General features: G+C 43.8%; 1 long non-coding RNA gene across 1 annotated transcript; it reads left to right on the top strand.

Annotated features, from left to right (window-relative positions):
- The first annotated feature begins 39,236 nt into the window (after positions 1 to 39,236).
- On the top strand, positions 39,237 to 45,816 carry LOC117532285. The gene is made up of 3 exons (XR_004566832.1): positions 39,237 to 39,250; positions 40,356 to 40,362; positions 45,505 to 45,816. It is a non-coding gene; the product is annotated as an uncharacterized LOC117532285 (long non-coding RNA).
- Positions 45,817 to 72,089: the final 26,273 nt, after the last annotated feature.

Genomic DNA, 72,089 nt, shown 5'->3' with positions numbered 1-72,089 from the left:
AAGTCCATTAAAAAAATAAAATTAAATTATGTGTAATTCCTCCCTCTTCTGCAGGATGAATACATAATGGACATAGTTATTCTGAGTTATTCAGTGTTATATGTAATATTGTCAAACATCTTCTGCAATATATCTTCCATTCATTTTGTATATTTTTTGTACTTATTGTAAAGAAAAAATGATTGATTTCTATTTAATACTAACACTTTCTGTAATTGTGTATTTAATAACCAGTTTACTGTTTCTGTACTCTTGCAAAATAATTTCTTTCGGGATAAACAATGTTCATCTTTATCTTTATATTTATGCTTGTTCACATCTACATTCATGCCTTTTGTCTCAGTTAGGGTTAAGTAATGTCTGTAGTTCCAGTTAAAAACACAAATGCTTTGTGTGTCTTTGTCTCTGGTGTGAACAAATACGTGTGTGTTTTGTAATGTGCGTGAACTCCCGCCCACCTCTGCCTCTGATTGGCTTACCATGAAATTTTACTCTTCGTTACACCCCCATCACACTTAGCACCAATGAGGCCGAATCCCGGCCAAATGACAATGTGAACCACACTCGGCAAGTGTCTAGGTGCATTCGTAAATGTTGGACAGCATTGGCAGAGCAGTTGAACAGGTGGACACAGTCTTGCGGCCGCCCCAAAATGTCAAATCCCCATCACACTAGAGGCCGAATGAGCCCAAATCTCGACCAAATGAAAATTTGACTGCCATTCGGCCATCTGAGTTCAACCCACAGAGTCGGGTACATTCGTACACCCATGCTGAATGTAGAGCACATGCAGCCAAAGTGTGGAGGTGCGTTTCACATGGAAAAAGCTTGAATGGCGGTTGAAGTCCAGTCTGACTGCAGTCTCAGCATTTGAAACACCTGAATGGGGTTGGCTGACATACCACAATGGCTAGCCAAAACATAACCCAGCCGAAAGCCCTGGATTTTTTCAATTTATTTTAATTTATATAGTGCCAAATCACAACAGAGTTGCCTCAAAGCGCTTCACACAGGTAAGGTCTAACCTTACCAACCCCCAGAGCAACAGTGGTAAGGAAAAACTCCTTCTGAGGTAGAAACCTCAAGCAGACCAGACTCAAAGGGGTGACCCTCTGCTTGGGCCATGCTACAACATAAATTACAGAACAATTCACAGAACATTTCACGGACGAACACGCAAGAAATGCTATTGGCGCACAGGACAGGAGGATCGCCAACACAAATACAACTCCCATCTCTGGATGGAGCTGCACCTTAAACAGAGAAAAAACAGAATCAGGCATCAGAAAGACAAAAACTACTGTAGAATTTGCCAGCATTAAACAACAAGAAAAAAAGAGAAATACTAAGGTGATCGCCGGACACTAGCCCTAAACCTCACTAAAAGACCCAGAATTTAGGTAAAGTTGAGGCCGCAGCACGCTCCAATTACTAATAAATGAATTAAAAGAGTAAAAAGCATAAAACAAAACTGTACCAGTATGCTCGCCATATGAAAGGGAAAATAAGTGCGTCTTAAGTCTGGACTTGAAAGTCTCCACAGAATCTGACTGTTTTATTGATGCAGGGAGATCATTCCAAAGAACAGGGGCATGATAAGAGAAAGCTCTGTGACCCGCAGACTTCGTATTCACCTTAGGGACACAAAGTAGTCCTGCACCCTGGGAACGTAAAGCCCGGGCCGGTACGTAAGGTTTAATTAGGTCAGCTAGGTAGGGAGGTGCCACTCCATGAATAATTTTATAGGTTAGTAGCAGAACCTTAAAATCTGATCTCACTGGGACAGGAAGCCAGTGAAGGTATGCCAAAATGGGTGTAATGTGGTGATACTTTCTGCTTCGTGTCAAAAGTCTGGCTGCAGCATTTTGAACCAATTGGAGACCCCTAATGCTAGATTGTGGTAAACCAGAAAATAGAACATTGCAGTAGTCCAATCTAGAAGAGATAAATGCATGGATCAGGGTCTCAGCATCAGCCATACACAGGATGGGACGAATCTTCGCTATATTTCGCAGGTGGAAGAAAGCAGTCCTAGTAATATTTCTAATGTGGAGGCTAAAGAACAACGAAGGATCAAAAATTACCCCAAAGTTCCTCACTTTGTCAGTGTGATGTATGACACACGAGCCGAGGCTGAGCGTTAACTGGTCAAATTGATGCCGATGTCTCACTGGACCAAGAACCATCATTTCAGTCTTATCAGAGTTTAAAAGTAGGAAGTTTCTAGACATCTCACGCCGCAATATGTGCCCAACAGGGGCTATATAAAGGGAGAAAAGCAGCTGGCCTAAGACAGACCTCTCTGGAACCCCAAATTTCATGTCACTAAGGTTAGAGGCAGTGTTACTGTAAAAAACACAGTGAGAACGACTGCTCAAGTATGACGTCAGCCATGCAAGGGCACTCCCAGTAATCCCAAAATGATTTTCCAGCCTATCAAGTAGAATATGATGATCCACTGTATCAAATGCAGCACTGAGATCTAACAGCAACAGAACCATAGTGGTGTACGAATCCATTGTAAGCAGAAGATCATTCACCACTTTAGTGAGAGCCGTCTCTGTGGAATGATATTTTCTAAAAGCAGACTGCAGTGGCTCAAATAGATTATTCTCAGTAAGATAGTCTACGAGCTGCTGTGACACCACTTTTTCCAGAATTTTAGAGAAAAATGATAGATTTGATATCGGCCGACAGTTTTTCAATACACTAGGGTCAAGATTAGGTTTCAATGCAGATTTGAAACATTTAGGAACAGATCCAGAAGTTCAAGAAAGATTAATCATTTCCAGCACAGTCAGCCCAAGAGTGGTCCACAGGTCCTAAAACAGTTTTGTTGGTATAGGATAAATAAACAGGTTGTGCTTTTTGTTGACATTACAAGTTTTGTCAGCATGCCTAATGAGATATTATCAAATTCTGTAAATCTAGGTAATACTCAGTAGTGGCGCCCACCTCAACAGCAGGGTGTAGTGGCTGGGTTAAGGCATGCCGGGATATGTTTAACCTGATGTCTTCTATTTCCTTCCCAAAGTAATCCAGGAAATCTTGTGCTGTAAAAGGAGAACGAACTACAGGTGGTTGTCCATGCATAAGTGTTGCCACCGTGTCGAACAAGAACTTTGAGTTATGCTTGTTTTTTTTTATCAAATCAGAGTAGTAGGTCCACTTTGTAGCCAATAATGCATGCTTATAGTCTAAGATAGCATCACGCCAAGCAAGGTGAACTACTTCTAATTTTTAACAACGCCATTTCCGTTCTAGACCTCTTGCTTTATGCTTGAGGTCACGCAGATAATCACTGAACCAAGGTGACTGTGATTTGGGGGAGTGCAGTTTTAACACAGGTGGTGCAATCATGTTGAATGTAGCTTTGAGCACTGAGTTTAAACTATCCACAAGTCTGTCTACTGACTGGGTATTTGTCAAATGTGAAGCTAAGACATCAGGCAGTCTAGCTTCGAGTTCAGTCTTAGTTGAGGAGTTGATGCATCGCCGTAATGATATATAAGGTTGTTGTTCCACTAAACACGGCAGCGAAACTGTAAACTTAATAAGTGAGTGATCAGACACCACTGATGTAAGAGGCATGATGTCAATATTCGTGACAGCAATACCATGTGCGAGAACCAGATCCAGGGTATTTCCACTAATGTGCGTCGAATCCCGAATGCATTGCCGAAATCCTAATGCATCCACAATTTCCATAAATGATTTGCAGAGGGGATCAGAAGGCTTATTTATATGAATGCTAAGTCACCAATAATCAGAATGTTATCTACACGAGTTGACAAGTTAGAGATGAACGCACCAAATTCATCTAAAAATTCAGAATATGGGCCAGGAGGCCTATATACAGTGACAAAGTAATACGACTGACTTTTATTCTTCTGAACTTGGCAATGTGTAATATTCTGAGCAGAGTGGAGAATCAGATGCTCAAATGAGTTATATATTTGTAACCCCCAACAGCTAATAAGCTAAACTTAGATTTATAAATAAGAGCAGCACCCCCGCCTTGCGTTGCATTACGAGGGACGTGACTAAATGTATATGCTGGTGGGCAGGCCTCATTTAAAGGGAGGACATCTGTAGGTTTAAGCCAGGTTTCACATAGTCCAATCATATCTAAGTGATGATCAATAATTAGATAATTGATCAACAATGATTTTGAGGACAGTGATCTTATGTTAATGAGACCCAGTTGAAGGACCTCAGTGGGGTTGACAGTTGAACTGTTTGGGTTTAGGGGTGGTTCCAGAGTAGCATATATAAGATGCCCAGAAGTAGGTTTAGGTTTGAGACATTCCACGCGCGTTGTAGGTAGCAGACACGAAATCTTTGCTATTGCTGGAACAACCACTGGGCCATCCACAATTTCAACATCATCCAATATAGTAATGGGTATTAAGTTTGGAAAGCATATCCCTCTGTGATTTTTGTGGACACGACTACGGAAGCAGGCCACAGTCTCAACTTGTTTAAATTTCCTCCCTGGCAAATAAACTGCACTATCACCATAGTGGATTTTCTGCACTAAATTCCCTGCTAAGCTAATGGATTCCACACCCACATTTGTCATAAGCCTTGCAGGGTCTCTAATCACCTGCTCCGTGGCCTGCTGTAGATTCCTAATGTTACCCTGCCTGTAGAGCTCTATCTATGTTCGCAGACAAGATGGCGGCGCCTTCCCCTGTAGGGTGGAGGCCGTCCGGCATCAGCAAGCCACGGCGGCCCCAGAACGAAGGCCAGTTATCAGTAAAACTAAAGCCTTGAGGTCTACAAAACTGCGCCAGCCACTTATTTAACAATGTCAGCCTGCTAAACACCTCATCAGTACCCAGGGAGGGGAGGGGACCAGAGACTATTAATCGATGCCGACACATCTTTCTGGCAGGGTCACAAGTCCTGTCTATGTCCATTTTTGTGACCTCTGAGTGCGTCATCCTGATATCATTGGTGCCAATGTGAATAACTATGTGACTATGTCTCATGTCATGTTCCATCATCTGTCTTCCCTTCTGCAGCATCAGTACCCTAAGATGAGATGCAATGTCGGGAGCTCTGGCCCCAGGAAAACATTTAACGTCAGCTGGCGTCTGTAACCTGACTTTGCGGGTGATAGAATCCCCTATCACTAAAGTCCGGTGTTTCGGCCTGGAGACAGTTGTTGGGTATTTTCTCCTCCAAACATTCTTAAAACCTTGATAAGACAAACAGAGTCAAGAAACAACAGTGAGACAGAAAGTCAAATTTATCACGCGCGGAGTGCAGTCAGGCTGTACACCAAGGCTACACTAAAGTCTGGCCTGCTCTCCCGCTCTTTTTATTAGAGAGGCCCTCATCACATAAAAAAACTTGTCCTAAGGGTGGGGGAAGGATGACGCAAGACAAGTTTCTTCCCGTAACCTAAACACATACGTCAATAAGTGCAGCTGTAAGGAAAAACAGTTTCTTTCTTTTACTCTTATCGTCGAAGGTCAGCACATCTCGTTCATCTGTTGCAGTTATCAGTTGTTCTGCATCTGCCTGGAACACTAAGCATCACATCACAACAGTCAAAACAACCTTCAGTTCTTTTACTCCCAGTTCAGCCTGACCCCGTCATGCTTCACTCCCAGTCGTTAGCGGCTACAAAAACAAGTTGTATAATAATAATAAGTACATCCAGCTCTTCATTCCCAGTTCAGATTGACCCCAGCATGCTAAAACAAGGTTGAATAACACGTACATTCTCAGGGTTAGGTGCAAAACAGCACAACACCGTTCTCATGAGAAAGAAGACAAAGGTACAAATGTTTAACAGTGATAACATATATACAAAATCTTTAACATTCCCCTCCTGTTTATCGCCTGTTAAACATATAGTAGTAGTTATCACCTAGCTTAGCACTTCTTTCTTGAGATTTTCACTAAGAGGTTCATCATGGTACGTAAAGCATCTATTTCAGTGTTTTGAGCTGCTACTATTTTTTCAGTTACATTCATGAACAGACCCAATCGATAATTCAGTGTTTCAATCATTAATGAATTTTTTTTTTTTTTCCCACTCCTATCCAGGGGAACAATGAATGTGCTATTTTATCTCCTACAGACCACAATTTTTGGTCCTTTGGTACATCCGAGCCCCACATGTGATCATGTGGTAACACATCTGGGTATATCAATCTCCTCCGTCTGGTGCTGCCATTCTTCTCTGTGGAGGTCCTTGGCACTACCACATATGTATGGTCAGTCACCTGGGTAGGTGCACACACACCACCCCAATTTGGTGGGAGACTCATGTACAGTCTGGAACCACAAAGCCAATAGATGTCATCATACACCGGAGTACCATTTACAGGTGGTAGCAAAAACTTACTAACATAAGCACATGATTCATCCGTTCCCCATGGACAGGAGCCTGTATAATTACATCCCCGTCCAATGTGATGAAGATAAGTACCATCCACATATTATGTTTTGGTTAGGCTTAAATTATTTGATAAAACATACGTTTGGGTACACAGACGTTTCTTAATTTTACCTACAGTTTTATTCCCTGTCCCGTAAAAGCAAATTGGGAATGGCCGTTGTGATGACAATTTAACGTGATAATATTTTTGCATTTCCCTTCAGTCTAGTCAATGGAGCAGCACTTGGGCACGCTTGTACGTCCTCTGTTGAAATCCCTATCATATAAGTGGTTGCACTGAGGCAAGTGGTGTTAGAACTGCCCCCGAAATACAGTTTGATTATGCATCCGTATGATAAGACATTCTGTCACCCTAGCAGGGTACGGTTTAGCCGTCAGAGCTGGGTGTGTTGAGGATATAGGTATTTGCGAACAAACATAACAATTAGTAACGTAATTCCATAGCCAATAAATGAACATCTCTGTACCACAAATTAGTATGGTATATATGAGGGTGTCCATCTGTCTCATTCACATTATGAATAAACCTCTTCTGACGTTGCTTGCGTTGTTCTCTGGCTCGGTCCACAGTGAGCTGCAATTCTTGGGTCAACCACCAGGCCAGGAATCCGAGGAGCACGAAACACACTAAGATCACAACGCAACCGGCTGCCCTACCAACAGTCCGGCAGCGGCGGCGCTGAGCACGCCGCTCCGGGGTCTGCTGTAGTTCAGTCATGATTGCTAGGATACAGTGTTGTTAACCACCTCACCTAATAGTGCAAGGATCTCCCTGCTTCACTGGCATTGAGACAATCTATTGCTAATTAAATAGACTCCCTTTGTAGCCAGACTTCCCCTTACACTGTGGAGGCAGCCAACACACGCTGTATCTTACAGTGATGTATCCACGTTGATCTCTCCGCTATCTTTACTGCAGTTGGTGTTGTTAACAGCACTTGGTATAGACCTTCCCAACGAGGACTGGACCAGTTCTTCCTCTTAATCACTCTGATGAACACCCAGTCTCCTGGCTAGACTACTGGAAGGCCGTCCTGTGGAAGATCAAAATTATTCGGCAGTAAATGTGTTTAAGTTATCTCTTTCTGTGTTAATGTCTTTTTCATAAAATTTGCTAATGTTTGTTCCTCATCTGCTGTTTAGTATCCATGTCAAAATTGGTAGACGATATGGTCGTCCATAAAGTATCTCAAATGGTGTTAACCCTGATGGTGTTGGTGTTATTCTCATATACAATTTTACTAGGTCCAAACATTCAATCCAGGTTCGTTTTGTCTCTTCTATACATTTCCTTAATCTTATTTTTATTGTGCCCTTTGTCCTTTCCACTAATCCTGCACTGTGTGGATGATAAGCACAATGATTTTTGAGATTAATCTGTAGCGCTTCTCCTACGTATTGCACTATTGTATTAACAAAATGCGCTCCATTATCTGAATAGACTGTTTCTGGTATTCCAAATCGTGGAATGATGTCTTTGCACAATGCTTTAGCCACTGTAAGTGCATCTGCATGTTTTGTAGGGAACAATTCTACCCATTTTGAGAAGGCATCAATTATGACTAAAAAAAATTCCTTCCCTTCATGTTTACTCAGCTGTATATAATCCATATGAATCACTTGAAAGGGATATTGTGGTGTTGGAAATTTGCCTCTTTGGGGTCTCAAATTGCCTTGTGAGTTGTGTTTTGCACATGTCATGCATGCTCTACAATGCTGTTTTGCATATGCATCGAACCCATAAAGACAAAAAATAGATTGCAATTGCGATATCATACCCCCTGATGAGACATGCATCACGCCATGGCTCATAATAGCTGCCCATTTAAACATATTTTTTGGCAATATGGGTTTCTTTTGTGGTCACACGTACAAATCATTTGCATATGTAGCTCCTTTATTTATCCACATTTGTTTTTCTCTTGCAGTTGCCTGCTGTTGCATGTCAGCAAGCAGTGTATGACCTAAATGCAAATCCTGAGGGGTGTCACGTAGGAGAAAAATAGAAAGAGCTGCTGCTGCCTTTGCGGTTTTGTCAGCAAAGTCATTTCCTTGTGAAACACTGTCAGAGCCTTTGGTGTGAGCCGCACATTTGCATATAGCAATTCGTTTGGGCAATTTCACAGCCTTCAGTAGTGCAGTTAGGAGAGTGGCATGAGTCACTGGCTTTCCAGATGATGTCACCATTCCACGCTCTTCCCACAGTTTTGCAAACACATGCACTGTGCTGAAAGCGTACTGGTTGTCTGTATAAATTGTTACAGCCGTACCTTTAAACAGATAGCAAGCTGCAGTTAAAGCAACTAATTCAGCTGCTTGTGCTGAAAATGACGATGGCAATGAAGCAGAATCCAATACTTCTGAATTTGTGACAACAGCATATCCAGATTGTGTTTGTCCATAAGCATTTTTGGTGGAAGAACCATCCACATACACAATTGTACTGTTTGGGATGGGTGTGTCCTGGAGGTCCGGGCGTGCTTTCGTACAGACTGTAGCTACATCAAGACAATTGTGCGGCTCACCATCCTCAGGTAAAGGTATCAATGTGGAGGGATTCAATGTTGTACAGCGCTCTACCGTAAGGTGTGGTTGTGAACAGAGGTGCAGAAACTGCATGTGGAACTTTCAATGTCAGCTGATGGAATAGAACAACATTACTGCTACTTTGAACAGCCATAGAGGCTGCAATAACAGCTTGTACGCATGGTGGTAGAGCACTTGCCACTGCATCCAATTTAGATGAGTAGTAGGCAACTGGCCTTAATTTTGAGCCATACACTTGTACCAAAACACTAGTCATGAACTTATTCTTACAATCAACTGTTTGAATGAATGGTTTACTATAATCTGGTAGTGCCAAAACTGTGGATGACACTAATGTTTGTTTTACTTTTACAAAAGCTTCCTCAGCATCTTTGTTCCATTCCAACACGGTTGACATTGAAATATCATCCTTGTACATCAAATCAGAAAGTGGACTAGTCAATTCTGCATAGCAGGGAATCCATGCCCTGCAGTAATTAGTCAGTCCAAGAAATGACATCATCTGCTTTTTTAGTTTGTGGTTTCGGAGCATATAAAATCGCTTCCTTCCTGTCAGACAGGATAGTACGCCCTGTGGCTGATAATTCATGTCCTAAATATTTTACTTTATCCCTACACAACTGAACTTTGTTTTTACTCACTTAGCTTTCACTCGTGTTTGCAAGACTGGATCATCATGTGGCAACGGTACGCCATCCTGGTCTGCAGGATTCCAGTCTCCGCGTATCTGACTCCATTTAGGGCCACATGCTTTCATCCACACCTGTTGGACTTCAGGTCCATTAAGGTGGTAAGAATTTCTAATGTTTTCTATATCCTGCATAAATCCCTCAATATCGACATGTGGCGATGGTATCATGTTGACTGCTGCTTTGATATCATCAGCATTCCATGTTCGATATATGAGCATGGTTGATCGATGTCCTGCTGTTCCTGCACGAGGATTTGGTACTTCTATCATAGGATAGGCACCTCCCTGGTCACTGTGTTCCACCATGGGAGGGGCTGTAGGCACTCTCGCTTGACTGCGTGTTTGTGGTTTTTCTGGTTTTTCTGGTTACCTTAGGTAAACCTTACCTAAACCTTAGGTTTTACTGCCAAATCATACTGTGGTGGCGGTACATCGTCATCCTCTGGTAGAGGAGATGAAGGTGTTGTTGTCACCGACGATCCAGCCGGCGGTGGTTGTTGAGGCTGTTCTGGTTCTCTGTGCTGAATTATCACATCTTCTTCTGCCTTACCTACAGCTTTCTTTTTCCTTGCTTTCTCTAATCGTCGCTTCTCTGCTCCCTTCCGTCTGTTCTCTGCTTCCTCCTCCCAAAATGCCACTAAATCTGCCCCTACTTTCTGCATCTTTTTCTCATCACCTTTATGTTCCTGTTCTAACTCCTTCTTTAGCTTCTGTATGCTGATCAGTCGTCCGTCAAAGTCATGTTTATTTATCCAGGTCTCCAATTTCTTTGTTGCTTTTGGATTTTTTGCTTCCATAAATTTCCAGTCGTCAGTTGATAAATTTTCCTTATTTTTAGACGTCTTACCCCCCATTTTTATTATCCCTTGTTATAATTTGGACTTCAGACGGGGGCACACCTAGGGTGTTCTAAATCTGAAGTTTTCACACTTTCTTTGGACGTGACAATTAATTTGCCGTCGTGTGGTTGATTCCTTTCACCTCCACGTAGGAAGCGGAATCACTTGCCTCCGCATCCACACACGGTTGTCACTAACGTTGTCCAAAGTATTACACTTCCACACAGTTATTCTATTTACACTTACACAAAACACTATTTACACATAGAAACACTTTTAATAACCGTACGCGTACTCTTAGGCCAGGGGAGCTCGCCCTCCCGTGAAATTTAACTAATGTCCTGCATTAGGGGACTCCGCCGTCCCTGCTAGATTTAACTGCCTTTTTACAGTGCACGTATTTCTACCTGGGATTTCCTTTACGTATTAAAACAGAGGAGTCCGTACCCTCCTTCCGGAATTTAACTACGTGCGCTCCTCGCAACCGTAGAGGAGTCCGCCCTCCTCGCGGATTTTAACTGCTTTACATTAACAGACGATTCCACGCCATCGCTTACGGAGTTTAACTGTTTTATGTGATCTGATCACCACTCACTCAGTACTGTTACAAAGAAATTCTACTCACTGACTCGACCTCCTGTCTGTCTTCTTCGGGAAAATCTCGTCAACCAGACGATGCCAACGGTGGTCGACAATTGCAGACACGATCAATCGATCGGACCTTGGCCAAGGATTTACGTCTGGACTTGGCGACCCCCGCCGGACACCTCCGGTATTGTTGAGCTCCCGGACTGAGCCCCCAGTCAATGTTGGGTATTTTCTCCTCCAAACATTCTTAAAACCTTGATAAGACAAACAGAGTCAAGAAACACCAGTGAGACAGAAAGTCAAATTTATCACGCGCGGAGTGCAGTCAGGCTGTACACCAAGGCTACACTAAAGTCTGGCCTGCTCTCCCGCTCTTTTTATTAGAGAGGCCCTCATCACATAAAAAAACTTGTCCTAAGGGTGGGGGAAGGATGACGCAAGACAAGTTTCTTCCCGTAACCTAAACACATACGTCAATAAGTGCAGCTGTAAGGAAAAACAGTTTCTTTCTTTTACTCTTATCGTCGAAGGTCAGCACATCTCGTTCGTCTGTTGCAGTTATCAGCTGTTCTGCATCTGCCTGGAACACTAAGCATCACATCACAACAGTCAAAACAACCTTCAGTTCTTTTACTCCCAGTTCAGCCTGACCCCGTCATGCTTCACTCCCAGTCGTTAGCGGCTACAAAAACAAGTTGTATAATAATAATAAGTACATCCAGCTCTTCATTCCCAGTTCAGATTGACCCCAGCATGCTAAAACAAGGTTGAATAACACGTACATTCTCAGGGTTAGGTGCAAAACAGCACAACACCGTTCTCATGAGAAAGAAGACAAAGGTACAAATGTTTAACAGTGATAACATATATACAAAATCTTTAACAACAGTCAATCAATCAATCAATCAATTTTTTTATATAGCACCAAATCACAACAAACAGTTGCCCCAAGGCGCTTTATATTGTAAGGCAAGGCCATACAACAATTATGTAAAACCCCAACGGTCAAAACGACCCCCTGGGTCCTCCTGAGACAGGAGTGGAAGTCACTTGTGGGCTCAGAGAATTCACATCAGGCAAATCCAAGGGGGAGAACTGATTCACAGTTCGCACTGGCGAGTGTGATCGGGGTGCCCACAACCGAGCACCAAGCCCTATGGGGCTTCCTCCGCCTACCCACAGTCCGAAAGCCGTCCTCCACAGCTGGCGTTTCTAAGCTGATGCTAATGGGCTCGCTAGCCAGCCCAACACTAACCTCATCTGGAGTGCCCGTAACATCTAACTCCACTGAGCTAAGAAGCTGCTCTAACTTACGGACACGGCTCTCTAAGAGAGCCACCCTATCTTCCAACATCAGGATTTATGGAGGGTGTAAAGTAGGATTTGTAGTGTACTTTGTGCACTAAAAAATTCAAGAATGTAGCCAAGCAAACATGAGCTAACCAATAATGGATAAGCTAACCACTCCTAACGCTCACACAGACGCAAAGAAATGAATTAAAATTCACAGCAGTTACACTGAAAAACTAACATAAGTAATAAACAGGTTAATTAACTAACAGAAGTATAAAAAATGAAATGAAAAAATGATGATGGGGGGGGTCCAAAATAGCTAACGCAAGCTAACCACTAGCAAAAATGCTAGCCGCTCCTAAGATTTTACACAGGATTTTACTTAAAATTCACAGCAGTTCGACTGAAAAATGAACAGAAGTATTAAACGGGTAAAAAAGAACAGCTATAAAAAAGCAATGACGGTGGGAGGGGAGGAGTCGACCTAGCTAGCGTTCAGAGTAGATACAATTAATAACCAGAAGAGTGCTAAACAGAAATAAAAGAAGCGTATACAACCGTGTGATGTTCAGAGTAGCGTCACAGCAACAACCAATCCATCTGGATGTAGCTCGGATGAGCCGAGCTACATGCAATGCACCTGTGTGACCCCACAATGTCCCAAGTGGGGGCCAAATGCAACACTGATGCTAGTTGACTTGCCCAAGTGGCACCTCAGTGCAACACGACTGCGAGCCAAATGTCCGCTTCTGACTTTTTGGGTTTTAAGCAGGTGTCAGAAAAGTTACCACAGGGGTAACTGGCTTGTGGCGGTCAAGCATTCATAGCGATGTCGCTTGATGATCCTTCGATGTTGGCTCTTCCTATTTCACCCCAATGCAACACAACTTTGAGCCAAATGTCCTGAGTGGCTCCCCCAATGCAATATTAATGAGGCAGGAACCACCCTCCTAAGCGTAGACTGTGGTCGGACCACACTGACTGCAACAGTGGATAGTATTGAAAGGTGGGACGTTGGCGTGCCATCCAGTGTCTGATGGATCAACCGTCACGCACGAGAGAGCTGCTGCACTCTGAATGTGCGAGAATCAGTTGAGGCGGCTTCGGCCCATGTTGTGGGTATTCGCACACCATTCGTAATTGGCTGGCCGAATATTTGTACCTCCCGATTGCATCTCAAATTTTGTCATTTTTGCCGATTCGGCTTCATTCATGCTTATTTGTGCTAAGTGTGACAGGGTCTTTAGCCAATCACTATCACTTTTCTCAGACATCTGCCATACGTGTCACATATACTGGATTTTTAAGTCATGCCAGAGTATATGTTGCTTCTCCTCAAAAAAAGCCTCTTAAAGGGGAAAAATACATAAGCTGTGTCAGACCACACATAAGCCACATTTATTTTTGAAACAAATTTCACAAGCATTAAAAAAAACAATTTTGCAACAATCTGGAAAGAATATTCACTCACACACTTGCCTAAAGAACTTAGATTAAATCTGTTTTGACAACAGGCCACACTGAAAAGTTCTGAGTCTCACTCCTCTTCATGGAATTCATGAATTCCTCATCCTTTGTGACTTGTAATAATTCCACCAACTCCTGGAGAACATAAGGCATTATGTCCTCTCCTTGGCTGTTGTCAGACTCACCAGCAGCATCCATTCCAATTAGTCCAGCCTTTTGAATCCAAACAGGATGGTATTGCTTGTTAATGAAATCCATGCTTTGTCAATCCATCCCACGACATCCTGGAAAGTTGCATGGCGCGTCTTCCCAGTTGCCGTGATGCTGTGGTCTCCATCACCCATCCATTTATCCCACAGGTGCCTTAAAACCAAGCCTTAAAACCCCTGTTCACTGCAATGCCAAATGGCTGGAGTATTTTTGTTAAACCTCCAGGGATAATGACAGGTATGCGGTTGCCAGTTCTGATGTTGTCTTTGATTTGCTTTTTTTTTTTTTTTTGCCTCCTTGCTCTCAGCCGAGATGGTCGCATTTTTCTTTTCTCCCTCCCTCCTTATCTTTCCTGCTTCTGTGGCTTGTTGTCTGTGAGGCTGCCAGCTTTGCTGTTCTGGAAACAGCAAAATGGATCTGTTAAAGTTGTCTCTGAACACAATTGACACTATTTTTTCTACAAGACACTCGGGAGCGGAGGACCCGACCTGTCCTGCCGGGACACATGTGATGGGTTACGTGATGGACAGTTGGAGGAAATGGCAGGTCATGTGCCTTTACACGAAGATGTGTATATATTTGGCACGGTGGTCACCGGGTTCCTGCTGTGTGGAGTGGGCATAGCGCTGGTTTACCGGAAAATTAAGAAAGTGGAAGCGGCAATAATTGGCCCGTCCAGGCTGCCCCACATGATTGATTTGATTGGAAGGGCGGTGTCAGCTCAGTCGGCGGGTGTTAACCGCGCATTGGATACCATCTCGGGAAGAATGTCTGCACTGGAAAACCGCATTGATCATCGGTAATGACCACATCTCCTCTCCTAATTCAGATGTATTGAAAGCCACTCTGTCTCAGACTGTGGAATCTTTCAGACGTCTGCTAATCTGGATTTTCATTCGGCTTCCCAAAACACAGCTGCACTTCAAGGCCGCTGTGATAAAAACCTCCTGGAAGAAGAACAACGCTCATGCCTCACTCCCTCGTCTCCCCCCGCCCTCAGCTTCTCCAGCTCTGACGTTGACTGTGCACAGTGGACTGTTCAGGGCTAGGCCCCTCCTCCCTCCAGAATGGACGAACAAGGCCGTTGATGGCGCCTAAAGACGGCCTCCGGAGTGTTCTGTCTGATAACTGGACTCTTACAAATCTCGGTCGTCGTCTCTCGTCCTGTTGTTGTGTGTGATCATTGTTCATTGTGCTGATGGGTTTTTTTCCTGCATTGCTGCTGCATGATTCAATGCAGCAGCAATGAAGGTTTTTCTTTCCCAAGTTTTACCTTGTGTGTGCTTTTTATATGTGTTCATGTACCGGGCCGGCTTATGTGTGTTGTGTGTTATGTGTGTGTCGTCTGTCGTCATGAGGCCGGTCATGGTTTGCTCAGTCCTGCTGTTGACCTAAGGCAGGATGTACATCTGGAGCTGGTCCCCGGGCGCCTAAAGGCGACTTCTGCTCCTAACTGGCAATTAGGATGGGTTAAATGCAGTAAACACATTTCATTGTGCAGGGAACATGTTCCTTTGTGCATATGACAATAAAATTCTTTTGAATCCTTTGAATCCTTGAATTTGAAATGTGCTCACACTGTCCATCACAACTATGGCATTGCATATTTTAAGGAAGCCATCACAATGTTTAGAGTAGCACTTCATGAGCCACAGGTTCGTCATTCTTTCATCCATCCAGCCATTCTCATTTATCATCACAGCATTACTGAAAGGGAATTCAGCTTTCGGCCTGTACTTCCTTTTGAAAATGACCAACAGTGGCCATTTCAGCCCATCTCCACAGCATGTCAGCACCACAGTGAAGTGTAACTTCTCATGACCAGTTGTCACAATGTTCACACTTTTTGCCCTTCCTCTGCAACACTCATGGGGATGTAAAATGTCAAGGGGACCTCATTCATGTTAATTACATGACCTGGTAACACAATGTGTGCAGTAATGTCCTTTTCAGTGAAAGCATGGAAATTGTCATCCTTGGCTTGGAAGTCTGGTGGCAGCTCTGGTGGTGTACTAACTGTCAGACGGTTAATTTGCATGAAACAGCAACATGAAGAAGGCCTGCCAGCAAAGTTATTTATATTCATTTCCTTGGCAATTACCTGGGCATGGAGACGTAATTGGATATTTGATACGACTGCCAGCAACTTGCTGTTCAAGAACCCATCTGTGGACTTGTTCCTCCAGCGCTGGCCTTGTGCTCTCAGCCCAGGAATAGCCATTTTTGTCTTTTTTATTGCAGTAAGAATTGTTTCTGTGTTTTTTTAGTTCCTGCCAAGTTTCTCATTCACATCAAACTGTCTTTCTGCTGCTACCTTCTTACAATCTTAAGTTTAAATTCCGCTGTGTAACGTTTCCTTTTGTGTGACATTTTGTTCTCCATCAATATGTAACTATACTCTGTTCTGAATGCATGCTGAACGTCATTGAGCTGCATTACAAAGTTCCCCTGATGTCTCTTTTAATTAAAACACACAAAAAAAATCAGTTAGGGGCCCTTCACACATAACACAATTGAAGCCGACTGGTGCACGGAGGACTTGCATGTCATTCATGAAAAATCGGAGCACCCACAAATGCCTCATACACCTGCCGCCACAACATTTCCGCGCACAAGCGGTGGAAAGACAGCGAATACCCTCCACGTGCTGATTCGATCCCCCTTTCAGCAGGTGTCGGCCAAATTCCAGGTATCAAAAACGAACATCTAACGCCACTCGCTGCACACTTAGAAAAGGTGGGGCTATTTGTAGAGAGTAGGCTTTCACTTTCGACCTGTGTGTGAAAAGTGTCTAAGTGACCGTCGTATCGGTGCACCGCAAAGCTGCTGAATATCGTGCCATGCAGGAAATCACCACACAGTAATCTCGCAAGAGGGACGTGTCATTGTGAGATTTCCACATATCACATTTGCAGTGGATCACTGCTGATGTGTTCAAGATGCGAGAGCCTGGTTCTTCATGACATGGGAGCCAGCCGGCTCCAGCGCATTAGGTAATTAATGTAAAACATGCAAGAGAGAACAGTACAGTACACATCATTTCATTACTTCCTGGTGGACATCTAGGCGGAGGCTAAATCTGCTCTTCATAACAGGAATTAAGTATTATAAATTAATGACATGTGGACAAGTTTGCATACAACTGAAGACCAAAAGCACAATGACAACTTCTGGTTATGTCACTTTGATGAATATCAAGTTGTTATATTCAAGACAACCCAAAAAAATATCAACTTGTCATTACAAAAACCGAATGACATTTAATGTCAGCAGTCATAAACATTTATGACAATGACATAATGTTTACGACACGTTCATGACTCTGTCATGTAACAGTTATGACAGTGTTATGTCACTATTATGACAGTACCTTCAAGTAAAGTGTTACCGATGTTTTCTTCTGGCTGGCCTTCAGTGTTCAGCTCATCACTGGAGGTTTTTGAAGTGCATCCGAATTTAGGTTGCCTGCACAGCAAACGTTCCTGATTGTAGGACAAATAAAATATTTTTTAAAATACAACCCCAATTACAATTAAGTTGGGCATGGTGTGAAATGTAAATAAAAACAGAATTCAATGATTTGCAAAACCTCTTCAACCTATATTCAATTGACTACACCACAAACACATGATAGTTAATGTTCAAACTGACAAATGTTATTGTTTTTGTGCAAATATTTGCTCATTTTGAAATGGATGCCTGCAACACATTTCAAAAAAGCTGGGACAGTGGTATGTTTACCACTGTGTTACATCACCTTTTCTTCTAACAACACTCAATAAGTGTTTGGGAACTGAGGACACTCGTTGAACCTTTATAGGTGAAATTCTTTCCCATTCTTGCTTGATGTACGACTTCAGTTGTTCAACAGTCCGGGGTCTCCGTTGTTGTATTTTGCGCTTCATAATGCGCCACACATTTTCAATGGGCGACAGCTCTGGACTGCAGGCAGGCCAGTCTAGTACCCGCACTCTCTTACTATGAAGCCATGCTGTTGTAACACGTGCAGAATGTGGCTTGGCATTGTTTTGCTGAAATAAGCAGGGACATTCCTGAAAAAGACGCTTATTGAGTGTTGTTAGAAGGAAAGGTGTTTTTAAATTACATTTTACACAACATCCCAACTTCACTAGAATTGGGGTTGTATAAAGAAAAAAATAAACAGTTAAAAAAGAAAAAAACAAAAATGGGGGAAAAACCCCCAGACAAAAATGCCCCAAAAAAATCTAAGTTATTTAAAGTTTAGCTTTATGTGGTTTCAGAAGTAACAAAAAAAAGAAAGTTGTAGCTTTATTTGGTAAAAATAAAAATAGACTGAACCATTTACTAATTAAAGCCTGTACTCAGTTCAACTGTGCTAAAAGGCTAAGCTAACGTTAGCCGAGCATTTAAACTTCAGCAGTACAGTAAATGCCACATTTTATTTTTAAAGTATTCTCACCTCGATTAAGCTGCATACCTAAGCTCCGATGGTCAAACTGGGTGTTTGAAAATATCCAAAAGTGAGGAATTTCATATTGTATCGGTCTGCTCCATCATCTAGGCTGTCTGTGTTGCTCTGCTCTGGAATGAGGCCTGAACTCTGGCTGCTTCGTGTGGCTCTGCACGCTGTCTCAGTTTGATCGATCCCACAAAGTCATCGGTCCTCCCTCGGCTCAGCGTCACTCCGAAAAGTAGCTGAAAAAAGCTTCTCTCAGCAGGATGATGGGAGACTCGTTCTAATGCTGCTTTTTAAAGCTTTGTTTGTGATTCTACAGATGCAAATCCAAGATGGCAATCGCTCAGCTTTCCTGGGCTTTGAAAAAAGTGTGACGTAGAAATACCCTCCCCGCTACTTCCGACATGACTGACATCACTAACGTGTGTTGTCTGCCTGCTGCAATTTGCAAAGCCCTTTCGGCTTCTCCCTTGTTTCATTCGGGGTCACCACAGCAGATCTGTATGGTGATTTGGCTCACGTTTACTGCCAGATGCTCCAGGTTATGCCAGGGTTTAACTCCTCATTACATGGGGTGGTTTTGAAATGGGAACCTTTTACACTGGAGTCAAGCACAGTTCACCATTTGGCCACTACCCCTGCTCAATGGAGTTAAGGGTGAATGGCTAAATTTCACATTTTTCTCCATAATTTGGATCTAATGTGACACATACATGGGGGTCATTTCTGGAATTGCCCAGCACATTTGCATATCTGCAAAAGCTCATTCACTAACATCAAGGTCATATCTTTCTGTTAGCATAATACTCCCTTTTTGTTGATTTCTACTGAGCTTGGGTAGTCAATGACTGTTGATTGCAAAATTACAGAATCTATTTTGGCACAGGTCAAGGTCATGGAATTTGATTTTCAATATGATTTGGACCAGATGTCCTAAAATATCACCACATCCTCATGAATGCCACATGCTTACCCTGTATCTGCAAAAGCCTTTCACATCTTCATGTCCACAGGTACTGGTGGTTGGCTCTCACTGCGGTGTTTTGCTGTATCTGTTAGCTGTTTAATCTGCGCAGTTAGATTGATCTAGTTACCTAGATAACGATTTGTTTCACAGTGTAATCTTCACATGCCTTAACTAAAGCACTCCCTCTGCTGAATCACCTCTAAATTATTTACACATTATTCACTTTGTGTGTTTTTAGGAATCCGCTAGCTTAGCGCAGCTACTAGCTCTTAGCCGGTTTAGCATGGCGGCTTCTCCTGCACTTTTCTGCTATGGGTGTGAAATCTTTAGTTATTCCTCGGCCTCCTTTAGCAGTAATGGTACTTGTAATAAGTGTAGCTTATTCGTAGCTTTGGAGGCCAGGCTGGGCGAATTGGAGACTCGGCTCCACACCGTGGAAAATTCTACAGCTAGCCAGGCCCCTGTAGTCGGTGCGGACCAAGGTAGCTTAGCCGCCGTTAGTTTCCCTCTGGCAGATCCCGAGCAGCCGGGAAAGCAGGTTGACTGGGTGACTGTGAGGAGGAAGCGTAGCCCTAAACAGAAGCCCCGTGTACACCGCAAACCCTCTCACATCTCTAACCGTTTTTCCCCACTCGGCGACACACCCGCCGAGGATCAAACTCTGGTTATTGGCGACTCTGTTTTGAGAAATGTGAAGTTAGCGACACCAGCAACCATAGTCAATTGTCTTCCGGGGGCCAGAGCAGGCGACATTGAAGGAAATTTGAAACTGCTGGCTAAGGCTAAGCATAAATTTGGTAAGATTGTAATTCACGTCGGCAGTAATGACACCCGGTTACGCCAATCGGCGGTCACTAAAATTAACATTGAATCGGTGTGTAACTTTGCAAAATCAATGTCGAACTCTGTAGTTTTCTCTGGGCCCCTCCCCAATCGGACCGGGAGTGACATGTTTAGCCGCATGTTCTCCTTGAATTGCTGGCTGTCTGAGTGGTGTCCAAAAAATGAGGTGGGCTTCACAGATAATTGGCAAAGCTTCTGGGGAAAACCTGGTCTTGTTAGGAGAGACGGCATCCATCCCACTTTGGATGGAGCAGGTCTCATTTCTAGAAATCTGGCCAATTTTCTTAAATCCTCCAAACTGTGACTATCCAGGGTTGGGACCAGGAAGCAGCGTTGTAGTCTTACACACCTCTCTGCAGCTTCTCTCCCCCTGCCATCCCCTCATTACCCCATCCCCGTAGAGACGGTGCCTGCTCCCAGACCACCAATAACCAGCAAAAATCTATTTAAGCATAAAAATTCAAAAAGAAAAATAATATAGCACCTTCAACTGCACCACAGACTAAAACAGTTAAATGTGGTCTATTAAACATTAGGTCTCTCTCTTCTAAGTCCCTGTTAGTAAATGATATAATAATTGATCAACATATTGATTTATTTTGCCTTACAGAAACCTTATACAGCAGGATGAATATGTTAGTTTAAATGAGTCAACACCCCTGAGTCACACTAACTGCCAGAATGCTCGTAGCACGGGCCGAGGCTGAGGATTAGCAGCAATCTTCCATTCCAGCTTATTAATTAATCAAAAACCCAGACATAGCTTTAATTCATTTGAAAGCTTGACTCTTAGTCTAGTCCATCCAAATTGGAAGTCCGAAAAACCAGTTTTATTTATTATTATCTATCGTCCACCTGGTTGTTACTGTGAGTTTCTCTGTGAATTTTCAGACCTTTTGTCTGACTTAATGCTTAGGTCAGATAAGATAATTATAGTGGGCGATTTTAACATCCACACAGATGCTGAGAATGACAGCCTCAACACTGCATTTAATCTATTATTAGACTCAATTGGCTTTGCTCAAAATGTTAATGAGTCCACCCACCACTTTAATCATATCTTAGATCTTGTTCTGACATATGGTATGGAAATTGAAGACTTAACAGTATTCCCTGAAAACTCCCTTCTGTCTGATCATTTCTTAATAACATTTACATTTACTCTGATGGTCTACCCAGCAGTGGGGAATAAGTTTCATTACACTAGAAGTCTTTCAGAAAGCACTGTAACTAGGTTTAAGGATATGATTCCTTCTTTATGTTCTCTAATGCCATATACCAACACAGTGCAGAGTAGCTACCTAAACTCTGTAAGTGAGATAGAGTATCTCGTCAATAGTTTTACATCCTCATTGAAGACAACTTTGGATGCTGTAGCTCCTCTGAAAAAGAGAGCTTTAAATCAGAAGTGCCTGACTTTTTTCTTTTTCCTGGTTCTCTCCCTCAGCCCCAACCAGTCCCAGCAGAAGACTGCCCCTCCCTGAGCCTGGTTCTGCTGGAGGTTTCTTCCTGTTAAAAGAGAGTTTTTCCTTCCCACTGTCGCCAAGTGCTTGCTCAAAGGGGGTCGTTTTGACCGTTGGGGTTTTTATGTAATTATTGTATGGCCTTGCCTTACAATATAAAGCGCCTTGGGGCAACTGTTTGTTGTGATTTGGCGCTATATAAATAAAAGTGATTGATTGATTGATTGAGGTACTATAACTTAGTTCTATAAATGAGCATATAGAAATTCTCCTGCTCTAAACAAAGTGTTGGCCAAAAAATGGCTTGTTTTTTCGTGTCTTTCTTTCAGCTGCCTCGGGTACTCAGGGTCACCACAGAAGATCTGCATTGTGATTTGGTTTTACGCTGGATGCCCTTGCCTTGTGTGCAACTCTGGACATTCCTAGGCACTCTCTCAGCCAAGTACTCTGACTAGATCAGGTGTGCACAGTGTGACATGTCTCGTGAAACCTACAAATCCAATTCCAGTGAAGTTGGGGCATTGTGCAAAATGTAAATAAAAACAGAATACAATGATTTGCAAATCCTCTTCAACCTATATTCAATTGAATACACCACAAAGACAATATATTTAATGTTCAAAGTGATAGACTTTTTTGTTTTTGTGCAAATATTTGCTCATTTTGAAATGGATGCCTGCAACACATTTCAAAAAAGTTAGGACGGTGCAACAAAAGACTGTGAAAGTTGATGAATGCTCAAAGAACAGCTGTTTGGAAGAGGTGAACAGGTTCATTGGAAACAGGTGAGTGTCATGATTGGGTATAAAACGCTCAGCCGCTCACAAGCAAAGATGGGGTGAGGATCACCACTTTATGAACAACTGCGTGAAAAAATACTCCAACACTTTAAGAACAATGCTTTTCAACATTCAATCACAAGGGATTTAGGGATTCCATCATCTACAGTCCCACATTCACTTCATTATGAATTAAGAGCACCCACAATATTGTTTTAAACACACCCAGTGTTCACCTGCTAAATTTTCAACAAAAAAATGGAAAACAAATGAAGGATAATGAAAACTCAGGCGGTGTGCGGATGAATTTGTAATTAAAATTGGCTTGCAGAACAATATACAAAACAAAAATAGTCTGCTACTTGTTCAGTAAACATAAAATTATCTTACTTTAGTCTTTCACATAGCATTCGCACCATGTTTAACATATCAGTCCACTTATTGAACTTTCAAAATAAGAACAAAAGCATAATGAAAACCATTAAGTAAATCCTGTCAGTAAGGAGGCGTGGTCGACATTTTAATTCCAGGCAAGTTAGTGATTTGCATGCATAGAAGTTCAAGAAACAGGTGGAATATGCCGGAAAGCTGCACATTTTGACAAAGCCACAAACGGAGGAACAAGGGAGACAATATTTCGTTCCATAAGTAAGTGGTTTTGGTTCTTCTTGTCACTTTGTCCATGATATTTGGATGATAAACAGCTGTATGTTTCCTGCCGTGTCACCCGATGACACGGATCATTAACTCTTCACTTATGTCTAATTGATATTTTCCACTGCTAGACCAATGTCTAGTTAAAATACTTGTTATTGATTAAAATTGTTCGACAAGACTGGGATTTTTTTTTTAATTAACCTTAAAATAATTAGATTATACGTAATGACCCACGCTGTGCCGCTCACAGTCACACTCACACATAGAGATGTGTAACCACACCACTGACTTCATGAATGAAACTCAGTCAATAAAGGATAATTGTGTAAAAATATAATATAAATACACGTGTGATTAGAGGTGGAGGTGGAATTACCACCATCCTTGTTACTGGGTGTACACACACCCACACTTGACTGTTTTTGCTCTTCGCCAGCAGTACCAGATCCGACACGCGGAGACGGTGGCCACCTGGGGAACTCGGGACCTGGCGGCTCCAGTATCCTTCTGGTTCGGTGGCGGCGGAAATCTTGTGGTTCCGGTTCTTCTCTAGACGGACGTCTCCTATCGTCGAGCCTGCCCACACGACACCTTTATCCATTGACTTTGTACTTATTCTATAATCTGCTGGGTGTGGTTGTGGCATTCACAACAGTAAAGTGTTCAAATTTAACTTCTTCTATTGTCCGTTCATTTGCGCCCCCTGTTGTGGGTCCGTGTCACTACACTTTCACAACAGGATATCTCGGCCAGCGTCATGGACTCCGAGGGGCGTCACCCAGCAGTTGAACGGCCAATGGGAGAGCAGAGTGCACAGGCATCTGCAGGAGGCGTGATTGGTGAGTTGCAGCATCTCCTCACCGTCTTTACTGCTCGGTTGGATCAGATGACCGAGCAAACCATCCTCCTGAACCGCAGGGTGGAGGCTCTCTCCGCACAGGTGGCAGCGAGCGCTCAGGGCGCTGCTGCAGCTCCTCCTCCTGCCGACCCTGTGCAGGATATAAACGTTCCACTGGTCGTTCAACGACCCCTCCCACCATCCCCTGAAGCATACATAAGCCCCCCAGAGCCGTACGGAGGTTGTGTGGAGACGTGCGCGGACTTTCTTATGCAGTGTTCGCTCGTCTTTGCACAACATCCCGTCATGTACGCGTCTGATGCTAGTAAAGTAGCTTGTGTGATTAATCTGCTTCGAGGAGAGGCACGCGCTTGGGCTACGGCGCTTTGGGAGCAAAATTCACGGCTCCTTCATACGTACACTGGGTTTGTGAGGGAGTTCAAAATCGTGTTTGATCACCCTAACAGGGGAGAGACCGCTTCAACTGTGCTGCTGTCAATGAGACAGGGACGCCGGAGCGCAGCCGCTTATGCAGTCGACTTCTGCATTGCGGCTTCGAGGTCCGGCTGGAATGACGCTGCGCTCCGCGCCGCCTTTGTAAACGGACTGTCGTCGGTCCTGAAGGAGCACCTGGTGGCTAAGGACGAACCGCGGGAATTAGATGGGCTTATTGACCTCGTTATACGGTTAGACAACCGGTTGGAGGAACGCCGTCGGGAGCGAGACGAAGGACGTGGCCGGGTACGCGCCGTCCCTCTCCCTTCCGGGTTCGAAAAGGTTCCGCCCTCCCCACGCTCCACAGCCGCAGCGCTCCGTGGGGCAACAGCTCCCCCTGCTGACGTTGCTAGGGAAACGTCACAGGGCCAAAATGAGAACAGATGACAGAATGAGGAGGCTGGTCCGCGGGGAGTGTTTTATCTGCAGCTCAAAAGAGCACATACAGAAAAACTGCCCCAAACGGCCACAACGACAACACCCGCCCTTAGAGACTGGGCTAAGGGGGGGTCATAACATTCATGTGGGACACACACATATTGCCACACGACTCCCAGTTACGGTGCTGAGTGGGGATTTAACTCTTCAAGCCCCAGCACTGGTGGACACAGGGTCAGAAGGGAATCTGCTAGACAGCAGATGGGCAAGGGAGGTAGGGCTCCCTCTGGTGGCGCTTCATTCGCCATTGCAGGTGCGGGCACTAGATGGCACCCTTCTCCCTTTAATCACGCACAAGACACGACCTGTAAGTCTGGTGGTGTCTGGAAATCATCGGGAGGAGATCGAGTTTTTTGTGACTCCTTCTACCTCCTGCGTGATTTTGGGTTTCCCGTGGATGTTGAAACACAATCCCCGGATTGATTGGCCGTCTGGGGTAGTGGTTCAGTGGAGCGAAACCTGCCATCGGGTGTGTTTAGGATCCTCGGTTCCTCCCGGTTTACATGCTAAGGAGGAGGTCAAAGTCCCTCCCAATCTGACGGCGGTGCCGGTTGAGTACCACGATCTTGCTGACGTCTTCAGCAAGGATCTGGCACTCACCCTTCCCCCGCACCGTCCGTACGATTGTGCCATTGATTTGGTTCCATGCGTTGAGTTCCCGTCCAGCAGGCTGTACAACCTCTCACGACCTGAGCGCGAATCAATGGAGACCTACATCCGGGACTCATTAGCTGCCGGGCTGATCCGGAACTCCACCTCCCCGATGGGTGCAGGATTCTTTTTTGTGGGCAAGAAAGATGGCGGACTCCGTCCATGCATTGATTACAGGGGGCTGAATGAGATCACGGTTCGCAACCGATACCCGTTGCCATTGTTAGATTCCGTGTTCACCCCCCTGCATGGAGCCAAAATCTTTACTAAGCTGGATCTTAGGAATGCGTATCACCTGGTTCGGATCCGGAAGGGAGACGAACGGAAGACAGCATTTAACACCCCGTTAGGTCACTTTGAGTACCTGGTCATGCCGTTCGGCCTCACCAACGCCCCCGCGACGTTCCAAGCCTTGGTTAACGACGTCTTGCGGGACTTCCTGCACTGGTTCGTCTTCGTATATCTGGAAGATATTCTCATCTTTTCTCCGGATCCTGAGACCCATGTCCAGCATGTACGTCAGGTCCTGCAGCGGTTGTTAGAGAACCGACTGTTTGTGAAGGGCGAGAAGTGCGAGTTTCACGGCACTTCTTTGTCCTTCCTGGGGTTTATCATCTCCTCCAACTCCGTCGCCCCGGATCCGGCCAAGGTCGCGGCGGTGAGAGACTGGCCCCAACCTACGAGCCGTAGGAAGCTGCAACAGTTCCTCGGCTTTGCAAATTTTTACAGGAGGTTCATTAAGGGCTATAGTCAGGTAGTTAGCCCCCTGACAGCCCTGACCTCACCAAAGGTTCCCTTCACCTGGTTGGATCGGTGCGATGCCGCGTTCAGGGAGTTGAAACGGTGCTTCTCGTCTGCACCACTTCTGGTGCAGCCCGATCCCAGTCGCCAGTTTGTGGTTGAAGTGGATGCCTCTGACTCAGGGATAGGAGCCGTGCTATCCCAGAGTGGAGAGAACGATAAGGTTCTTCACCCGTGTGCCTATTTTTCCCGCAGGTTGACCCCAGCAGAACGGAACTATGACGTGGGCAATCGAGAACTCCTAGCGGTGAAAGAGGCTCTTGAGGAGTGGAGACATCTGTTGGAGGGAGCGTCAGTGCCATTCCCGGTTTTTACTGACCACCGGAACCTGGAGTATATCAGGACCGTCAGGCGGCTGAACCCCAGGCAAGCCTGCTGGTCACTGTTCTTCGGCCGTTTTGACTTCCGGATTACCTACCACCCTGGGACCAAGAACCAGAGGTCGGACGCCTTGTCCCGGGTGCATGAACATGAAGTCAAAACCGAGCTGTCGGATCCACCGGAACCCATCGTACCGGAGTCCACTATCGTGGCCACCCTTACCTGGGACGTGGAGAAGACCATCCGGGAGGCCCTGGCACGGAGCCCGGATCCCGGAACAGGGCCAAAGAACAGACTATACGTCTCACCAGAGGCCAGGGCTGCCGTCCTGGACTTCTGTCACGGGTCCAAGCTCTCCTGCCACCCAGGGGTGCGTAGGACCGTGGCAGTGGTCCGGCAGCGCTTCTGGTGGGCGTCCCTGGAGGCTGACATCCGGGCATACATCCAGGCCTGCACCACCTGCGCCAGGGGCAAGGCGGACCACCAAAAGGCACAGGGACTCCTTCAGCCGCTTCCTGTGCCTCATCGCCCCTGGTCCCACATTGGTCTGGATTTCGTCACGGGCCTCCCGCCGTCCCGGGGGCACACCACCATCCTCACGATAGTGGACCGGTTCTCCAAGTCGGCCCACTTCGTGGCCCTCCCGAAGCTCCCATCGGCCCAGGAGACAGCGGATCTCCTGGTCCACCATGTCGTACGTCTGCATGGCATACCAACAGACATCGTCTCAGATCGTGGTCCCCAGTTTTCCTCGCAGGTGTGGAGAAGTTTCTGCCGGGAGCTGGGGGCCACCGTGAGCCTCTCGTCTGGGTATCACCCACAGACCAATGGACAGGCTGAACGGGCTAACCAGGAGCTGGAGCAGGCCCTGCGATGTACCACATCCGCACACCCGACGGCTTGGAGTGAACACCTGGCCTGGATCGAGTATGCGCATAACAGCCAAGTGTCCTCTGCCACCGGCCTCTCCCCGTTCAAGGTGTGTCTGGGGTACCAGCCCCCTTTGTTTCTGGTGGTGGAGGGAGAGGTCGGTGTACCCTCGGTCCAGGCCCACCTGCGGAGATGCCGTCGGGTGTGGCGCACCGCCCGTTCAGCCTTGTTGAGGGCCCGGACGAGGGCAAAGACCCATGCAGACCGTCGACGGTCCCCGGCCCCCGCATATCGGCCCGGGCAGGAGGTGTGGCTGTCCACAAGGGACATCCCCCTCCAAGTGGATTCCCCCAAACTTAAGGACCGGTACATAGGGCCCTACAAGATCCTCAAGGTCCTCAGTCCTGCCGCAGTGAGGCTCCAACTCCCGGCCTCACTGCGGATCCATCCAGTATTCCATGTTTCGAGATTGAAACCACATCACACCTCACCCCTCTGTACACCCGGTCCGGCGCCGCCTCCTGCCCGTATCATCGACGGGGAGCCGGCTTGGATGGTGCGCCGGCTCCTGGACGTCCGTCGAATGGGCCGGGGTTTCCAGTATTTGGTGGACTGGGAGGGGTATGGACCCGAAGAACGCTCCTGGGTGAAGAGGAGCTTCATCCTGGACCCGGCCCTCCTGGCTGATTTTTACCGTCGCCACCCGGACAAGCCTGGTCGGGCGCCAGGAGGCGCCCGTTGAGGGGGGGGTCCTGTTGTGTGGGCTGCCAGAAGAGGAGGTACTGCTGGCCCACCACCAGAGGGCGCCCTGCCTGAAGTGCGGGCTTCAGGCACGAGAGGGCGCTGCCACCTCCCAAGAGCGGCCAGGTTGACAGCTGTCACTCATCAGCTACGACATCTGTCACCAATCCTCTGTACTTCACCCCGGATAAAAGCATGATGACACCTCCACCACGTCGCCGAGATATCGTTCTTCTAAGGAGGTAACACTCTCAGCCTGAGTATTCCTACATTGAGTCCAGTAGATACATTGTTGCAGCTGTCTTTCCGAAGGACCGGCGTAGGCTGTGACTGCTTCGCTCTGCTTTCCGCCAGATAAGTAATCAGACAGGAGCTGCACGAGCGTGTGATTAGAGGTGGAGGTGGAATTACCACCATCCTTGTTACTGGGTGTACACACACCCACACTTGACTGTTTTTGCTCTTCGCCAGCAGTACCAGATCCGACACGCGGAGATGGTGGCCACCTGGGGAACTCGGGACCTGGTGGCTCCAGTATCCTTCTGGTTCGGTGGCAGAGGAAATCGTGTGGTTCCGGTTCTTCTCTAGACGGACGTCTCCTATCGTCGAGCCTGCCCACACGACACCTTTATCCATTGACTTTGTATTTATTCTATAATCTGCTGTGTGTGGTTGTGGCATTCACAACAGTAAAGTGTTCAAATTTAACTTCTTCAATTGTCCGTTCATTTGCGCCCCCTGTTGTGGGCCCGCGTCACTACACTTTCACAACATTGTTTAACGCCACGTGCTACTTAAGACTCATTCTTGTTTGGCGTACCGACAAGAATTTACTTTATTTTTCCGACAGATAACTTTTGCAACCTTTGTCAAGTTAAACGTTCCGGCGCATTTAACTTCCTTTTTTGAATTTTCAAATTAAAACCTTTATCTTCTTCAAACTCCAAATTCCTTTCACAAACATTTTTCTTCTAAAGTCAGCTATTTTTGCATTGAATTCAGATTCGACCAAGCTTCCAAAAAGATGATGACGAAAGACGAATTTTTTATTTTTGATAGAGAATAAAGACGCTCAAACCTTTATTCTGACAAGCCAGATTCCAGAGCGCTGCAGAGAAAAACATCCAGGTCAGCTGAGACGTTCAACAGCGACTTGAACTGCTGCCGCGAAACCACAGCACAATAACAGAAATCATCCCCGCCACTGACGAGACCGAGCGGGTCGGACCGGCAGAGCCTCTTTGTCAAGGTCCCTGATGATGCTGTGTGGCGGACAGGGCATCAACTGAACCAGACGATTCCAGCATCGGACCTCACGGAGACCCGCTGCACTACGCAAAGTAAGACCGGGCTATGTTGTCAGATAAACAGAGTGGCTTTATTTAACTCTATTCAAAATCATTAATCTTCTCTCAGATTAACAAATACCAAAGTAAATTACCTATTAAATTAGGACGAATCTTACTCCTAAAACTCCCGCTACGAAACAGAACTATCAGAACATCATATAGTCATTGCTCATTGACGGTTGTAATCATTAAATTGATCACTGTGATATGTCCTGTTATTTAACTCCTGCCAGGGTTAAATAAATAATAAACAAACGTGTGAAGTTGTCTGTGATTTTTGTATGGTTTTACATAGGGTGTCAGATCTGACCTGCGGAGCTTATCCTTTAGAAACTGAGACTGATTAATTAAATTGAGACTAATCAATTAATGAATGTTTAAACTAAAAAGTACTTATACTTTGAAATAAGTGGTGCCCCGAGATAAAATTATCCACAAGTTATAATTTTCAATATTCCAAAACATTATTATATTCATCCTGTGACTCTGTTCCCTACAATATATATATATATATATATATATATATATATATATATATATATATATATATATATATATATGAGGACTGTCCAAAAAGTATCAGACCTTTTTATTTTTTTCAAAAACCTTATGGATTTGAATCACGTGTGCTTGCATGAGCCAACCTTGAACCTTCGTGCGCATGCGTGAGTTTTTTCACGCCTGCCGGTTGCGTCATTCGCCTGTGCATAGGCTTTGTGTGAGCACTGGTCCTCCCCCCTCGTTGGATTTTCATTGCGAGGAAAATATCTGAACAACTGGAGAAGCGCTGAATCAAATTTTTCCAGAAACTGTGAGAGACAGCCAGGTGGAAACCATTCAGAAGATTCAGATGGCTTTCGGTGGCTTTTCAGTCGAGTGAGTATCCGAGGAATTGTGTAAGAGCTGGACATGTCACAACATGTCCTGTGAGACTTCCAACTTCTGCACGTCTTTCATTACAAAATCTCCTGTAACAGTGGAATGTGCCAAAAAAGTGCTGAGGTCCACCTCTTCTGCAATTTCTCTGGTAGTCAGACGACGTCCTGGATCAACACAGAGTTCACTTTGGAAATGATCTGGTCGTTTCAGCCTGTCGATGGCCGCTCGGAGCGCGGCGCACCCTCCGCCATTGTGCGCCATCTTTAAACCGGTTGTAACACTCCTTAATCTGTGTGATGCCCATACTATCGTCACTGAAAGCCGTCTGAATCTTCCAAATGGTTTCCACCTGGCTGTCTCTCACAGTTTGCTGAAAATTTGATGCAACAAAGCTCCAAATGGTTCCACCTCGCAATGAAAATCCAACGAGGGGGGTGGACCAGTGCTCACACAAAGCCTGCTCACAGGCGAATGATGCAACCGACAGGTGTGAAAAAAATCACGCATGCGCATGAAGGTTCAAGGTTGGCTCATGCAAGCACACATGATTCAAATCCATATGGTTTTTGAAAAAAATAAAAAGGTCTGATACTTTTTGGACAGACCTCGTATATATATATAAATATAATTTAAATATAATGAAAAAAAAACAATAGAATATAACAAAGCAATGTACTAGAATAGAAATATACATTATAAGAGGGGAAATATAAAATATACTTGTGTAATGGCCTACGTACATAATAGTGCATCAGTGTGCAACATTCACTGTTTTGTGCAACATTTAGCTGTAAATGGTTTAGTGCAATTGACCCAATGAGCCAATGGATTCAAGTTAACAGGTATTGTCGTGCAATAGAAAGAAGTGTCTGTAATATAGTAAGGTGTCCAGAAGAAGATAAAGTGACCAGTGACGGGGAGCTCTGTCCTTAAGGGGGTGGTGGTGGTGGTGGGTGTTCAGCTGTGTAACAGTCTAATGGCTGTGGGAAAGAAGGAGTTCTTGAACCTGGTGGTTCTGCATCTCACAGTCCTGAACCTGTGGCCTGATGGGAGGAGTGTGAATAGTCCATGTTGGGGGTGAGTGGGGTCTTTGATGATGGAGACAGCTCTCCTGTGGACTCTGTGGTGGTAGATGCTCTGCAGAGAGGGTTGTGGGGTCCTGGTGATTTTAGCTGCAGTCTTTACTGCGGTCCCACACAGTAGAGCTGCCATACCACGGTGGTTAGGACTGACTCAATGATGCATCTGAAGAAGTTGATGAGGATCTTGGGTGCCAACCCAAATTTCCTCAGCCTCCTCAGGAAATACAGCCACTGCTGAGCCTTCTTCACCACCTGTGTGGTGTTGAATGTTGAGGTCATCGCTGATGTGGTCCCCCAGGTAGTTGAAGTTCCTCGCCCTCTCCACTTCAAGACCTCGGATGAATAGCGGATGGTGAGGCCTCCTTTCTCATGTCCACTATCATCTTCTTGGTCTTGTCTGTGTTGAGGGTGAGGTTGTTGGAGGGAGGGGGGTTGAGTGGTCGGGTGTGTCTGTATTCTGTAGAGGTGGTGGGGGTGGGGCTCTCAAAGCGGTGTAGAAGGTGTTGAGGTTATCTGGCAGGCTGTCTGACGAGCTGATGGTGGTGGTTCTGGACCTGGTCCTGAAGTCTGTGATGTGATCCACACATTGCCACATTCTCCCGGGGTCAGCGTTAGAGTAGAAGTCCTCCGTCTTCTCTCTGTGCTGTCTCTTGGCCACTCTTCTGGGCTGCAGACCGCAATCACACCGTATGGGAGGAGGAAACGTAATGGCAACATACACAGCTCGTTCCAGGTGCATAATAGCCTCACATACTGTGTCTGTAGTGCAACACGGGGCTTATAATATTATGTAACACTGTAAAAGGAGTAAACTTCTACAGGATAGCATCCTACCACATGGATTACAGCTATGGTTAAAGATTACAGCTCCCAAACTAATAATTACACAGTCCCAGGTGTCTTATTAACTTTTATGACAATCCACACAGTATTGGAACATGCACAGAAGGGGAACATAGTGGTATTAAACAATGTCGAAGAAGGTATGATACACATATGAACTGTAGAAAGACACATTAGGACTGACTTTTGCTCATGCACACACGCGGAGAACAGCCACGGTCGACAGTGCTATATCAATAAAGCTAAAACAACAGATTAGCTCAAACGGAAGTGACATCACACTCTGCAACTTACAAAATAAAACAGAAAATAGACAGGTCTTATGAGTCCACATTTCAAATTGTTTTTGGAAATCATGGATGTTGTGACAAAAGAGAAAAAAGACCATCCAGATTGTTACCAGCGCAAAGTTCAAAAGCCAGCATCTGTGATGGTATGGGGGTGTGTTAGTGCCCATGGCATGGGCAACGTACACATCTGTGATGGCACCATCAATGCCATCACGGCCATCTAAACAACATCTTTTTCAGGGACGTCCCTGCTTATTTCAGCAAGACAATACCAAGCCACATTCTACTTGTGTAACAACAGCGTGGTTTTGTAGTAAAAGAGTACAGGTACTAGACTGGCCTGCCTGCAGTCCAGACCTGTCGCCCATTGAAAATGTGTGGCGCATTATGAAGTGCAAAATACAACAACGGAGATCCTGGACTGTTGAACAACTGAAGTCATACATCAAGCAAGAATGGGAAAGAATTCCACCTACAAATCTTCGACAATTAGTGTCCTCAGTTCCCAAATGCTTATTGAGTGTTGTTAGAAGGAAAGGTGATGTAACACAATGGTAAACATACCACAGTCCCAGCTTTTTGAAACATGTTGCAGGCATCCATTTCAAAATGAGCAAATATTTGCACAAAAATAATAAAGTTTATCAGTTTGAACATTAAATATCTTATCTTTGTGGTGTATTCAATTGAATATAGGTTGAAGAGGATTTGCAAATCATTGTATTCTGTTTTTATTTACATTGTACACAATGTTCCAACTTCATTGGAATTGTTGTTGTACTTTCATACTCCTGCATATTCTGTGAGACACACAAAATTAGCCAGTTTGCACTCTGTGTCCCACATCCACATACTCTCCAAAATGTCCCAATTTTACCACAAACTTCTTATAGCATTGGACCACCATCACCAATAGACTTACTGTATGTTATGTATTTCACATTAGTTGAAATTGAACCATTTTAGGCATACAGTTTGCTTATATCAGGAAAGCATCTGCATGCACAGTCAGAACGATGTGACTGTGGTGATGATTTAGAATGCTGACAGCTTAGAATAGCAGCTTTTATTTCCTGGTGTTTCCATCCAGAAGACAAACAGAACACAGCAGCTTTTTCATCAGACACCAATTTGGGGCAAGCGAAAATAGTGGAACAGATAATAAATTAAATCTGACATTAAAAATTGTTCTCTCCAGTTCTTTTAATCTCAAACATAAAAGACTTTAGTGTATTGCAACAACAGATGAACTGGCCTTGTCATTCCAATATCTTTAGAGGGGACTGAACGTACATCTCAGTCTAAGAGGTTTCATATCTTTTAATAGCGACTTCTGCTGTTACTCATTTCAGAGATTTCGATTTACCTATCAGAAGGCATTTGTCAAAAAAAAAAAAAAAAAAAATCACCATAAGCAGTTTTTTGCATTTGATCGCTGGTGTATTCTATTCCACATATTTTTTATTACTGTACCTGTGGGAATCTATCAAATGTAATGCAATGCCCTCGTCCATATAAGCATTGTCTTCCTTATAATTTGCAGTTGTTTAATTGGTATCCTTGTGCAAAGTCTGTATATATACAGTTGTGCTCAAAAGTTTACATACCCTGGCAGATTTTTTTTTTTTTTTTTTTTGGGCCATTTTTCAGAGAATATGAACAATAACACAAAAACTTTTTTTTACTCGTGGTTAGTGGTTGGGTGAAGCCATTTATTGGCAAACAACACTGTTTACTCTTTTCAAATCATAATGACAACAGAAACTACCCAAATGAACCTGATCAAAAGTTTACATACCCCTGTTCTTAATACTGTGTATTGCCCCTTTAACATCAATGACAGCTTGGAGTCTTTGTGGTAGTTTGTGGACGAGGGCTCTCTGATGGCAAAGCTGCCACTGAATGTGTCTTGGACTTTATTTACATTAATTACAAAGAAATACAAACAACATGGCACTTTATGGTAAATCTGCATGGAGTAGACAGTTCTCAAAAACTGAGTAACTGTGCAAGAAGTAGAAGAGTGAGGAAAGCTACCAAGACCCCCAGACAACCCAGAAGAAATTATAGGTGTATGTGGCTGTGATTGGAGAAACTGCACAGTGCAAGCTTTGCATTTTGTATCACCTGTTATCCAACTTCTTGATGAAGTGGTATAGAGGTGGATTTTCTTAAAAAGAAGACCTGAAAGTTTAGCTACAAATTGCCAGAAGGTACATCTGAGATGCAAGCCTGGATTTGATCTGTTTTGGTGAAAGAAAATCCTTCTGTGCTCTACTCCACTATGAAGCTAAGAGTGGTGATACAAAATGCAAAGCTTGTACAATTTCTCCAATCACAGCCACATAAGCCCATAAGTGTCTTGGCGGCTTCCTTCACTCTTCTCCTTCTTGCACAGTCACTCAGTTTTTGAGAACTGTCTACTCCATGCAGATTTACCATAAAGTGCCATACTGTTTGTATTTCTTTGTCATTAATGTAAATAAAGTCCAAGACACATTCAGTGGCAGCTTTACCATCAGAGAGCCTCGTCCACAAACTACCACAAAAGACTCCAAGCTGTCATTGATGTTAAAGGGGGCAATACACAGTATTAAGAACAGGGGTATGTAAACTTTTGATCAGGTTCATTTGGGTAGTTCTCTTGTCATTATGATTTAAAAAGAGGAAACACAGTTGTTTGACAATAAATGACTTCACCCAACCACTAACCATGAGTGAAAAAAACGTTTTTGTGTTATCATTCATATTCTCTGCGAAATGCCCCCCCAAAAAACTAAACTTCTGCCAGGGTATGTCAACTTTTGAGCACAACTGTAATATATATAAAATTTGCAATACCCGATGGGTATATTTAATGGCCTCGGGTAATAATGATGAAACATTTTGCTGTTGCTAAATCAAAGAATTTTAAACCCAACAAACACCAGTCTGGATCTATGGTTTCACCTTTATATTGAGCACAAATTATCAGCAAATGCTGCAGCCATATTCAATTACCATTTGTGCACTATATGACTAAGTGCACTTATTCTATTTACATATTATGCATCAGTGGTGATGCAGCAGAACGTAGCCAGAGTTTAATGGGGGCTCGAGTATGCCAGAAAAGCTCAGGAGAGAGTCAAAGCGATAGAATGAGAGTCTGAGAGTGCTTGCAACAAATCGGGATGAGTGCAGAGTGAACACTTATTTTCATGGGGATACTTATGCATGCAATTGACAGAATAAATTTGAGTACTTTTCTGAATGTTGGAAGACTTCTGAGTTAGAGTTATACAGAGCAATTGTGCCTGTTCTTTTTTTAATACCATATCAAAGCATGTCAGCAACCTCAAAAATCTTAATCTTGATTATGGTGAATACCAGTAAAGCCAGCCACACACTACACAATCGTATGTATACCAAACGTGTTGCATTTTATACAGGTAGGGCATGGGGTGAGGGTGGAGCTTGGTCCTGTGGAGGCCAAAGAACCTAAGGATGCCTGGTCTCCTGCTTCCCTTCATTGGGATGTGTGCCTTCCCATTTGCAAATTTAATTGCAGTTATAGTGCAAGTCACCTGGGAAAGGGACTGTGGTGCATGACTGTATCAGGGGGCCTTAAGCCCTAGTTCTATAGTGGATGCTTGGGGGAACCAGCACCAGGCTCACCTGGAAGTACAGGAAAAGCCCCAAACCACACCCAAAAACCCCAGCAGCAAGCAAAGGACTAGAGCCATCAGAAGGACAAACACAATAATGGACTACCGTGCACCAAAGGGCCCACAGAATGCAACCAGGCACAACAGATGAGAACCCAAGAGAGGTGCCAAATGAGGGAATCACCACCACCAGGCAACTAGGGGGAATGGGGGGCCCAGCCAGGGTTAATGAAGAGACACTCCAAGGTATCAACCTGGTCCCCTCCCCTGCAATGGCATGGACCACTACCAAGTGGCCAGATCCTATATGTTGAAGAATCAGGGCAACATTGCATACATTCCAGTATCTTCTCAAAACTTCTGCAATGTGATTGAAGCCATTTTTATTATGACATATGTGACAAGGTGGCACATACACATTATATAAAGGCACAGAGACACACACAGTGGCAGATGCTGGTGCATGCATACATAAGCAGATGACAGCTGGGTCTGACATGCATGCAGGACAAAGTGCATCCTCTGCAGCATGCTGATCATAAAAATAAGAGTCCCATTAGGAATTCAGGTGACATGGAGACAGATGATCTTCTGTTGAGGCCCTTAACGGGAACAGCCCAAAGAAAGAAAGTCTATAACAACAAATTAAATAAATAAATTGGTTTACCCACTGCAAGAACTGGTATCCATATTCATATGCCGCTGTGCCAGTTTACACATGAGGACAGGACACATCGAGGTGGTCTCAAAACTGAGATGGGACCACAGCATATTGTGCTTCTCCCAGAAGCAGATCCCAGAAGGACCCACTTTCATGGTCTATATTCAAACTGAAAATCAAGATCAAGCGAGCTTTTTGCCCTTCTGCTCCACAAGAGGTTTCTGTCCTCCCTGACTTTGCCTTATAGGGCACCTGTGTTACAGTTTGACAGGTGTACCGCCCCAGTCAAACTCCCCACCTGCCACTGTCCCCTGGCGGGTCACACCCAGCGGGACCAGGTGCTTGAGACCAGAAGTGAGAGCCTGCTCAGGGCTCATCTCCTAGCCTCACCGGGTGTAGTGTTACTTTGTCACTGTACGTGGTGTGTCCATAAAGTAACGGTCCTTTTTATTTTTTTAAAAACTATATGGATTTCATTCATATGTTTTTATGTCAGACATGCTTGAACCCTCGTGCGCATGCATGAGTTTTTCCACGCCTGTCGGTGATGTCATTCGCCTGTGGGCACACCTTGTGGAAGGAGTGGTCCCACCCCCTCATCGGATTTTCATTGTCTGGAAATGGCGGAATGAAAAAGACTTTTTTTCCATCAGAATGTTTTCAGAAGCTGTTAGAGACAGGCACCTGGAAACTATTACTATATACTAAATTTATCTGGCTTTCTGTGAAAATTTTACGGGCTTCACAGAGAATAAGGACTTTAACTACAGCTTTAAGGACCCCTTTAAGGACGGTCGGTGCGCCGTGCTCCGAGCTGCGACTTCGCGGCACAAACCACTGGATCATTTCTAAGCTGATGGCTCTGTGGATACGAGACCATCGTGTGCTCTTTCTCTGGTTATCACAAGACCTGGACATCAGCCATTTTCCTGGCAGATTTCACTTTTAACGTGAGATTTTGTCATGGAAAGCCGCTCGGAGGCTTCGCGCGTCACGACCGATTCGCTGATGAAGCGAGACAAAGGAACACCTCCATTTTGGAGTGTTAGAGGACAAGTTGGGACATGCCTATCTTGGCTTTCAGTGCTTACCAGTCGAGTGAGTATAAGAGAACTTGTGGAGAGCTGGACAAAGGGGGAAATTTCACACTTTTATAGTTATCTTCACAATGAAAGTGTGTTAAGAAATTTATTCTAGTAGTCTATGATGACTTTTTCACCTTTTTTCAGCATCATTATATGCAAATATTGCCGTTTTGTGGTTGTCCCACACCCAGACTTTTGATCTTCAATGATAAAAATGAATGGTAAAGAAACGTTTTTTCTAATGTTTTATAATATCTCTGAATAAAATATCAGTAAAATAATCAAAACATAATTGGGGTATTCAGTGTCATACAACTGTTGTGATTTTTTTAAACAAAATGTAGTTGTCCCACACTATTGCCGTAATTTCCACCACAACACTGTAATGTCCCTAAACAGTTTGTATGAAAGATTGTTTGGGTAGTTTCTATGGAGATAAACAGTGACATCAGAGCACATGTATATAGCGCCAAATCACAACAAACAGTTGCCCCAAGGCGCTTTATATTGTAAGGCAATGGTGTGGTGGAAATTACATTTACAAGGCCAATAGTGCCCGTAGTTAAAGAATCACCCATAAACAGATAAACCACCCAAAAATGTATCAGAAGTTACAGATAATCGATAACCGATAAATTCCGGTGTTGTCTCTGGTACATTTGCAGTTACTAAGAAGCTAAAATTAATTTTTAACACGATCGCTTCTCAAAGCATCAAAAGTGACAATGAACCAGAATGTTTGACTATGCTGCTCCCTGTAGAACACAGCACAGAGAAATCCTGAGAGCACCTACAAAATTAGCTCTCTACTAATCATAATCATTTTTCTTTCAACATACTGCCCCTACTAGAAACGCTTGTTTATTACAGGGCTCCCAGCACAGAGGCACCAAGCAAGCAGCCATAAAACCAGTTCTTTATCAATTACAACGCTCTCGTCAGGCGGAGGTCTTGAAAAATAAAGTCATTCTAACTTATGGTTTTGTGAAAATACTGATAGAATAACTCCATTAATGTCAATTCTGTCATTTGTACAAAGTTAAAATATAACATATATCTTTTAATGTTGAATAAGGCACTAATTCTGAGGTTTTGTAACAAACACAGACCGCAAAGCATTCTGGGTAAAAGTGCTCTGCTAAACACTGATTGGTTCAGTCATTCATTATGCAAACCAACACGTTAATGTGACGTGTGTCGTGTGTTGGTTTAAAGATAAATGTGCTTTTGTAAAATATTCCATTTTATTTGTAAAAACAGACATTTTTGCGGAGCCCTGGAAGTGTCATCGCAAAATGTTTTGCATGTGGAGAGAATGTGCACATGTTTTATTAATGCCATGCACACGTTTGATGATGTGTGCATGTTTTAAAACTTTTATGATGTTGTAAAACGTGCACTCAATATTAATAAGTAAGTAAGTAAATATATTTATATACTGCCTTTCACAGACATAAGTCACAAAGCACTTCACAGGTTAAAATGCAATAATAAATAATGAAAACAGATAAAACAAAGGACAAGGTTAACAATTGGTCAGTTCTGAAAAGCCTTATCTTGACACATAAATGTTGGCTTTACACTGTGCGTGTTTTGGCCATTTTTCAGATGATTTTTCATTCGTGTGAGAATTTTTTGCGTGTCCTGCATCGTGTAGTGGAGTAACAAGCTTTAACATCTCATGACCACCTCCTACTGCTAAAAGCTACAAGCATCCAACCGCAGAGCTGTCTTGTAATGTTTTTTGTTATTGTTGTTGTTGTTGTTGTTTTGTTTTTAAACTTAATTTGTAGAAGAAAAAAAAAAGCCAAAAAGTTGATTTAACCATCTTCTGATATAACTGGGTTAAAATAAATAGAACACTGCCATCTACTGGTACGCAGACGCTTAGTACTTCTCGGGGCGAATACTGCCATGAACACTACTGGCCAGTAGATGGCAGTAGTGGCCTTGAAAACTTGCCAAACAAAATGCTACATTTAACTTTTAAGATGCATGGAATTTAACAAACACAAATACGAGGTCTGTTAGAAAAGTATCCGACCTTATTATTTTTTTCAAAAACCATATGGATTTGAATCACGTGTGATTACATCAGACATGCTTGAACCCTCATGGGCATACGAGAGTTTTTTCACGCCTGTCGGTTACGTCATTCGCCTGTGGGCAGTCTTTGAGTGAGGAGTGGCCCACCCTCTCGTCGTTTTTTCATTGTTTAGGAATGGCTCAGAGACTGCTGCTTTGTTTGATCAAAATTTTTTCAAAACTGTAAGGCACAACTGAGTGGACACCATTCGATAAATTCAGCTGGTTTTCGGTAAAAATTTTAACGGCTGATGAGAGATTTTGGTCTGGTAGAGTCGACGTAAGGACGGCCCACGGCGCCTGACGGCAATCTGCGCTTCGAGGCAGCAGCGTCTCACCGTTTCAAGTTGAAAACTTCCACATTTCAGGCTCTGTTGATCCAGGAAGTCATCAGAGAACAGAAAACTTTCAGAAGAAGTCGGCATGAGGAGTTTATTCGGACATTCCATTGTTAACGGACATTTTGTAATGAAAGAACGTGCGGGCAGAGTCGCATGTCGGGCCGGACCCGACCGCGGGGGGTCGCGACAGGAAAAACACCTCCTTTGGAAACCTTAACGGGCAAGTTGGAACATGCCCAAGCTGTTAAACAATTTCTCAGTTACTCACTTGTTGAAAGCCATCAAAAGCCACCTGAATTTTACAAATGGTTTTCAACACGGAGGTGTTTTTCCTGGCGCACACAGATTTGCCGAGTCGTCACGGAAACAACTCGGTGAATTTGCGTGCACGTCTTTCATTACAAAATGTCCTTAAGCAGTGGAATGTCCACATAAAGTCCTCATGCCGGCCTCTTCTGAATCTTCTCTGTTCTCTCACGACGTCCTGGGTGAATTAAGCCTTAAATTAGGATGTTTTCAGGTCGAAACAGGCCAACGACGGCGCCTGGAAGCGCTGCACGACGTCCTGCTCTGTGGGAAGTCCTTACACCGACAGAAACACCCCATAATCTCTCATCAGCCGTTAAACTTTTCACCGAAAACCAGCGTAATTTCTCGAATAGTGTCCACTTGGATATTCCTCACAGGTTCAGAAAAATGTTGATAAAGCAATGCGCACCGCCTCGAGCAGCATGTGAAACAAAGGAATTCAGCCAAGAGGGCGGGACCACATCTCACTCAAGGCCTGCCCACAGGGAAATGACGTCAACGACACGCGTGAAAAAACTCACGCATGCGCACGAGGGTTCAAGCATGATTGGTGTAATTGCACGTCATTCAAATCCATATAGTTAAAAAAAATAAAAGGGTCGGTTTATTATCTAATAGACCTCGTATATCTTTGATATCAATATATATCAATATCTTTGATAATTATCTGTTATCCAGATTTACAGAATTTGATAGTATCTCACTGGGCATGCTGACAAAACTTGTAATGTCTACAAAAAGCACAACCTGCTTATCTGATCCTATGCCAAGAAAACTTTTTAAGGAGCTGTGGCCCAATCTTGGGCCGACTGTGCTGGAAATTATTAAGCTCTCATTAACCTCTGGATCTGTTCCTAAATGTATCAATTCTGCAGTGATTAAACCATTACTTAAGAAATCTAATCTTGACCCTAGTCAAGTCAAGTCGTCAATTTTATTTATATAGCGCCAAATCACAACAAACAGTTGCCACCCTAGTGTGGTTAGGCCGATATCAAATCTATCATTTTTTTTCTAAAATTCTGGAAAAAATGGTTTCAGAAAATATCATTCCATAGAGCCAGCTCTCAGGGCCCCTTCACACATAGTGTGAATGTGGCTGAATTGCACATGAAGCAGGAATTGTATGCAATATGTGTAAAATCGGAGCTGCCTCCAACACCTTGTACACCTGTTGCTACAACTATTTGCGCTCACCAGTGGCTGAAAGACAGAGTGTGCCCTGTGAGAGCCCATTCGATCCCTCTCACGGCAGGTGTCGGCCAAATTCCAGGTGACAGACACAAACATCTAACACCGCTCGCTTGGCACTTAGAAAATGTGTGGTTAGCACCACTGTTAGCACCAAAACAGTGAGTAGACAATCACTTTTGAGCTGGCTGGCAAATGTGTCTACATGCCCCCATGAGTGTGGCGTTGCAAAACAGCAATGCACATGTGGCATGCCAGAGTGTCTGCTCCCCCGCAACACATGCCATGTGTGAATTGTGCATGTGTTGTGGCCCCCCCATCCACAACACATGTGGCGGATGGGGGGACTAAATAGCAGTAAAAATATTGAAAAAGAAATGATCACATAACAAAGATAAACAGTGACACGTTGGTGTGTGAGATGAACTGACAGGGGGCACACCGCAGCTGTTGAAATCTCTGGTTCTGTACGTACCATGTTTGGACAGACATGAACTTACAACTGTCCACTGTGACACACATGTGTCTGATTGCTGTCCTCACATGGACATATAAAAAAACATATCGCTGTTGCAACGGGCTGCAGCGAGCAAGGCCACAGAGCGCACACTGACCGGCTACCCTAGGTGAAACGGACCATCAGATCATAACACGCAGTGGATCTGAATGTCACGTCACACGTGAGCTCTGTTCCACATGACGTGGTGTCTGTCCTGCTGCACAACGTCTACAGGGCACGCGTGCCAGGCCGGACACACCAGGCCAGTAGATGTGGACATGATAAGAGGACACTGCTCCATTCATGTCATTACATGACTGTACACTGCTCGTGGGGAGTGTAATTGGGGAGTTTCAAGATGGCTCCAGCAGTGTGCACAGCGAAGCGTCTCTCAGCTCTACTTGGAGTTTTGTTTGGTATGTTACTTGATTGTTGTAACAGTCTTTCTCCACTTATCGTTTATGATTGCCAGTCACTACTTGATATCTGTGCATCATTAGACAAACTTCAGCCGAGTATTTGAGTATTCGTCCTCTGAAATGCCTCCACTGTTGCACTCTGCTATACCAGTGTTCCTGCGCAGAGAGCCTTTGCTTGGGAAGAAACGCTCAAGGAGAAGAGGAAAGCGAGGTGGCCTTTTGGTTAAACGAAGGACTTACCAGCAAGCATGTGGATCCCGTCGTGGTTTTTCCGTTGAAATTCGCCAGAGGGACTGATGTATCTTTCCCATGCCTCTGTCTGGTCTCAGTGGTGGTGTGGATCAGCTGTTGCCTCTGGTGTGGCTCCTTCGGACCAGCTGGCAGCGTGGAGTGGACAGCAGAAACATTCCCCAGCTAGCGCATTGCCTGATAAACACTAGATCACTTGCCAACAAGACTTTTTGCTCAGTGACTTACTTACTTCTCGCAAGCTGGATTTCATGCTTATGACAGAGACATGGCTCCATCCTGGTGAATCAACAGTGTTTTCTGAACTTCTCCCTCCCATCTGTGCCTTTCTAAGCTCTCCTCATACTTCAGGAATAGGTGGTGGCGTCGTGTCCGTATTTAAAGCCTGTTTTCACTGCAGACAGCTTCTTTCAGCCATATATTCCAGCTTTGAGCTGCAGCTGTTTGAAGTGCAGTTGTCTTTGCTGTGTGCCGTAATATACCGCCCGCCTAAGTTTAATTAAAAACTTTATTAAGTTCTCAAACCTTCTGGCAGAGACTGTGCCCTCTGCTGATCAACTTTTAATAGTGCGTGACTTTAACATTCATTTGTGTTGTGAGGCTAAACCTCTGGTCACTGACTTGTTAAATGTAATTCATGGTTTAAACCTTATGCAATGAGTATGTGGTGTCACCCACGAGGAAGGACACTTATTGGACCTCGTCTTATTGCTAGGCGTTGATGTACGCATTGAAGAAATATGTTAGACTAGCATCTCTGATCATATGCCAGTTATTTTGAATCTAACTCTGCCGCCATCTCAGCCTAAATGGGCTGCTCCTGCACAGCTTCAGCGCACTCTTGGCTCAACTACTGCGGCACTATTCACTGAGGCCTAGAATGCGTCTTTGCCTTTTTCTGTCTGTGACTCTGGCTGTAATGCTGATAAACATTTAAAGTGTACCAACATCCTGGAATCTATTGCTCCTTTCAAGACTGTTCGAGATAAGCTGTTGGCTGAACCCTGGCTCAGTGAAACTACTCGCACGCTAAGACGTGACTGTAGGCTTGCTGAAAGGAGATGGAAAAAGGACAAGCTTCATGTCTCTCTGGGAATTCTTAGAAAGTGTTTAGCAACATATCAGAGTGCGGTCAAGACTGCTACAGCACAGTATCTTTCTAATATTGTTTCTAATAATAGTCATAGGCCTCGGGTCCTTTTTACTGTACCACCCACCTCATTTTGGCTTGTCAGTATCACACAGAGAAAAAGTGAAATATCCCATCGATGGGAAATACTGGGTGGTAAGAGGTTTTAAATCATATTGTTCATCCTGTTGAGTCTTCCTGCACTGTGTTGTCAGATGTACTGTGTGTAATTTTTTTTTAACATTTTTGTGCAGAAAATATCGGGTATTAGAGCATCAACTGACACTCCCTCTAATGTTTTTTTTTTTATCATTCAACAGTTTGTGCTCTGCAACTTTCAATGAATTTGACCCTGTATCACTTGCTGAATTGAGTACTGCAATGCAACACTTAAAACCATCTGATTGTCCATTAGATGGCATCCCTTCCAAGCTTCTTAAAAATGTTGGGTCTCACCTGCTGAAGGTCTTAAATATTTGTTTGTCTTCTAGTTGTGTCCCGACTGCCTTTGAGCATGCTGTTGTGCAGCCTCTCCTCAAGAAGCATAATCTTTACCCTGCAATCTTGTTTAATTATAGGCCCATACCAAAGCTGTCTTTTGTATTTAAATTCTGGAAAAAACTTGTCTATGTTCAACTGCAGGCTTACCTTGATGATAACGGTATTTTAGAACATTTCCAATGTGGCTTCAAAGCATTGCATAGCATGGAAACTGCTCTCTTAAAAGTTTTTAATGATCTCCTTTAACAGTTTATTCAGGCCACTCTGCAGTGCTTGTGCTCCTAGACTTGTCTGCTGGCTTTGATACAGTCAACCATGAAATATTAATTTCTTGTCTAGAACAGTTTGTGGGTATCAAAGGTACAGCCCTACATTGGTTCAAGTCTTACTTGGAAAACAGCACCTTTTTTTGTACATCTGGGGCCTTACTCATCTGGTTCAGCTCCTCTGACCTGTGGAGTTCCTCAGGGTTCGGTCCTGGGCCCAGTTTTGTTCTCTTTGTACATTTTGCCTCTCTGTAATATTTTTCTAAAAATTCAATATTACTTTGCACTGTTTTGCAGATAACCTGCAGATTAATCTCCCTCTCAAATCAGGCAGCACAGTGACATTGCTGGCTTGTCTGCAGGACATGAAGAATTGGCTGGCTCAACTTTTTTTAAAAAACTGAATGAAGACAAAACAGAAGTTGTTGTGTTTGGCCATCCCAATTCCCCATCATCCACTGACTGTGTTCTTGGCCCCTTGGTATCTTTCTCCCAGTCTGTGGTAAAAAAAACAAAAAAACAAAACCTTGAGTTCTAACAGACACCTCATTTAAGTTGGACAAACAGATTAAATCTGTGGTTAAAGATAGCTTTTTCAACTGCGAGTCCTAAGCAAGGTGAAACCTTACCTCCCCCACAAGGATTTTGAGCATGTTGTCCACACATTTATCACACCACGACTTGATCACTGCAACTCGCTGCAACCAGTAGACCAATCCTCCCTTAGCCACTTACAGCTCATGCAGAATTCTGCTGCTCGCTTATTGACAGGCACCAGGCACAATGAACACATCACACCTGTTCTGTCATCTCTGCACTGGCTTCCAGTCAGCTATCACATTCATTTTAAAATCTTGCTCATTGTATTTAAATGCCTGAATGGTTTGGCTCCACCTTATCTATCTGAGCTGTTGTCCTCTTATGCTCCATCAAGGATGATGAGGTCCACCAATCAGCTGCTTCTCGGCATGCCAAGAACACATTTGAAAAACAGAGGTGATAGGGCCTTCTCTGTAGCTGCTCCTAAATTGTGGAACAACTGTCCTTTTAATATTAGATCTGTGTCCTCTTTAAATGTTTTTAAATCATCATTGAAGACCCATCTCTTTGCAGAAGCCTTCAATACCTAAGTGGATTTACACTTTTGTATTCATCTTTTATTGTATTTGTTAGTGCTTGGATTCTGTATTTTTTTTTTGTATTCTTGTATTTTTATACTCTTTTATTCTGTACCTGTGAAGCACTTTGGGCAGCTCTGGTTGTTGTAAATGTGCTATATAAATAAACTTGAATTGTCTTGACTTGTACGTCTGTGACCATGGGTCATCTACAGAGGAACAGACAGTTCATACTTTTATTGTTACCTCGATTAGAGGGATTCAATAAAATGTGGTGGTGTTTAATTTTTTTTTTAAATATATTTATCTCCTTGTTGATTTCAAGCATTTTTTTTCCACACTTTTTATAGGACAGCGATGGTAGTGGACTGGTAAAGTTTCTGGCTGGCAATCAGAGCTTTTGTAAATTGCAGATTTGAATCCCATGGGTGCTGCGTTTGATATCATGGATCACCATATTCCACTTGATATACTGGAGAATCATTTTAGAATTACTGGGAATGCCCTTGCATGGTTGACATCATACCTGACCAGTCGTTCTCACTGTGTTTTGTACAATAACACTACCCCTAACCTTACTGATATGCAATTTAGGGTTCCTCAGGAGTTCGTCTTAGGCCCCTTGCTTTTCACCCTTTATATAGCACCCCTTGGGCACATATTGCGGCATTTTGGGATTACCTTTCATTGCTATGCTGATTATACTCAGTTATACATGCCAATAACTGCTGGGAATCTCATCCACATAAAATCCTTAGAATATTGCCTTATGTAGGAAGATGGGTGACCTGATTGATGTTCAGCTGGTGGCTTGAGTGCATCCAATCGGTGCAGGAAAGCGTCTGTATAAAAGAAGGCGGAATGTGCTCTATTGTCTCTCGCTCGCTGGAGAACAGCTGCAGGTGTTTGTTGGGTGTGTTCACTTCCATATTCTTGTGAGGACAGAGGCCTCTGTGGGAGCTGTCGTTGGCTGTGTGCTGCTGGGTGCTTGTGGCGTTGTTTGATGCACTGGGACGGTGTTGATTCACAGCTGATCACTGTGACGGATGGTTCGATTGTGGACCGAGCTGCGGAAGGAAGCCCTGCTGCTTTGCTCTGACGTTCTGCTGGGAGATTTCACCCTGTCAGGCCGTTTGGATGTGCCCTGCCCGCTGTGCCACCTTGATGTTCATTGTGGATGACTGGGAAAGTTCTGTCAGTCTCAGATTGACAGCTGCGTGCGCTGCCGAGCTGCATGGCGCAAGTGCGCCCTCATGTGGCTATGTCTAGTAGTATTCATAAATTGTCATTTTAAGTAATTCTATGGTTCATAAATTATTTTGTATTTTTGGAAAGACTTCTCTGTCTCATTTGCAATGAACCTGTGTGTCTTGAGATCCCTGGGTGAAACTGCCAGGGTGATGTCAGACTTATCATGTTCATGATTTCCAATTGTTTTGATGACACTTGCATCAATGAAAAGCTGGATGTCAAGCAATTTCCTACTTTTAACCTCTGATAGGACTGAAATGATGGTTCTTGGTCCAGTCAGAGACATAAGATTGACCAGCTAATGCTTAGCCCAGGATCATGGTCATATATCACACACCACCTGGGTCATTCCTCTGGTGGTTCTTCAGGCTGCCTTGGTGGCCCCTATGTCCTTCTACTGTCCTTTTTATCCTTGTTTCTCCTGGTGTCCTGCATCCTAGACCCATTTCCATCGGTTGCATGCAGTCGACATGCCAGAGTGGTCCATGTCATATGGTAAGGTTCTGTACTTTTGTCTTGGCCGAACACACCAGCCACAGTAGTGACCGTATATTTAGCTGTGATCTGGGTCTCTGTGTGTGAATGGTTCGGTGTTTGTGGCAATCACCACAATTAGGTTTTGGACCAAGACGCTGGTGCCCTAGATTAGGGTATGGATGCTCAGTAACTATACAACAGACTGCTGTCACTGCTGGTTCATGTGTGGTTGTTTGTTCAGGTATGTTGCATGGTTGGGGTCCCGTCTTCTTGGTGTCTCACTTTTCATCACTTGATGTCGCCACTTGTCTTTCATTCTTGCCTGTCTTCATATTGTTTTGGTGGTCAGCCCTTCCCAATAGAAGTTGTCTTGTTGGCTTTGAGTAGGATGTTGTAGGCTGATTGGGAAGGGCAGATGGGGGTCACACACGCACACCACATTCATTCATGCACTACATACTATCTGTCTTGCAAGAACAAATTGCATATATGTGTATTTATGTATATATATGGTTCTGCCAGTGTGGCATTTACCATTACTAAATATGCAGACAGGAAAAAAAAAAAGACTGAAATGATGGTTCTCGGTCCAGTGAGACATCGGCATCAATTTGACCAGCTAACGCTTAGCCTAGGCTCGTGTGTCATACATTACACTGATAAAGTGAGGAACCTTGGGGTAATTTTTGATCCTATGTTGTCCTTTGACCTCCACATTAGAAATATTATGAGGACTGCTTTCTTCCCCCTGCCCAATATAGCAAAGATTCGTCCCATTCTGTATATGGCTGATGGTGAGACCCTGATTCATGGATTTGTTTCTTCTAGATTGGACTACTGCAATGTTCTAGGTTTACCGCAGTCCACCATTAGGGGACTCCAATTAGTTCAAAATGCTGCCTGCCAGACTTTTGACAGGAAGCAGAAAGTTTGACCACATTACATCCATTTTGGAATCTCTTCACTGGCTTCCTGTCCTAGTGAGATCAGATTTTAAGGTTCTGTTACTAACCTATAAAATTATTCACAGATTAGCACCTCACAATTTAGCTGACCTACTTAAACCCTACGTACCAGCCCGGGCTCTGCTTTCTCAGGGTGCACGACTACTTTGTGTCACTAGGGTAAATAAAATGTCCGCGGGTCACAGAGCATTCTCTTATCGGGCACCTGTTCTGTGGAATGATATCCCTGCAGCAATAAAACAGTCAGATTCTGTAGAGACTTTCAAGTCTTATTTTCCCTTTTGTATGGCTAGTATACTGGCATCGTATGTTACTATGCTTTCGACACCTTTAAATTAATTTCATTAGTAAACAGAGTGGGCTGTTTTCTCATCTTTATTTAATGTCTGGATCTTTTAGTGATGCTTAGAGCTAGTGGTTGGTGATCACCTTAGCATTTCTTCTGTTTTACTTGTTGCCTAATGCTTATACTGTATTTGTTGTCTTTCTGCTGCCTGATTCTGTTTTTCTCTCTGTTTGAGGTGCGGCTCCACCCAGACATGGGAGTGGGTGCCTTCTTCTGTGGCCTCCCGTTCTGTGCACCAGCATGGACTGCCAAAATTTCCTTTATATTTGTGCTGTAAATTGTGTCGGTAGCATTGCCCAAGCACGGGGTCGCCTTTTTGAGTCTGGTCTGCTTGAGGTTTCTTCCTCAAATCATCAGAGGGAGTTTTTCGTTACCACTGTCGTCTGTGCGCTTGTTCTAGGGATTCGTAAGGTTAGAGCTTACTTGTGTGAAGCACCTTGAGGCAATTTTGTTGTGATTTGATGCTATATAAATTAAATAAATTGAAAATGAATTGAAATTGTGTAGTTCAACCCCCCCCCACCCGTAAAAAATATACACCTAGATTCCACTCCCCCCTCACCAGTCTCTGGTTCTGTCTGTGGTAACCTGCCTTTTGTGTAATTATTTGTTAAACTAAAGTTTGACGCTCTCCTTGCTTCCTTGGAAAATTTTGTCTCTCTTGTGCCCACAGTTCCCTGCAACCATTCAGCTCCACTGGGTCCACCTGGCCCTGGCTTCTCCACCCAAGGCTTGGTCTCCTCCTCCTGTGCCTCCATGACTTCTTGTGCATTTACCATCCACTATCTTTTAAATAAAATATTTTGTCATCTTAACCTGGTGCCTCATCACACTGAGTCCACTTCACTGGGTCCTGAACTCAACATGAGGTGGTATTTTTTTTTTTCTGATGCATCCAGATGTATTTATTTTACATAAATAGCTCCAGAAGGTTTGCTCATATTCTGACTTAATGTGATAGAATGATGGAGGGTCAACCAGTAGGAAAAAGAAATCAGATTTTGAGAAAAAAAATCAAATGTCCAGACCATCTTAATCTCACCTCTCTGACTTTGTCTTCAAACAGTCCTACCAGGTCCAATGTGTTCATCACTCAAACAAAATCACATTTTCAGTTTCTGTCATTTTTCTGTCTTTTTTTCAGCACCATGAACTCGGACCAGATCAAAAGAATATTTTAAATGAGTTGGATCATAATCACACAAAATGTGTTAACATACCAAACCTTATGCACACAGCATGTCCTTCTCTGTCTTACTTTGCAGAAACAGTGGGTGGTTTTGCTTGCCTCTACTGGTGGTTGGCTCTCACTGCGGTATTGTATCACTTCCTGTTCCGGAGCACAGCGGTGTTTTTCTGTATCTGTTAGCTGTTTAATCTGCGCAGTTAGATTGATCTAGTTATCTAGATTACGATTTGTTTCCCAGTGTAATCTTTACGTGCCTTAACTAAAGCACTCCTTCTGCTGAATCACCTCTAAATTATTTACACATTATTCACTTTGCGTGTTTTTAGGAATCCGCTAGCTTAGCGTAGCTACTAGCTCTTAGCCGATTTAGCATGGCGGCTTCTCCTGTCTCTCCCGCACTTTTCTGCTCTGGGTGTGAAATGTTTAGTTATTCCTCGGCCTCCTTTAGCAGTAACGGTACTTGTAATAAGTGTAGCTTATTCGTAGCTTTGGAGGCCAGGCTGGGCGAATTGGAGACTCGGCTCCGCACCGTGGAAAATTTTACAGCTAGCCAGGCCCCTGTAGTCGGTGCGGACCAAGGTAGCTTAGCCGCCGTTAGTTACCCCCTGGCAGATCCCGAGCAGCCAGGAAAGCAGGCCGACTGGGTGACTGTGAGGAGGAAGCGTAGCCCTAAACAGAAGCCCCGTGTACACCACCAACCGGTTCACATCTCTAACCGTTTTTCCCCACTCGACGACACACCCGCCGAGGATCAAACTCTGGTTATTGGCGACTCTGTTTTGCGAAATGTGAAGTTAGCGACACCAGCAACCATAGTCAATTGTCTTCCCGGGGCTAGAGCAGGCGACATTGAAGGAAATTTGAAACTGCTGGCTAAGGCTAAGCGTAAATTTGGTAAGATTGTAATTCACGTCGGCAGTAATGACACCCGGTTACGCCAATCGGAGGTCACTAAAATTAACATTAAATCGGTGTGTAACTTTGCAAAAACAATGTCGGACTCTGTAGTTTTCTCTGGGCTTAGCTCAGATAAGATAATTATAGTGGGTGATTTTAACATCCACACAGATGCTGAGAATGACAGCCTCAACACTGCATTTAATCTATTATTAGACTCTATTGGCTTTGCTCAAAAAGTAAATGAGTCCACCCACCACTTTAATCATATCTTAGATCTTGTTCTGACTTATGGTATGGAAATAGAAGACTTAACAGTATTCCCTGAAAACTCCCTTCTGTCTGATCATTTCTTAATAACATTTACATTTACTCTGATGGACTACCCAGCAGTGGGGAATAAGTTTCATTACACTAGAAGTCTTTCAGAAAGCGCTGTAACTAGGTTTAAGGATATGATTCCTTCTTTATGTTCTCTAATGCCATATACCAACACAGTGCAGAGTAGCTACCTAAACTCTGTAAGTGAGATAGAGAATCTCGTCAATAGTTTTACATCCTCATTGAAGACAACTTTGGATGCTGTAGCTCCTCTAAAAAAGAGAGCTTTAAATCAGAAGTGCCTGACTCCGTGGTATAACTCACAAACTCGTAGCTTAAAGCAGATAACCTGTAAGTTGGAGAGGAAATGGCGTCTCACTAATTTAGAAGATCTTCACTTAGCCTGGAAAAAGAGTCTGTTGCTCTATAAAAAAGCCCTCCGTAAAGCTAGGACATCTTTCTACTCATCACTAATTGAAGAAAATAAGAACAACCCCAGGTTTCTTTTCAGCACTGTAGCCAGGCTGACAAAGAGTCAGAGCTCTATTGAGCTGAGTATTCCATTAACTTTAACTAGTAATGACTTCATGACTTTCTTTGCTAACAAAATTTTAACTATTAGAGAAAAAATTACTCATAACCATCCCAAAGACGTATCGTTATCTTTGGCTGCTTTCAGTGATGCCGGTATTTGGTTAGACTCTTTCTCTCCGATTGTTCTGTCTGAGTTATTTTCATTAGTTACTTCATCCAAACCATCAACATGTTTATTAGACCCCATTCCTACCAGGCTGCTCAAGGAAGCCCTACCATTATTTAATGCTTCGATCTTAAATATGATCAATCTATCTTTGTTAGTTGGCTATGTACCACAGGCTTTTAAGGTGGCAGTAATTAAACCATTACTTAAAAAGCCATCACTTGACCCAGCTATCTTAGCTAATTATAGGCCAATCTCCAACCTTCCTTTTCTCTCAAAAATTCTTGAAAGGGTAGTTGTAAAACAGCTAACTGATCATCTGCAGAGGAATGGTCTATTTGAAGAGTTTCAGTCAGGTTTTAGAATTCATCATAGTACAGAAACAGCATTAGTGAAGGTTACAAATGATCTTCTTATGGCCTCGGACAGTGGACTCATCTCTGTGCTTGTTCTGTTAGACCTCAGTGCTGCTTTTGATACTGTTGACCATAAAATTTTATTACAGAGATTAGAGCATGCCATAGGTATTAAAGGCATTGCGCTGCGGTGGTTTGAATCATATTTGTCTAATAGATTACAATTTGTTCATGTAAATGGGGAATCTTCTTCACAGACTAAAGTTAATTATGGAGTTCCACAAGGTTCTGTGCTAGGACCAATTTTATTCACTTTATACATGCTTCCCTTAGGCAGTATTATTAGATGGTATTGCTTAAATTTTCATTGTTATGCAGATGATACCCAGCTTTATCTATCCATGAAGCCAGAGGACACACACCAATTAGCTAAACTGCAGGATTGTCTTACAGACATAAAGACATGGATGACCTCTAATTCCCTGCTTTTAAACTCAGATAAAACTGAAGTTATTGTACTTGGCCCCACAAATCTTAGAAACATGGTGTCTAACCAGATCCTTACTCTGGATGGCATTACCCTGACCTCTAGTAATACTGTGAGAAATCTTGGAGTCATTTTTGATCAGGATATGCCATTCAAAGCGCATATTAAACAAATATGTAGGACTGCTTTTTTGCATTTACGCAATATCTCTAAAATCAGAAAGGTCTTGTCTCAGAGTGATGCTGAAAAACTAATTCATGCATTTATTTCCTCTAGGCTGGACTATTGTAATTCATTATTATCAGGTTGTCCTAAAAGTTCCCTAAAAAGCCTTCAGTTAATTCAAAATGCTGCAGCTAGAGTACTGACGGGGACTAGAAGGAGAGAGCATATCTCACCCATATTGGCCTCTCTTCATTGGCTTCCTGTTAATTCTAGAATAGAATTTAAAATTCTTCTTCTTACTTATAAGGTTTTGAATAATCAGGTCCCATCTTATCTTAGGGACCTCGTAGTACCATATCACCCCAATAGAGCGCTTCGCTCTCAGACTGCAGGCTTACTTGTAGTTCCTAGGGTTTGTAAGAGTAGAATGGGAGGCAGAGCCTTCAGCTTTCAGGCTCCTCTCCTGTGGAACCAGCTCCCAATTCAGATCAGGGAGAGAGACACCCTCTCTACTTTTAAGATTAGCCTTAAAACTTTCCTTTTTGCTAAAGCTTATAGTTAGGGCTGGATCAGGTGACCCTGAACCATCCCTTAGTTATGCTGCTATAGATGTAGACTGCCTGGGGGTTCCCATGATGCACTGTTTCTTTCTCTTTTTGCTCTGTATGCACCACTCTGCATTTAATCATTAGTGATCGATCTCTGCTCCCCTCCACAGCATGTCTTTTTCCTGGTTCTCTCCCTCAGCCCCAACCAGTCCCAGCAGAAGACTGCTCCTCCCTGAGCCTGGTTCTGCTGGAGGTTTCTTCCTGTTAAAAGGGAGTTTTTCCTTCCCACTGTAGCCAGGTGCTTGCTCACAGGGGGTCGTTTTGACCGTTGGGGTTTTACATAATTATTGTATGGCCTTGCCTTACAATATAAAGCGCCTTGGGGCAACTGTTTGTTGTGATTTGGCGCTATATAAAAAAATTGATTGATTGATTGATTGATTGATTGGTTCTCTCCCTCAGCCCCAACCAGTCCCAGCAGAAGACTGCCCCTCCCTGAGCCTGGTTCTGCTGGAGGTTTCTTCCTGTTAAAAGGGAGTTTTTCCTTCCCACTGTAGCCAAGTGCTTGCTCACAGGGGGTCGTTTTGACCGTTGGGGTTTTGAATAATCAGGTCCCATCTTATCTTAGGGACCTCATAGTACCATATCACCCCAATAGAGCGCTTTCCTCTCAGACTGCAGGCTTACTTGTAGTTCATAGGGTTTTTAAGAGTAGAATGGGAGGCAGAGCCTTCAGCTTTCAGGCTCCTCTCCTGTGGAACCAGCTCCCAATTCAGATCAGGGAGACAGACACCCTCTCTACTTTTAAGATTAGGCTTAAAACTTTCCTTTTTGCTAAAGCTTATAGTTAGGGCTGGATCAGGTGACCCTGAACCATCCCTTAGTTATGCTGCTATAGACTTAGACTGCTGGGGGGTTCCCATGATGCACTGAGTGTTTCTTTCTCTTTTTGCTCTGTATGCACCACTCTGCATTTAATCATTAGTGATTGATCTCTGCTCCCCTCCACAGCATGTCTTTTTCCTGGTTCTCTCCCTCAGCCCCAACCAGTCCCAGCAGAAGACTGCCCCTTCCTGAGCCTGGTTCTGCTGGAGGTTTCTTCCTGTTAAAAGGGAGTTTTTCCTTCCCACTGTCGCCAAGTGCTTGCTCACAGGGGGTCGTTTTGACCGCTGGGATTTTTACGTAATTATTGTATGGCCTTGCCTTACAATATAAAGCGCCTTGGGGCAACTGTTTGTTGTGATTTGGTGCTATATAAAAAAATTGATTGATTGATTGATTTTAAAGGTCAACGTCAAGTCAGGCAGCCCTGTGTGTAAATTTAATTCAATCAATCAATAATAATTCTCAGATCAATTTGAAATCCGTTAACACACTAAGTGCTTTTTTTCAGTTATTCAGTCAGATGCTGTCTCGCTTGTCTAAACGTTGAAATAATTGAATCTGCTCAGCTTTTTAACTGCTTCCCGGGTTCCTCAGTGAATCATCGTCCATCACGTACACGGGTGATTCTTGGACTACGGGCACTTACTGTTGGGAAGGTGTCGTAGCACGGACCCACAACAGGGGGCGCAAATGAACGGAAAATGAATAAGCCAAAAAGGTAACAATTTAATGTTGTGATAATACACAACGAAACATACAGTAATTTGCACAGTCAATTTAACACCAGGTGACGTGTAGGCAGGCTCGAAGATAGAAGACCCCCGACGAGAGAGAAGCTGCGTCCCACACGGCTTCCACCACCAACGGTCTGAAGAACACCGGAGCCGCCAAGTCCCGAGTCCCCAGATGGCCTCTGTCTTCGGCTGTCGACCCTGGTACTGCTGGCAGAAAGCAGAAATATGATGAGTGAGTGTGAGTCCGCACACTCAGTAATTCTCAGTCCCAACACAGCCAGGAGGGAGCACCTCCACCTCCAAACTAGGTTATCACTCGTGCAGCTCCTGTTGTCTTCTTTCTGGATGGAGTGAGAGACGAAGACCGTCGTCCTCTCACTATCCGCCAATCCAGTCTTCCACAGACCTCACAGGTACGCGGCTGCACACAGATCACAGTTTAGATACACTGAATAATTATAGCAGAGAAGAATTACCTTGGTAATGGTAGTCGATTTCTCGGCGGGGAGGTGGAGTTGCAGTCCGGCTTTTATGGTGGTGATGATGAACGAGTGACAGCTGGTGCAGAGGATGAGTGACAGCTGTCACTTCTTCTGGGTCTGGTGCCCTCTCGTGCTTGGAGCCCGCACTCCAAGCAGGGCGCCCTCTGGTGGTGGTGGGCCAGCAGTACCTCCTCTTCAGCGGCCCACACAACAGGACCCCCCCCTCAACGGGCGCCTCCTGGCGCCCGACCAGGCTTGTCCGGATGTCTCGCGTAGAACTCGGCCAGGAGGGCTGGGTCCAGGATGAAGCTCCTCTTCACCCAGGAGCGTTCTTCAGGTCCATACCCCTCCCATTCCACCAGATATTGGAAACCCTGGCCCTTACGACGGACGTCCAGGAGCCTGCGGACTGTCCAGGCAGGCTCCCCGTCAATGAGCCGGGCAGGAGGCGGCGTAGGTCCCGGAGTACAGAGGGGCGAGGTGTGGTGTGGTTTGAGACGGGAAACATGAAAGACAGGGTGAATCCGCAGTGAAGCCGGGAGTTGCAGCTTCACTGCGGCCGGGTTGATGATCCTGAGGATTTTGAAAGGTCCTATGAATCTGTCTTTCAGTTTTGGGGAATCGACACACAAAGGGATGTCCTTGGTCAAGAGCCACACCTCCTGCCCGGGCTGGTATGTGGGGGCCGGGGAACGTCGGCGGTCTGCATGGGCCTTGGCCCTCGTCCGGGCCTTTAACAGGGCAGAGCGGGCAGCCCGCCACACCCGGCGGCACCTCCTGAGGTGGTCCTGGACTGAGGGCACACCGACCTCTCCCTCCACCAGCGGGAACAATGGGGGCTGGTACCCCAAACATGCCTCAAAAGGGGAGAGGCCGGTAGCAGATGAAACTTGGCTGTTGTGGGCATACTCGATCCAGGCCAGATGGTGACTCCAGGCCGCCGGATGCGCGGAGGTGACACATCGAAGGGCCTGCTCCAGCTCCTGGTTAGCCCGCTCTGCCTGGCCGTTTGTCTGGGGGTGGTACCCGGACGAGAGACTCACGGTGGCCCCCAGCTCCCTGCAGAAACTCTTCCACACCTGTGAAGAGAACTGGGGACCACGATCTGAAACGATGTCCGATGGTATCCCATGCAGCCGCATGACGTGGTGGACCAGGAGGTCTGCCGTCTCCTGGGCCGTCGGGAGCTTCGGGAGGGCCACGAAGTGGGCCGCCTTGGAGAACCGGTCCACTATCGTGAGAATCACGGTGCTGCCCTGGGACGGCGGGAGGCCCGTGATGAAATCCAGGCCGATGTGAGACCAGGGGCGATGAGGCACTGGCAGGGGTTGGAGGAGTCCTGTCGTCCTCCGATGATCTGCCTTGCCCCTGGCGCAGATGGTACAGGCCTGGACATAGTCCCGGACATCGGTTTCCAGGGACGCCCACCAGAAGCGCTGCTGGACTACTGCCACGGTCCTACGCACTCCGGGATGACAAGAGAGCTTGGACCCGTGACAGAAGTCCAATACGGCAGCTCTTGCCTCTGGTGGGACGTACAGTCTGTTCTTGGGGCCAGTCCCCGGGTCCGGGCTCCTTGTCAGGGCCTCCCGGATGGTCTTCTCCACGTCCCAGGTGAGGGTGGCCACGACAGTGGACTCGGGGATGATGGTCTCAGTGGGGTTCGACAGCCCCGCTTTGGCTTCTTCTTCATGCACCCGGGACAATGCATCTGATTTTTGGTTCTTAGTCCCGGGGCGGTACGTGATCTGGAAGTCAAAGCGTCCAAAGAACAGAGACCAGCGGGCTTGCCTGGGGTTCAGCCGCTTGGCGGTCCGGATGTACTCCAGGTTCCGATGGTCCGTGAAAACCGTGAAGGGCAACGATGCCCCCTCGTTGAACGACCAGTGGAACGTCTGATACAGGCCCAGGACCAGCCAGAGGAGTGGCTGCAGCAGCGCCCTGATCGCGCGCTTCCACCCTGGCGGTGAGAGCCTCCACCCTCCGATTAAGGAGGACATTCTGCTCGGTCACTAAATCTAACCGAGCCGTGAAGGCGGTTAAGATCTGCTGCAGCTCACTCAACACGCCTCCCGCTTACGCCTGCGCTCCTGGCTCTTCCATTGGCCGTTCAAGCTCGGGTTGACGCCCCTCGGAATCCATGACGATGGCCGAGAAATCCTGTTGGGAAGGTGTCGTAGCACGGACCCACAACAGGGGGCGCAAATGAACAGACAATGAATAAGCCAAAAAGGTAACAATTTAATGTTGTGATAATACACAACGAAACGTACAGTAATTTGCACAGTCAATTTAACACCAGGTGACGTGTAGGCAGGCTCGAAGATAGAAGACCCCCAACGAGAGAGAAGCCGCGTCCTACACGGCTTCCACCACCAACGGTCTGAAGAACACCGGAGCCGCCAAGTCCCGAGTCCCCAGGTGGCCTCTGTCTTCGGCTGTCGACCCTGGTACTGCTGGCAGAAAGCAGAAATATGATGAGTGAGTGTGAGTCCGCACACTCAGTAATTCTCAGTCCCCAACACAGCCAGGAGGGAGCACCTCCACCTCCAAACTAGGTTATCACTCGTGCAGCTCCTGTTGTCTTCTTTCTGGATGGAGTGAGAGACGAAGACCGTCGTCCTCTCACTATCCGCCAATCCAGTCTTCCACAGACCTCACAGGTACGCGGCTGCACACAGATCACAGTTTAGATACACTGAATAATTATAGCAGAGAAGAATTACCTTGGTAATGGTAGTCGATTTCTCGGCGGGGAGGTGGAGTTGCAGTCCGGCTTTTATGGTGGTGATGATGAACGAGTGACAGCTGGTGCAGAGGATGAGTGACAGCTGTCACTTCTTCTGGGTCTGGCGCCCTCTCGTGCTTGGAGCCCGCACTCCAAGCAGGGCGCCCTCTGGTGGTGGTGGGCCAGCAGTACCTCCTCTTCAGCGGCCCACACAACACTTACTCTACTTTTAAGTTTAGGCTTAAAACTTTCCTTTTTGCTAAAGCTTATAGTTAGGGCTGGAGCAGGTGACCCTGAACCATCCCTTAGTTATGCTGCTATAGACTTAGACTGCTGGGGGGTTCCCATGATGCACTGAGTGTTTCTTTCTCTTTTTGCTCTGTATGCACCACTCTGCATTTAATCATTAGTGATTGATCTCTGCTCCCCTCCACAGCATGTCTTTTTCCTGGTTCTCTCCCTCAGCCCCAACCAGTCCCAGCAGAAGACTGCCCCTCCCTGAGCCTGGTTCTGCTGGAGGTTTCTTCCTGTTAAAAGGGAGTTTTTCCTTCCCACTGTCGCCAAGTGCTTGCTCACAGGGGGTCGTTTTGACCGTTGGGGTTTTTCTGTAATTATTGTATGGCTTTGCCTTACAATATAAAGTGCCTTGGGGCAACTGTTTGTTGTGATTTGGCACTATATAAATAAAATTGATTTGATTTGACTTATGTCCTTTGATCATATTGTATGAAAAACAGAAAAAAAGGGGAAATTTCACACTTTTATAGTTATCTTTACAATGAAAGTGTGTTAAGAAATTTGTTCTAGTAGTCTATGATGACTTTTTCACCTTTTTTCAGCATCATTATATGCAAATATTGCCGTTTTGTGCTTGTCCCACACCCAGACTTTTGATCTTCAATGATAAAAATGAATGGTAAAGAAACTTTTTTTCTAATGTTTTAAAATATCTCTGAATAAAATATCAGTAAAATAATCAAAACATAATTGGGGTATTCAATGTCATATAACTGTTATGATTTTTTTAAACAAAATGTAGTTGTCCCACACTATTGCTGTAATTTCCACCACAACACTATAATGTCCCTTTAAACAGTTTGTATGAAAGATTGTTTGGGTAGTTTCTATGGAGATAAACAGTGACATCAGAGCACATGTATATAGCGCCAAATCACAACAAACAGTTGCCCCAAGGCGCTTTATATTGTAAGGCAATGGTGTGGTGGAAATTACATTTACAAGACCAATAGTGCCCGTAGTTAAAGAATCACCCACACACACGTAGAGACAGACATGCACAGATACACACCTGACTGCTGGATTCCGGTGAGCGGTTCACTCAGCCTTGAAAAACCAAGAGCATCTTTTCTTTTCTACACTGAGTGTTTTCCTGCTGCCATCCAGACAGAGGGATTGTTTAAATGTTCATCGCTTGTACAGATTGTCAAAACCATTGTGCCACCTTCTGGTCAGATGACATACGCACACGTCGGGTGGGGTGGGGGAGCGAGGTGTTAATGGAAAAAAATGTGTGTTTCATGGGGAAGTCTTCACAGATCACAAACCTTACCTCTTATCCGGTGTCTGTGGGAGGGTCCAGATGGCGCTTCAATAGTCATGACATGTTCGCCACAATGACATTGTTCGTGTCAGTAAATCCACAATGAAATTGTTCAGTTATCTATGGTCTACTGAAATATGACCATGTACACAAAGCAGAGATCTCATATTAATAATAGATCAGTCAAACTCCACTATACATAAACAGTCTGCCTGTCAAACAGACCGTGTGGTGTCACAAAGCATGCCAGGCGTGAACACCTATGACGTACTGTCGACCATATCTTCCACCTAGCAAAATGGAGCCAACAGCACAATCGAAATGTCATTTGTAATTTTTAGCCAAAGAATCTGTGATCTCTGCACCCAGTGCCCATATCCACTCCACACTGAGAATATGTGCACTCCATGCTGCCATGGTCGTTTTGGGATGAAAATGAGGTATGAGTGTAGTTGTTTTCATGTCATCTGGCAGCAGAAAGCATTTACACCATAGATCAGCAAAAACCTGGTTTCAGGTCCAGCACAGTTTATCTGTTTATCTGCTATTTAAAAAGACCTGACATGCACCTGACACAGCAAGTTCATGATGCTTGTATATTCAAGGATGTTTCAAAATCAGTTTAAGTTTTTTTATGCTATGGTGCATGTTATGTCCCCCCCCCCCCCCCCCCCCATTGAAAATATGTGCAGTTTAGCACAAATCCACAGATCAGTCTTTTGTGGCTGTGATATGAAAACACAGGACTGTGGAAAAAGGATGAATCATTATAAAAGTTACTTCAACTTGTCCTTTCAAGTTCCGTCAACTTAAAATTTTAAAGGCAGCCAAAATGTAAACTTTCTCAAGATAAAAGTATTTTTACAACTTATTTTGATGGGTGTTTTTTGTGTTGTCTGTTTTTTTTTTTCTTTCTTTCTTTTTTGCCTGCTGATTGTGCATGTGTCCTTTCTGTGCATTGTTTTGTGTTCTTGCCAGAAAACCTCCTCACTTCTCCACTTAACCTCTCAACAGTGATGCACAAGTACTTGGCACACATGTGCTTTGACATGACACCCTGGTCAATTGTGTCTTCTGTCCAAAATATGCCTATGATGAAATAGCACAGTGCATAACGCATCTTTCAGGTCATCATAGAACATAAATCAGTTTTTGTTAGGAGTACTGGGATAATTTCTAAGATTATTATTATTTTCACCACCAAGAAGCAAAGTAGGCTCACCACATCATGTACTCATTTGATGACATGGCAACAGCTTGGATTAGCAAGAGCATCTGCCCTGTTCCTCCAATATCCGATACATCAATATCTATCCCCATACATATGTTGGATTGGAGTTTTTTTTTTAAATTTTTTTGTTGTTGTTGTTTTTTTAATTATGGAAGCAAATGATCACAGCTGGATCATGATGTGACATCACAGTCTTTTCATATTATTAATGCTTGCAGACAAAACCTCCATCAGGAGTGTCTCCAGCTCTTAAATCCGACTGATCCAGTTGTGATCATCTGCTATTATCATTAAGAAAACCTCCAGCATGCCTGACAGCAAAATATGTCATTATAAGACCGGGAGTGACATGTTTAGCCGCATGTTCTCCTTGAATTGCTGGCTGTCTGAGTGGTGTCCAAAAAATGAGGTGGGCTTCATTGATAATTGGCAAAGCTTCTGGGGAAAACCTGGTCTTGTTAGGAGAGACGGCATCCATCCCACTTTGGATGGAGCAGCTCTCATTTCTAGAAATCTGGCCAATTTTCTTGGATCCTCCAAACTGTGACTGTCCAGGGTTGGGACCAGGAAGCAGAGTTGTGGTCTTGCACACCTCTCTGCAGCTTCTCTCCCCCTGTCGTCCCCTCGTTGCCCCATCCCCGTAGAGACGGTGCCTGCTCCCAGACCACCAATAACCAGCAAAAATCTATTTAAGCATAAAAATTCAAAAAGAAAAAATAATATAGCACCTTCAACTGCACCACAGACTAAAACAGTTAAATGTGGTCTATTAAACATTAGGTCTCTCTCTTCTAAGTCCCTGTTGGTAAATGATATAATAATTGATCAACGTATTGATTTATTCTGCCTAACAGAAACCTGGTTACAGCAGGATGAATATGTTAGTTTAAATGAGTCAACACCCCCGAGTCACACTAACTGTCAGAATGCTCGTAGCACGGGCCGGGGCGGAGGATTAGCAGCAATCTTCCATTCCAGCTTATTAATTAATCAAAAACCCAGACAGAGCTTTAATTCATTTGAAAGCTTGTCTCTTAGTCTTGTCCATCCAAATTGGAAGTCTCAAAAACCAGTTTTATTTGTTATTATCTATCGTCCACCTGGTTGTTACTGTGAGTTTCTCTGTGAATTTTCAGACCTTTTGTCTGACTTAGTGCTTAGCTCAGATAAGATAATTATAGTGGGCGATTTTAACATCCACACAGATGCTGAGAATGACAGCCTCAACACTGCATTTAATCTATTATTAGACTCTATTGGCTTTGCTCAAAAAGTAAATGAGTCCACCCACCACTTTAATCATATCTTAGATCTTGTTCTGACTTATGGTATGGAAATAGAAGACTTAACAGTATTCCCTGAAAACTCCCTTCTGTCTGATCATTTTTTAATAACATTTACATTTACCCTGATGGACTACCCTGCAGTGGGGAATAAGTTTCATTACACTAGAAGTCTTTCAGAAAGCGCTGTAACTAGGTTTAAGGATATGATTCCTTCTTTATGTTCTCTAATGTCATATACCAACACAGAGCAGAGTAGCTACCTAAACTCTGTAAGGGAGTTAGAGTATCTCGTCAATAGTTTTACATCCTCATTGAAGACAACCTTGGATGCTGTAGCTCCTCTGAAAAAGAGAGCTTTAAATCAGAAGTGTCTGACTCCGTGGTATAACTCACAAACTCGTAGCTTAAAGCAGATAACCCGTAAGTTGGAGAGGAAATGGCGTCTCACTAATTTAGATCTTCACTTAGCCTGGAAAAAGAGTTTGTTGCTCTATAAAAAAGCCCTCCGTAAAGCTAGGACATCTTTCTACTCATCACTAATTGAAGAAAATAAGAACAACCCCAGGTTTCTTTTCAGCACTGTAGCCAGGCTGACAAAGAGTCAGAGCTCTATTGAGCTGAGTATTCCATTAACTTTAACTAGTAATGACTTCATGACTTTCTTTGCTAACAAAATTTTGACTATTAGAGAAAAAATTACTCATAACCATCCCAAAGATGTATCGTTATCTTTGGCTGCTTTCAGTGATGCCGGTATTTGGTTAGACTCTTTCTCTCCGATTGTTAGTTACTTCATCCAAACCATCAACATGTTTATTAGACCCCATTCCTGCCAGGCTGCTCAAGGAAGTCCTACCATTATTCAATGCTTCAATCTTAAATATGATCAATCTATCTTTGTTAGTTGGTTATGTACCACAGGCCTTTAAGGTGGCAGTAATTAAACCATTACTTAAAAAGCCATCACTTGACCCAGCTATCTTAGCTAATTATAGGCCAATCTCCAACCTTCCTTTTCTCTCAAAGATTCTTGAGAGGGTAGTTGTAAAACAGCTAACTGATCACCTGCAGAGGAATGGTCTATTTGAAGAGTTTCAGTCAGGTTTTAGAATTCATCATAGTACAGAAACAGCATTAGTGAAGGTTACAAATGATCTTCTTATGGCTTCGGACAGTGGACTTATCTCTGTGCTTCTTTTGTTGGACCTCAGTGCTGCTTTTGATACTGTTGACCATAAAATTTTATTACAGAGATTAGAGCATGTCATAGGTATTAAAGGCACTGCGCTGCGGTGGTTTGAATCATATTTGTCTAATAGATTACAGTTTGTTCATGTAAATGGGGAATCTTCTTCACAGACTAAAGTTAATTATGGAGTTCCACAAGGTTCTGTGCTAGGACCAATTTTATTCACTTTATACATGCTTCCCTTAGGCAGTATTATTAGACGGTATTGCTTAAATTTTCATTGTTACGCAGATGATACCCAGCTTTATCTATCCATGAAGCCAGAGGATACACACCAATTAGCTAAACTGCAGGATTGTCTTACAGACATAAAGACATGGATGACCTCTAATTTCCTGCTTTTAAACTCAGATAAAACTGAAGTTATTGTACTTGGCCCCACAAATCTTAGAAGCATGGTGTCTAACCAGATCGTTACTCTGGATGGCATTTCCCTGATCTCTAGTAATACTGTGAGAAATCTTGGAGTCATTTTTGATCAGGATATGTCATTCAAAGCGCATATTAAACAAATATGTAGGACTGCCTTTTTGCATTTACGCAATATCTCTAAAATCAGAAAGGTCTTGTCTCAGAGTGATGCTGAAAAATTAATTCATGCATTTATTTCCTCTAGGCTGGACTATTGTAATTCATTATTATCAGGTTGTCCTAAAAGTTCCCTAAAAAGCCTTCAGTTGGTTCAGAATGCTGCAGCTAGAGTACTGACGGGGACTAGCAGGAGAGAGCATATCTCACCCGTGTTGGCCTCTCTTCATTGGCTTCCTGTTAATTCTAGAATAGAATTTAAAATTCTTCTTCTTACTTATAAGGTTTTGAATAATCAGGTCCCATCTTATCTTAGGGACCTCGTAGTACCATATTACCCCATTAGAGCGCTTCGCTCTCAGACTGCAGGCTTACTTGTAGTTCCTAGGGTTTGTAAGAGTAGAATGGGAGGCAGAGCCTTCAGCTTTCAGGCTCCTCTCCTGTGGAACCAGCTCCCAATTCAGATCAGGGAGACAGATACCCTCTCTACTTTTAAGATTAGGCTTAAAACTTTCCTTTTCGCTAAGGCTTATAGTTAGGGCTGGATTAGGTGACCCTGGACCATCCCTTGGTTATGCTGCTTTAGACGTAGACTGCTGGGGGGTTCCCATGATGCACTGTTTCTTTCTCTTTTTGCTCCGTATGCATCACTCTGCATTTAATCATTAGTGATCGATCTCTGCTCCCCTCCACAGCATGTCTTTTTCCTGGTTCTTTCCCTCAGCCCCAACCAGTCTCAGCAGAAGACTGCCCCTCCCTGAGCCTGGTTCTGCTGGAGGTTTCTTCCTGTTAAAAGGGAGTTTTTCCTTCCCACTGTAGCCAAGTGCTTGCTCATAGGGGGTCGTTTTGACCGTTGGGGTTTTTCATAATTATTGTATGGCCTTGCCTTACAATATAGAGCGCCTTGGGGCAACTGTTTGTTGTGATTTGGCGCTATATAAGAAAAAAGTTGATTGATTGATTGATAAGGTTTCAGTTTTCATGTTTTAACACGAGAACATTCAGTTTTTATTGTGATACGAACATTTTTCCTTTCTTTACTGCTGTGTCAGCACTGATTGAAATGGAACGAACCGTACCAAATTTGTCAGCCACATGTGTATCCTTATCAACCGTCTTGGAATTTTATCTTCATCCTTGGTATCGGTGTTATTCTCTGACCAGCCACAGTGCTAACGTTACTGTACATAGTGCTACTTGTTGCCATATTTGTATTTTTGCACCAGCTATCTTTGGACACCAGGTCAGCTGCCACATTTCCGTCACTATCGATAAACTTATCCAGTGATCCTCACAGTGACTTATGACATTTTTCTTATTTTCTTAGGGGAGGTGACTGTCAAGTGGTTAAAGTGGTGGGTTTTTCACCAGAGGATCCTCTGTTCAAATCGCAGTCAGTCAAATTACCCAGGGTCCTTGGGCACAAGTCCTTAACCCCCAGTTTGCTCCTGGTGTGTAGTGACCACCTTGCATGGCAGGACCCTGGTGTGAGTGCGTGGGTGAATGCTAGGCATCACTGTTAAGCACTCTCACCATAAATGCAGTCCATGTATTTTTCCTCTGTTTAAATTTATTCTTCTTTTTAACCACCTGACAGGTGTTTGGGAAAGCAGCCTGTCTTTTGGTAGCAGCAGCTGTTGTCTCCCCTTTTCATCTTTGCAGTGAACTATTAGGTGGAAAATGCATTACCTATCAAAAAATAAATAAATAACTTTTAATGTACCTTTTTCATCTGACCTTGACTATGTTTTTTTTCTTTTTTTAGTAACACATTGGGTGATGAACATTCAAATTATGTATCTAATATATAGCCAGCCTATGAAAATGATTGCAGACCAGATATGAGCCCCTCTAGAGACACAAAACTCTGCATCAAGGCTGGGAATGAGTGAGGTGGACTTGACTGCAATGAGGCAGCTGATAAAAATGCAAAATGGTGCATTAAGCATATAGAGTTAATGGCAGATCACATAAGCAGTCAGTCAGGCACGGACATAGGGGACACCCATGGTCTGAAAGGAAACCATGAGTTGACAACCAGAGCAAGTGGAACTGGTGGTGAACTTAAAAAAAACAAGGAAAAAAAATGACTAAAGGACACAGCAGGCCACGGAGCAGGGGATTAGAGACCCTGCAAGGCTTATGACAAATGTGGGTGTGGAATCCATTAGCTTAGCTTAGTTACACATTGCCAAGGTCAGAAGAATAAAAATCAACCGTATTACTTTGTCACTGTATATAGGCCTCCTGGCCCATATTCTGAATTCTTAGATGAATTTGGTGCGTTCATCTCTAACTTGTCAGCTAGTGCAGATAACATTCTGATCATTGGTGACTTTAACATTCATATAGTAAGCCTTCTGATCCCCTCTGCAAATCATTTATGGAAATTGTGCATGCATTAGGATTTCAGCAATGCATTTGGGACTCGACACACATTAGTGGAAATACCCTGGATTTGCTTCTCACACGTGGTATTGCTGTCACAAATATTGACATCATGCCTCAGTGCTCTCTGATCTCTCACTTATTAAGTTAACAGTTTCGCTGCCGTGTTTAGTGGAACAACAACCTTATATATCACTACGGCGATGTATCAATTCCTCAACTAAGACTGAATTTGAAGCTAGACTGCCTGATATCATAGCTTCACATTTTGGCAAATACCCAATCAATAGACAGTCTTGTCGATAGTTTAAACTCAGTGCTCAAAACTACACTCGACATTGATTGCGTCACCTGTGTTAAAACCACGCTCCCCCAAAACAGTCACCTTGGTTCAGTGATTACCTGCGTGACCACAAGCATAAGGCTAGAGGTCTAGAATGGAAATGGCATAGTTCAAAATGAGAAGAATTCCACCTAGCGTGGTGTGATGCTATTTTAGACTATAAGCATGCATTACTGGCTACAAAGTGGACCTATTACTCTGATTTGATAAACAAAAACAAGCATAACTCAAAGTTCTTGTTCGACATGGTGGCAACACTTATTCATGGACAACCCACCTAGTTCGCTCTCCTTTTACAGCACAAGATTCCCTGGATTACATTGAAAAGAAAATAGAAGACATTAGGTTAAACATATCCCAGCATGCCTTAACCCAGCCACTACACCAGGGCTGCCCAAGTTCGGTCCTCGAGATCTACCTTCCTGACACTCTTTGTTGTCTCCCTGCTCCAACACACCTGAATCCAAAGAAATATTCATAAGCATGCTTTAATGAGCCTTTCATTGGATTCAGGTGTGTTGGAGTAGGGAGACAACTAAGAGTGTCAGGAAGGTAGATCTCGAGTACTGAACTTGGGCAATTAACCCTGCACTACACCGTGCTAGTGAGGTGGGCGCCATTACTGAGGTATTACCTAGATTTGCAGAATTAGAGAGTATCTGTCTCAGCATGCTGATGAAACTTGTAATGTCAACAAAAAGCACAACCTGTTTATTTGATCCTATACCAACAAAACTGTTTAAGGACCTGTGGCCCACTCTTGAGCTGACTGTGCTGGAAATTATTAATCTTTCTTTAATTTCTGGATCTGTCCCTAAATGTTTCAAATCTGCAGTGATTAAATCATTACATAAGAAACATAATCTTGACCCTAGTGTATTGACAAACTATCGGCAGATATCAAATCTATCATTTTTCTCTAAAATTCTGGAAAAAGTGGTGTCACAGCAGCTTGTGGACTGTCTTATTGAGAATAATCTCTTTGAGCCACTGCAGTCTGCTTTTAGAAAATATCATTCCACAGACGGCTCTCACTAAAGTGGTGAATGATCTTCTGCTTGCAATGGATTTGGACACCACCATGTTTCTTGTGCTGTTAGATCTCAGTGCTGCATTTGATACAGTGGATCATCATATTCTACTTGATAGGCTGGAAAATCATTTTGGGATTACTGGGGGTGCCCTTGTATGGTTGACGTCATACTTGTTCAGTCGTTTTCACTATGTTTTATATAGTAACACTACCTCTAACCTTAGTGACTACCTCTAACCTTAGGCACCCTACTTTTCTCCCTTTATATAGCACCCCTTGGGCACATATTGTGACGTTTTGGGATTACCTTTCACTGCTATGCTGTTGATAATCTGGTACTGGTACCAGAGTATCATATACTCTGCTGGTTATCATATTCACATAAAATCCTTAGAAGATTGCCTTGCATCAGTGAGCGGTTGGATGTCTTGAAACGTCCTACTTTTAAACTCTGATGAGACTGAAATGATGGTTCTTGGTCCAGTGAGACATCGGCATCAATTTGACCAGTTAACGTTTAGCCTAGGCTCATGTGTCATACATCACACTGACAAAGTGAGGAACCTTGGGGTAATTTTTGATCCTATGTTGTCCTTTGACCTCCACATTAGAAATATTACGAGGACTGCTTTCTTCCACCTGCAAAATATAGCAAAGATTTGTCCCATCCTGTCTATGGCTGATGTTGAGACCTTGATCCATGCGTTTATCTCTTCTAGATTAGACTACCGCAATGTTCTATTTTCTGGTTTACCGCAGTCCACCATTAGGGCTTTCCAATGGGTTCAAAATGCTGCAGCCAGACTTTTAACATGAAGCAGAAAGTTTGACCGCATTACACCCATTTTGGCGTCTCTTTACTGGCTTCCTATCCCAGTGAGATCAGATTTTAAGGTTCTGCTACTAGTCTATAACATTGTTCACGGACTGGCACCTCCCTACCTAGCTGACCTAATTAAACCTTACGTACCGGCCTGGGCTTCGCGTTCTCAAGGTGCAGACTACTTAGGGTGAATAAGAAGCCTGTGGGTCACAGAGCTTTCTCTTATTGTGCCTCTGTTCTGTGGAATGATCTCCCTCCATCAATAAAACAGTCAGATTCTGTGGAGACTTTCAAGTCCAGATTTAAGACACACTTACTGTATTTTCCCTTTCGTATGGCTATCATACCAGCATAGCATAGTTCTACACTTTTTACTAGGATTGACTGAGTACACCACTATCTGTATCTGTATCTGTTCAACCATCTAAATTATCTGTAGCTGTACTCAGAGTGGGCGGAGTCTAAACTGGAAGTGGGCGTTGTTTAACTGGAAATGGGTGGGGCTTACATCTGTACATTATTTTAAGTCTGAAATTGATATGGATTGATCAGAAGTTGCTATATCTGTTGTGTATTTTAAAACTATTCACAGAACAACCTCAAAATTGAGATTCAAATCAAGTTTTTTATGAACTCAGAACATGAATTTTCTTAAGTGTATGAATTAATATTTACAGAGCAGCCTCAGAATTGAGAGTCAATGTTTTTGATCACAATAGTAAAGGAACTATTTCCAGAACAACCTCAAAATTGAGATTCGGATTAATGATTTTGATTACAAAAGTAAGAGAACTGTTTACAGAACAAGTTTTTATGAACTCAGAACATGAATATTCTTAAGGGTATGAATGAGTAACAGAACAGCCTCAGAATTGACATTCAATGTTGTAGGAAATTATGAACTACTAAGTATGCATTAACAAGAGTTGTCATACTCAACAAAACTTTTTTTTATTATTATTATTTTATTTCAATTTTATGATCAAATTGTGATTTTTTTCAATTATTTATTTATTTTTACTACCTAATGTTCTTGGCATTTTGATTAAGGTGTGTGTGTGTGCATGTCTGTGTGCATGTGACTGAGTGAGAGGGAGAGAGGTTGTTCTAAGACTGCTTATTTTTTAATGAGCTGTGTGAACTTGGTGATTCATGCAAACATCCAGTGATGGCAAACAGGGAAGTAATATGTCAGGCTTGTTCACTGTATTCGGTTTTTCAACTGACTTTATATCACCAGTCAGCAAACACATGGTAAAAAAAAAAAAAAAAAAACAGACCGGAGTGGAGGCAGTGACCGACAACACAAGCCATTTTCAGCTCTGTCTTGTCAAATGAACCGCATACATTACAAAACAAGTTCACGAAATAACTTTAAATACCACACAAACCAAAACAGAGGTGAACTGAAGAAAAATTAAGGAGCACAGCAATGTGAGCTAGAGTCAAGCCAAGCACAGAGAGAGAGAGATCCTGTCTGTGTGTGTGTGAGAAGCAGCAGTGAGACATGTCTGTTTAGGGAGGGGCGGGCGTTGTGTGTGACTGGCCAGTCACAGAGTGTGAAGACAGTCAGTTAGCCAATCAGGATTTTCCTTCAGCACGAGCACAAATATTGAAGAGTTTTACTCAGATCATGCTCGTGCTCGTCAAAAATGCTTTATCTGTACCGGATACTGGTCTGAAACGAGTATCCGACTCAACCCTACTTTTTACTCTTTTAATTCATTTTATTAGGAAACAGAGCATGCCGCGGCCTCAACTTTACCTAAATTCTGGGTCTTTTAGTGAAGCTTAGGGCTAGCTGCCAGCGATCACAGTATTTTCAGTTTTTTTGTTGTTTAATCCTGACAAATTATACCATATTTCTTGTCTTTCTGATGCCTGATTGTGTTTTTTCTCTCTGTTTTAGGTGCAGCTCCATCCAGAGATGGGTGTGGTATTGGTCTTTGAGACCCTCCTGTCCTGTGCACCAACAGCATTTCATGTATGTTCGTTTTGTGAATTGTTCTGTAATTTATGTTTTGTAGCATGGCCCAAGCAGAGGGTCACTCCTTTGAGTCTGGTCTGCTTGAGGTTTCTTCCTCAGAGGGAGTTTTTCCTTCCCACTGCTGCTCTGGGGGTTAGTAAGGTTAGACCTTACTTGTGTGAAGCACCTTGAGGCAACTCTGTTGTGATTTGGTGCTATATAAATGAAAATAAATTGAAATTAAATTAAGGACACAAAAGCAATGAACTAAGAAACACCACAGACAAAGCAGCTACAGAGCAGAGTACCACAAGGGGGTATTACTGCAGCAGATAACTGAACCACTCATTCAAATGCTGATAAAAGCATCAAATTTGGGACGAATACTCCTTAGACGTTTCTCTTTTGAAAAAAACAATTGGCCACTTTAATTTTCAATCGGCGGTCAGGAAGGGGTCAATTGAATAATTACGCAGGACTCAAAATTAAAAGACGCTAAAATCATATTGAAAAATACTCCACATTATTTGCCTCATAATAAAGATTCCAAAAAGGTATAGTGTGGACTATTTGTGACTGAATTCTATGGAGTTATGGGATAAAAACAGCAAGAATGGTCACAAAGGTCAGTTTGTTTGTACAGGGGTCAAAAGTTAAAGTTGCTCCATTTTTGGTAAAAAGCAATGCAAATTATTGGTTGAGATAATAGGATTAATAAATAGGATAGTTTTTACAGTATTGAATGTTTGGTTTCCAAAGTAAAGGTCAAACGAGGTCAACGACCATTGGATTCTATGACGTGACATATTCGCACTATGTGTGAATATGTTGTACATATTCACACATAATGCGAAAATG

Source organism: Thalassophryne amazonica, chromosome 2 (genome assembly GCF_902500255.1).
Source record: "Thalassophryne amazonica chromosome 2, fThaAma1.1, whole genome shotgun sequence".
NCBI classification, from domain to species: Eukaryota; Metazoa; Chordata; class Actinopteri; order Batrachoidiformes; family Batrachoididae; genus Thalassophryne; species Thalassophryne amazonica.
Note: the sequence above shows the minus strand (reverse complement) of the source record. Positions and strands in the feature narration are given on the sequence as shown.